General features: G+C 43.5%; 5 protein-coding genes across 5 annotated transcripts; 4 read left to right on the top strand and 1 right to left on the bottom strand.

Annotated features, from left to right (window-relative positions):
* Positions 1-5,318: 5,318 nt before the first annotated feature.
* kbtbd3 (kelch repeat and BTB (POZ) domain containing 3) lies at positions 5,319-9,594 on the top strand. The gene is made up of 9 exons (XM_068756688.1): positions 5,319-5,581; positions 5,786-5,951; positions 7,545-7,727; positions 7,804-7,971; positions 8,076-8,366; positions 8,467-8,709; positions 8,822-9,112; positions 9,213-9,362; positions 9,441-9,594. The coding sequence occupies exons 1-9, from the start codon at positions 5,319-5,321 to the stop codon at positions 9,555-9,557; spliced, it is 1,872 nt and encodes a 623-aa protein (XP_068612789.1). The 3' UTR covers positions 9,558-9,594.
* Positions 9,595-10,212: 618 nt separating this feature from the next.
* Positions 10,213-11,518, bottom strand: LOC137912530 (sarcolipin). Its single transcript, XM_068756684.1, has 2 exons — positions 11,288-11,518; positions 10,213-10,991 (listed from the first exon to the last, which is right to left on the bottom strand). The coding sequence occupies exon 2, from the start codon at positions 10,899-10,901 to the stop codon at positions 10,806-10,808; it is 96 nt and encodes a 31-aa protein (XP_068612785.1). The 5' UTR covers positions 10,902-10,991; positions 11,288-11,518; the 3' UTR covers positions 10,213-10,805.
* Positions 11,519-15,295: 3,777 nt separating this feature from the next.
* On the top strand, positions 15,296-22,918 carry alkbh8 (alkB homolog 8, tRNA methyltransferase). The gene is made up of 12 exons (XM_068756690.1): positions 15,296-15,433; positions 15,796-15,929; positions 16,028-16,128; positions 16,546-16,677; positions 16,765-16,860; positions 16,967-17,071; positions 17,884-17,954; positions 19,521-19,627; positions 19,772-19,932; positions 20,021-20,292; positions 21,477-21,626; positions 22,041-22,918. The coding sequence occupies exons 1-12, from the start codon at positions 15,296-15,298 to the stop codon at positions 22,725-22,727; spliced, it is 2,154 nt and encodes a 717-aa protein (XP_068612791.1). The 3' UTR covers positions 22,728-22,918.
* Positions 22,919-23,984: 1,066 nt separating this feature from the next.
* On the top strand, positions 23,985-37,614 carry cwf19l2 (CWF19 like cell cycle control factor 2). The gene is made up of 19 exons (XM_068756677.1): positions 23,985-24,077; positions 24,319-24,429; positions 24,833-24,943; positions 25,152-25,256; positions 25,617-25,736; positions 26,379-26,472; positions 27,596-27,711; positions 28,060-28,537; positions 28,927-29,158; positions 30,148-30,262; positions 30,445-30,546; positions 32,270-32,398; positions 32,778-32,915; positions 36,084-36,296; positions 36,435-36,551; positions 36,629-36,784; positions 36,870-36,950; positions 37,048-37,149; positions 37,322-37,614. The coding sequence occupies exons 1-19, from the start codon at positions 23,985-23,987 to the stop codon at positions 37,460-37,462; spliced, it is 2,754 nt and encodes a 917-aa protein (XP_068612778.1). The 3' UTR covers positions 37,463-37,614.
* Positions 37,615-41,772: 4,158 nt separating this feature from the next.
* Positions 41,773-59,451, top strand: LOC137912521 (guanylate cyclase soluble subunit alpha-2-like). The gene is made up of 9 exons (XM_068756672.1): positions 41,773-42,093; positions 45,443-45,504; positions 46,023-46,147; positions 47,045-47,934; positions 52,653-52,865; positions 53,427-53,699; positions 54,432-54,575; positions 59,003-59,157; positions 59,232-59,451. The coding sequence occupies exons 1-9, from the start codon at positions 41,773-41,775 to the stop codon at positions 59,449-59,451; spliced, it is 2,403 nt and encodes an 800-aa protein (XP_068612773.1).
* The last annotated feature ends 6,619 nt before the right edge of the window (positions 59,452-66,070 follow it).

Raw genomic sequence — 66,070 nt, forward strand, 5'->3', positions numbered from 1 at the left:
CATCACTAATGAAACAGCAGCCTGCAGCGCACGTGTATTACAACATATGTACACAGTTTCAGACCTCATTACATCTTTGCCCCCCCGGCACCATTTCAACCTTTTATCCTAGGCTGTTATTATACCTACTATTGCAGGCAGGCGCACATACACACACACACACAAAGTAGTCACTCTTAAAATAAATAAATAATGATCTCATTCAAATTCAGCACGAACCAATTCAGTACTCTAACTCTATAAAGTGATTACAGACCACCAGAAGCACAGAGCAAGTAAGAAGCACGTGGTAAATGTATCGCGATGTTATCCTGAAGATGCCGTTCATCATGCCGTTGATGAGTGTTTTGATATCAAAACACTCATCAAAATGAATGAGATTTACTGACTAATGAGGACACCAGACACTCTTCATTTTCACTAACAATAGTTGCCTCAATCTTTAAGACGCAGTTGAGCCCTGAGCAGGACGAATACCCTTTGGAAACGTCCACCAATAGCGAGAAGCACGGCTCAAGAAATTCTAGGAGTTAAGAAACAATGTTGGGTAAAGTAATAGCTTTGTGCTTTAAATGGCGGGTTAGGCATTTTGGGCAATGTGAAATTGTAACCATTTGTTGTTGTTGTTTTTATTTTATAGAGCTAAAAATAATTAAACCAATGTGAAAAAAAAATTACCGTAATTTCCTGACTATAAGCCACTACTTTTTTTTCCACATCAGACCAATGAAATTCTCAAACAGGTCACAGTGGACCAACGAAACTATTCAAATTACACTAAATGAAACTAAATTCTTCAGATTTCATTTTGCACTTCATGCACACACCCTCATCATGGAAAAGACACCAAGAAATGCATGCGATGCAGCTTTCATGTTAGACGATCGATCTGGCTATCGAAGGAAATAGAGCAGCTGCACGCAAGCTCAATGAATCAATGAATCAATGAATCAATGAATCGCCGGTGAAACGTTGGCGATTGCAGCCTGAAGAACTGGAATTGACATTAACAGTGCCAACGAAAGCGACGGCACTACCCACTACGCCGCCCTTGTTTCTTGTGCTTTTTTTGTTGTTAATTTTACCCTCATTATGGCTCCCAATAAAGTTAAAATTGCTACTTTTATTAGGGCTAAGAAGCCCAAGCGTTTTCAAATTAGTAGTCTTCCTCCTACTCTGCTCCTCCACACACATTCAACAACCAAGGTCAAGTGTACAATTGTGTTTAGCATCAAGTCAAATAACAGATTAAATTTGTGAACTGAGGTTCCATTGTATTTAATTAAACATTTTTAAAAAGCTTTCTGTGTAAATATTTCATATTACAATGTGGACACCTGGGGCTTATAGACAGATGCAGCCTATATATGTACAAAATCTTTGTTCTTTTTAAATTTAGTGGCTGCGGCTTATAATCAGGAGTCCGGAATTTACGCTACTTGAAAGTAAACTTTTCGCAGCAGAAAATTCAGCGACAACCGTTTTGATGATTCACTTCTCATGAAGTGAATGCAGTACTAGTTCCTCTTGACATTTTGCAGACTATACAGTTAATCAATTGATTTTAATAACATTCCACACAATGTTCTTTGTTAACCATTTGACTTTCCAGCTACTGAGAATCCTACAATTGTTTTTACTTACTTGTCTCTAAACAAACACTGGTTGTAAAACTTGATGGACTGGTCACTAGCAAAGGCAAATCTGGAGGCAGCCATCTGCAAGCATTTTGTTGGATCTCTGACGAGCAACTTCATTAAGTGGCTGAAATCACATGGGAATAAAGTTCTAGAAAGACAACGGTCTGTAATAGAACCACAGACACTCGTAACATTAAACGGCATTAGCTTTCTATAGTCTGACAGTTTTACAACCGAGCCGTACAGCCCACCATTCACCATCCACCCGAAACGACACACAATGAATGCCAAAATCTCTACCACCGCCGTCCCCCTCCATCCCTCCTCCGGCCTCGCAGACAGGGGTCACTTAAGAGGATGAAATTGAACGCAGATATTTCAAACTGACAGATATTTGGCTCGGTTCGCCGCGTTTATTTATTTTTTAATGCAATTCTAGATACTGTCATCCGCCACCAACATACGGTCATTTGTCAGTGGACATCACAAGGATGGCCGTTACCCTCAAACCTAACATGCATTGCTCTGTTTCTTGTCTCCACAAAGGTTTTAAAAAAACTGTGCAAATCCTTTGTAACGTATACTGTTTTTATTGTTTGGGCACATATGACTCTTAAAAAGATGAGAGCGCAATACGGGAGATGGGTAGACTATGACGTCCAACATCACCCACAGCCTTAACCAAGTTTTTTTGGTGTCCGTGGATTAACGTTTGAATTGTGAACGGTTTGGTGTGTTGCTCTATAGAGGACCAACAGCACCTCAAAATCCTTTTAGACAGCCGTTTCTGGAATTAAGTGAGATTAGCAGTGAAAGCAGTTAATCCACCCCACAAAGAGATGATCAGTCAAGAGCATTGATTTCACTGTTAAATCTAGATCTAACAAAAATAGGTGCTTACTATTTGTATAAAGCTGTCGCTTTGCCGTATCTACGTGGTGTTTAATTTTGTCTATCCTGTATTGTCAACGAGTACCGTGATAGAATACTGGCACCGACTAGAAAAACCAGACAGTATTTGATATGTCAGGGGTAATTTATTGCATTTTGGTGATGACCGACTGTAAAATACAAACTTTTTGTAGAAACACAATTGCTTAATCAAAACCTGGTTTGCAAATGAACCCAAATACAAATATTGATTAGTTGACGCTCTTATACATTAGTTTACAACAAAACACTTTAGCATTTTGAAATAGGAGGTTGTGGCTGTTCTAATCATAACATGGGTGAATGTAGCTCAAATTAATTTAAAAGAGGCAGTACAGTTCAGTCCAAAATGTACAACCATTTGTTTCATAATTGTGGCTCTCGCGTGGGGGGTAGTAAAGTCTTCATTACCAAAAACAGAAGTTAATGTACTCGAATCTATCAGAGTATTGCATAAACTGGCATTCTATTCTAGCATCCAACGTCAAAACAGCAATGGTTGGACAAAAAAAAAAAAAATGGTCACAATCAAACAAGCTCCAGACACCATTTTGAAATCCCTTCGATATTTAGATTACAACTATGAGATGCCATCTTGCCAATTATCACCAGATCAATGTCCTGTCCCACCATTCCGAAGCACACCGCGCATGAATCTACACACAATACAGCACTAACATTAGCCTAGCTTGTATGCTAACCCCCCCTAAAAAAGAACACTGCTAGCCCGACGTAGCATCCTTGCACCGCACGGCACACGCTGCTGAAATTGCTAATTAGCGCGCTAGCTGGACAAAGCTTAGCAACGGACAATGACAAAAAACACTCTCAATAGGCGCTGAAAGCGGAACAACGGCGGCTGTGCGTCTCCGCTTGACCGCGAACTACCGCGCGTTCAAAGCCTCACCAACACAACGACGATATTTATATTCCGGTATTTAAGCTAGCCCGTTTAGCTTAGCCGGCTAGTTCCCCACTGTAGCCGCCACGGAGGACAATTGACGGGATACGGAGTGTAAAAAAAAAAGAAAAAAAAACACACCGAAAATAGACGGAACTAGCGAGTCTCCACTCGGGCACTCCTGACCTCTACCACACAACAGCGGGCAAGACTTACCGGAGTCTCTCGGTGAAACAGAAGAGAGATTCCCGGTGCGTGTCCGTGCTTTCTCTCGCGTACTCTGCTCTGCTTCTTGGTCGGTGCGGACTGGCTCTGCTACAGCAGCGGTTTGTCGGGCCAGTGGCGCAGGGGAAGACAGCTTTCACCCGAAGAGACGGCCACCGTGTGGGGGATGGGGATACGTAGCCGGAAGGGAGGGATGCAGGGATGCAAGGAGAGGAGGAGGAGGAGGAGGAGGGGGGGGGGGGGGGGGCTGATGATAAATGTACGCTTTAATAGTACCCAATCGATCCAAAATAACCGATAATATCAGAACAGTTCGGATTCACAATCAAAAGAAAAACAGTTTGATTGGTGTAGTGGTGCATTTTCAACAAATGTGCAGCTCATTCACTCAATAATGGCGCATCTCAATGTAAATGTTGGTGCAAATTTATTAGCGTAGCATAATTTAGAATGATTGATAGCATTATAGCTGGCTGGATGCTGCATATTCCCGTTTGTAGTTCTCTGGTCTTTGTCTGGCGTGTGTTCGCCCTCGACCGGTTAATGTTTTGACGGTACCACAAAAGCCAAAGTCATTTTAATTCAGTGAAGTGTGTCCTTTGATCAGCGGCGCTGAGGCACTGCAGCACAGTCAAGGAGTTCACGTTCAATAATTCAATGACTCACCCGGTAATGATTATTATAAAATGTTGCGTCACAGCGCCATCCAGTGTCGAGTTTAATTTTTTATTATTCATTTGAATGTCATGAGTGCTGCATTTAAATAGAATGCATTCCAGGTACCATCAAAACCGAACCATAATGACACTGTTTATGATTTATGTTAACGTTTTCCACAGGGATTAATAAAATAATTTTAGCAGAAGCAAACACATTGAACAGAAAAAGTCATAAACAATTCGTTTTTTCATAATCGGGTTAGAGCACCGATGGTGTATTGTGTCATTCACCGAATATTCCTGCTGCTGCTGTACTTGAATTTGACCGAGCGCTGGATTACGAAAAGAAATACATTTCCCAGCTGTCATTGCTCCTCCGAGTCCAAACGAATTCCTTCACGCATACGTCTCGTTCGGCGTCAGAAAAAGGCCATCATCAATAAAAATAAATAAATAAATAAAAATTAGACACAACAGCACACGTCTTGCGATTATATTAGCGACGAAATTAATTGTAGTAGTAAAAATAATAATATATAACGTCGAAGCCCACGTGATTTTGCGTCCCCGGAAGTTGGATTTTCTCAAGAAGAACTGTCCGCGGTGCTGACGTACTATTTGTCCCGCTTCCCCATAACTTACTTTTTATATCAACTTGCCCGTGCGTGACTTTTAAAGGTTATGCATCATGTGTGGTAAGTGCGTAATATATTTATTTTTAGCGGAAACATTATGTGGCAATACTCCCCTTTAAAGCCCAGCTGGGGTGACATCGTCTGTTACAGATACATACACTGAAGTGAGAAATTAATTTAATGCATTGCCTCTTCTTACCTCTACCTTGTCTCTGCGTATCTCCCACAGTGACGCACACATAATGCACATGAGGACAGACTACTACTGCGTTCTATGAAAATGTATTGCTACCTTTGAGGTTTTCCATATATTCAAGAATTTGAGAAGATGGATGACTCTCAAGAGTCCTGTATGACCAATGGCCACAGCCCCAGCGTCATCAGCAACCCTCCTGGGAGCGCTCCAAAAAGTGACGGGGTCCCAGAAAACAGGGCCCTACTGCGGATGTCTGAGTCACACGGACTCCAGCTGCTGGGGGTGCTCAAGTCATTTAGGGAGCGAGGCTTGATGTTTGACTTCACCATTGTGGTCCAAGGACGCACTTTTCCATGCCACCGCTGTGTCCTTGCTGCATGCAGTGATTTCTTCAGGTTGTATTTGATCTGTCTGTCTGTCTGTCTGTCTGTCCGTGTTTGTCTTGCTTGCATTGCTCAGACATTGGTCCTGACTCCTCCAGCCAGAAAACTCTTTTTTCACACTAGCTCTCTGTCATTTGTCAGCAGCAGAATATGTTACCGTCTGTTTATCTCTGAAATTCATCCAGTTAACATCACGTTGAACTGCTCTTTGTTTAGCGCCATGTTTGAAGTGGACATGCGAGAGCGTGGCGCTGGCTCGGTGACTCTGGAGAACCAGTGCCCGGTGGCAGTGGGTTCTTTCCTGGACTTTGCCTATTCTGGAGAGACGCTCATCACTGATGGCAACATAGACACGCTGTTTCAGCTCGCCTCTTTTCTGCAGGTAGAAACACAACAGACTTCACACATTTTTGCCATAAAAATATCGAAGGATTCATTTAGACATTTTGCGTCGGGTAAAAAGCTAGTGAATAATCACACGAATAATGATTGAATTTTATATAGCTGTTTTCACTTACTGGGATGCTTGATGCTTGAAAAGAACAGTGGCAGAACTTTGATACAGCATGTTGGTTGTTATTCATGTTAATAATATGCACGAGAGAATCTAAGCACAAAATATGCTAGGATGGGATAGGAGAAGAAGTGATGGGTTATGATAGGAAAGCGGAATAGGATGGGATAGTATAGGAAGGGATTGAAAAGATAGTTTAGGAGACGTGGGGATTGGATAGGACAGACAGTGAAGGGCAGGATAGGATAAGATAGGATAGGTTAGGATAGGATAGAATAGGTTAGGATAGGATAGGTTAGGATAGGATAGGATAGGATAGGATAGGATAAGATAGGATAGGATAGGTTAGGATAGGATAGGATAGGATAGGATAGGATAGGATAGGATAGGTTAGGATAGGATAGGATAGGATAGGATAGGATAAGATAGGATAGGATAGGTTAGGATAGGATAGGTTAGGATAGGATAGGATAGGATAGGATAGGATAGGATAGGATAGGATAGGATAGGATAAGATAGGATAGGTTAGGATAGGATAGAATAGGTTAGGATAGGATAGGTTAGGATAGGATAGGATAGGATAGGATAGGATAGGATAGGATAAGATAGGATAGGATAGGTTAGGATAGGATAGGATAGGATAGGATAGGATAGGATAGGTTAGGATAGGATAGGATAGGATAGGATAGGATAGGATAGGATAGGATAGGTTAGGATAGGATAGGATAGGATAGGATAGGTTGGGATAGGATAGAATAGGTTAGGATAGGATAGGTTAGGATAGGATAGGATAGGATAGGATAGGATAGGATAGGATAAGATAGGATAGGATAGGTTAGGATAGGATAGGATAGGATAGGTTAGGATAGGATAGGATAGGATAGGTTAGGATAGGATAGGATAGGATAGGATAGGATAGGATAGGATAGGATAGGATAGGATAGGATAGGATAGGATAGAATAGGTTAGGATAGGATAGAATAGGTTAGGATAGGATAGGATAGGATAGGATAGGATAGGATAGGTTAGGATAGGATAGAATAGGTTAGGATAGGATAGGATAGGATAGGATAGGATAGGATAGGATAGGATAGGTTAGGATAGGATAGGATAGGATAGGATAGGATAGGATAGGATAGGTTAGGATAGGATAGAAAAAATAGTTTAGGAGATGTGGGGATTGGATAGGACAGACAGGGAAAGGCAGGGCAGGAGAGGATAGGATGGCATTCCATAGGATATGATGCTCTATATGCAGCTCAATGACTGACTAGTGTTGTGACCTTTGACCCAACAGGTTGGTGAGTCCCAGTCCAAAGAACAGGATAAGATCATATTCAGCTAGCACACAATGAGAAGAAGTTATTGGATGGGACTAGATGCGATAGAAAAGGAGATGATGCGATCATTTATTTACTACTGTTTCTTCACTGGACAGCCTCGTCCTTTTTGTGTCCTCAGGTGTCAGTCCTGTCCCGAGCGTGCGGCGACTTCCTGATTGGAACCCTGGATCTTCCTAACTGTCTGTCCCTCCTCTCCCTTGCTGAAGCCTACGGCTCGGCCTCTCTCCTACGAACTGCAAACGAGTTTGTGATTCAGAACTTCTCTGACCTCTCAAAAACACCGGACTTTCTGGATATGCAGGTTCCTTTTTTTGTGTCGCCGCTGTTGGTTTTACAGAAATGAATATAACGTGTTTGTTAATAAAGGCTTCTTATAGGTAAATGTGCTGGAAGCATGCCTACGGTCAGACGCTTTAAACGTGCCCAGTGAAGAGGATGTGGTGACGTCACTTCTTAAGTGGGTCCGTCGTGATCTCCTGGGAAGACAGAAGCTGTTACCGGGCTTGTTCTCTCTAACCAGGCTCCACCATCTTCCCGCTCTGAAGGTGTGAAGTCAATTCTTCTGCTTTTCAACTTAGAGTTATTTGTGTGTGTGTGACAGTTTGTGACTGCCTCGCCCGTTTTCTTTGTTCTATCCCGTTTCTTCCAGACTCTGCGTCATTCAGACACTCTCCTCTGCGGCAGCGAGTCCTGCCTCGCCCTGCTGTCAGAGGCCCAGAGCCGACAGGACCGCTGCTGCGGCCTGCTCGCTGATGCCAGGCAGGCTACCACACAGAGCTACATCTACGTCCTCAAAACGGAGGAGCGCGGCGAGATCTGCCACGCCTTCTGCTACTCTCTGGAAACAGACCAGTGGAAAGACCTGGGAACACACCACGCGGAGGGGACGGCCACCATACCGGACCCGCCGGGATCCTGCCTCACCAGCTATGCTGAGAAGGTTTGTCCTGAGAACGTTAGTCAAAATCTGAGTCATCTATAAATGTGGCCAATCAAAGCGATTATGAACCAGCAGCACTTCTCATCTCTCTCCGGCGTAGATGTTCGTAACGGGCGGTTGCCAGAAGAATTGTCGCCGATCAGTTCGCCTCCATGTGGCCGAGTCTTCCCATGATGCCCTGGACGAGGCGTGGTGCTTCTGCCCCGTGACTCTAACCTGCACTCCTGCACCAGCCATGCTGAACCCGAGGACCATGCACGCTGCCGTCACCTGCCTGGACCGCATCTACGTAATTGGAGGACGGACCAAGGGATCCAGAGAGGGCGCTCCAACCCTTCTGGAGGTAGTAGCATGTTCCGTAATATAAAAACGAGGCGTCCTTTCTTTCCTGTCTTAGACGTAGGAGCTTAGATTTCTGCAGTACGCTATAAATCATTTCCTTCACTGTATTCCAGGTGGAGTATTATGACCCTCTGACCCAGGCCTGGTTCTCTGTCAGCCCGCTGCCCACTGCCATCTTCTACCCCGAGGCCACTGCTTGTGGGCGTCTCATCTATATTCTGGGATCAGAGGCGGAGATCACAGACTCATTCAACCCCTCGCTGGACTGCTTCTTCTCCTACGATGCGCAAAGGGACCAGTGGAACCGGCTGGTGGCGGACTTCGGCCAGTTCTTTCATGCCAAACTGGTCAAGGCGGTGTCAGTTAACAACATCCTGTACCTCTGTGACCTGTCCACCTATAAGGTGAGCCAGCCGATGAATGAATGAATGAAGGGGCTAGTCATTGCGGCTTGAAAGTCCTTTTTGAAGTTGACCACTAAATACATGCCGTTTCTCCATTCAGGTCTACAGTTTTTGTCCAGAGACATGCATCTGGAAGGGCGAGGGGTCGTTTGAGTGTGCTGGGTTCAATGCTGGAGCAGTCGGGATGAGAGATAGAATCTACATCCTGGGAGGAGACTACTCACCGGGCGAGATCACTGACGAAGTTCAGGTACGAGAAGAACGCTTTTATTCACAGGAGTTGAGCTATATAGATTGAGCACCCGCGTTTTTCTTGTGGCCTTTGCAGGTGTACCACAGTGGGAGGAGTCAATGGGAGGAAGTGAGTCCCATGCCCAGAGCCCTCACTGAGTTCCACTGCCAGCTCATCAGCTTCAACAGATACAGAGACCCATGGGGGGCATGATGCCTACTAGCAGACTCACACACACACACACACACACACACACACACACACACACACAATGCATGACAGACAACAGACTGACTCAGCAACTCAATGGAGAATGCCAATCTTTCACTAACTCCACTGCTCCTCACAGTTCATCGTAACACGAGACCAGCAAATCTTTCATTTCTTTTTTTTTAATTCTAAAGGTTCGACCTTGAACTTTGTATCTCATATGCCGATCTGTTGCCATGTCAACCCCCTTCCGCGGAGAAAAGCTAAGAAGTCTATTTTAGAGATCCTAATTCCTTACCTGAATATCTGCTTCTCTTCTGTATGTGTGAAACATTCATCCGAAGAATATCTTATGGTATTCTTATATTTATCAGCTCTCCTGCAGCGAGAAGAAAATAATTTGTTGTATGACATAACCTAAGGAACTATCCAGTCTCCTTTTCCTCCATTTCTCATTTCAAAAGTTCTGTTACCTATTCAAACTACATGGTGTTGTTCTGATGAATACCGGCATGTCCAGTTGGTGTATCAGGTAATAATAATACATGCAGAGAGATGATTTCATATCTGCAGTAGCTCCTGCTTTGGAGGGAAAGTGCAAATTGACCTCTCTCTGCCTATCATAGCAAACACTCTTCAGCTTGAAAGAATGCAGTACTTTAATGTTTGAGAAACCAGGAGGGTTTTATTGTAAATCACAAATGCACGTTTAAAGAATCCAACACATGAAAGAAAGGTTTAAGGGCAGGACGTGAACAGAGACAGGAAGCTTAAACAATTATGTTGGCATCTTCTAGTATGTGGATTTGACACATTCACCACTTGTCAAAATAGAACAATGTACACCAGAGCATGGTTCAATGCATTAAAGGTGATATAAATGACATGACACAGTGACTTGTACTATTGTTCATGCTACTGTTTATAGTGATATTGCAGTGTTTTCTACCCCCCCTCCCCATGTTTTCGACAGTGAAAAAAGCAGAGCCTCACACCCCTTTTATTTTTATTCGCCCTCCCATCTCTCTTGCCAGAAATTCAGGGCCACGTTCAAAAAGCATCTCACAATCTGGTTGTGACAATCGCATGGTTTCTGTCCTCCCTGAAATAGCGACCATAGAGTAAAAAAAAGAAAAGAAAAGAAAACATGTAAACACTGATAAGTATCAATCAGCGAGTCCTACAATAACCATGCTGGCCTCCCTCCATGTGTGTCTTGTCTTCATCTGCTCTCTTGCTGCCCCCCATTTTTCAGTCCTGGTACGTTTTCACCAGCAGCCACATCAGCAGCACAGTGATTAAGACGATTATAAAGTTGAGGAACAGCTCCTTTGCCGAGCGCTCCATGGTGATCTCTCAGCCGCGACGGAGGGCGCAGGATCAGAAGGGGGGGGGGGGGGGCGGCACTGCAAAGTGGAGGGCACTTTAGTTCAGGACCTGTGAAGTGTTCAATCAAAGATAAGGGTTAACACAATGAAATTCTATCACATAAATGTGTTTGCATGTCTTTCATGGTGCATAAGTTGTGTTTTGTGACTCCATGTCGCCTCGAGTATCAGATGGGTTACCGTGTCTGTTCACATTTAACATTACTCAGCAGGGAGTATCACCTCACGTACGTGCACACCCACAAAGCACAGCTAATATAATACAACGATGCAGGCATAACTGTGTTAGACTGAACTGTAGGGAAAGTTTTTGATGGATAAATCAAAGATGTCGACGGTCGTTACCTTTCCTCTTTTGGCAGCGACGTCAGTCTGAAGAGGACGAGGAGCAAAGGCGATTTTCTTTTGGGTTCCAGCAGGGCAGCCTTTCCTTATCTTGACCTTTGACAACTCCTTTCTAGCCTCTCTATCGTGGCGCCTCTCTGTGTCATCTATCGCCGTCTGATTCTCTCGCCGTTGTGCCAACGCCAAGGGCAGGGCTCGCTCCTGAAGTAGCCCTCCTCAGTGGACCGCCCAGGCTTCACATACACACAGACTGATGTCACGCGCTCAACAGCCAATAGAGTGTATTATTTTTTTCAGTCTTGTCCACTGGAGTATTATCCATCTGTAACCATACAGAGTCTGCTCTCATCTCTCTCTCTCTCTCTCTCTCCCTCTGAGGAAGGATTTAGGGCTATTTATAAAGCACTATTGTAGATACTAGGTGGATTACATTTGTTCCAAACACAATACTCACATCTCTACTGCATGATATAGGAATCTGTAACAGTATCACTCAGTCTCTGCCTCCACAACTACGCCCAGGGGACAAGAGGACGGCATGCGGTGGGTTTAAATCCAGCGGATGCCACAGTTCATAAAGAAATGCCATTGTGAATTCTGCTCCCCTCTGTGAAATTCATAAAGTGTAAAGGACAAAGACAATAATAGAAGTTTGAGCTGAACAACCTCTGTCTTTGCCACATTTATAACATGCAGTAGGTAAGAAACACATACTGGAGTCAAATACTCCATTGTTGCATTGGGAGGATTGGCTGTGTGGAGATCATGGTTGTAGATTCTTGCATCTAACGTGTAGAAGGCCTCGTAGTGATCAATAATTACTCTGCCTAAAGACTATTCATTCTCTTGACACCGCTATCAATGGATTGTTAGTCTGTGAAGCCTCTTGATGGCTTCAATTTTAGACTTAGTCATCGCAGTAGATAATTAATAGACACATTTGAATGATTTTTACATATAAACCAAATATACACATCTAGACCAAACTTCTACAGTCTGAACATCAGGGAAAGTAGAGGTGAAGAACGTTTCCTACCATCTACCAAGACCTTGTTTTGGAGTCTAACTCAACAGCTTGCGTTATGAAATCAGATTTCTTCAAGGTCACTTTGAGCCAGAGTGGATTCATGAAAATAAAGGATGGGGAGAACCGAGCAAGCTTTTATTACGCGAGCCTACAGCGAACAGCTGATCACATCCCTCAACCCAGAGGTGTTTGTTGTTGGATCAACCAGTCTAGTGCAGCAACGGCAGGAAGAGAGCTCGCTTTTGTTGCAGGAAAGGCCTGCATCCTGTTCTTACTGGCTTTCATCCTGGCTTCTTGCCTCCATGCAGCTGACACAGTCATGTCACACAGATGAAACGAAATCCCCTACGTCTATAATAAATCATTTTACCCATGGCTACTCTACCTGTGCCCTGGCCACATCTTTTTAAATATAATATATTAGCTGTCATTTGCAAAGTGGTGGCTTTTATTGCCTCTTTTTGTAGTTGTGCACACACACATTGTGTTTCTATATCCCACCTCTTCTCGTTACATGCTATTCTGGTGCTAAGAAAAGGATTTTGACATCTCGCCACAACAAGCCTCTCAGCTCATCCAACACTTGACAGCTGTTTACAATGGTGTTATCTCCGAAGTAATGTTGAGCCCCCTTGATACACACGCCTCCTTAAAAAGTGAGCGGTCGCAGCACGACAAAGAGTGTAGAGCGCGGCTCCCTTAAACCTTTCCATTCCAGGATTCCAAGGTCATTCTCAGAGGATTTAACAGATCAAAACTGCTGCCACTGAATTGCCCTGCTGCTGTTTGACTCAGGGATTCCCATTGTCACGGAGATCCAGAGCTGGGGTGATTCAATAAAGCAGGGTGAGATGTGCAGGTATCCCTGTATTGGTGGGCCGGTGCCCACTCTGACAGCTGTGTATTTTTGTTTCTGTGTTGGCCGGTTACTCTCCAAATCAGGGGAGAGACAGAGGGGTGTCAACAAGGCCTCAAAGACACCATTCCACACATTCTGGGTCACTGTGTGTGTGTGTGTGTGTGTGTGAATGTGACGTGCCCTTATATGTGTTTGTCTATAATAAAATAAAAGCTAGATGGTGATATTTTCATCCATGCCACCTGCGAATATCAGCTCAAAACAAAAATTCTAAATTAAGCTAAATAAGCACAAGGGTTTCCTTTTTAGTCTGTCAAAAATAAGACCATTGATAACTTAATCAAATTAATCTTGATCTGAAGAGTCACACAATGTATCTATCACATAATTTATTACTTATACACAGTATCTATACCATATTAAAAAAAATAAAATGACACATATTATTTTACTTCTGTTTTAATTTCACAGGTAAATAATTATAGCAATGATAACTAAATACGTAATACATCATATTATGCTTGTATATCTCTCAAAACAGGGCTGGCACTGAAAATATATTTAGCCCACAGCTTTGCTCACTTAAATTGCCTAAATCCTCTCCACCCCAGCAGCAGTGATTTGAGGAGAGACAGGAACTCGTTCCAGCTGACTGTCCTCAGACACAATGATGTTACGCACAACAGATGGATCACAATATGCAAAGCTCAGCCCGATCAATCTTCTGACCGGTTCAATTATTATGTATGAAAATCAGATCTGCCCAAAGAAGTTGACTTTTCTGTCTTAAGTCGCTCTTTGCTACCTCTCTGTAATCCTATATATATATATATTTAAATCTTTTATCTTTCATCTTTACATACGTTCGTGACATTGTTGCATTACAGTCACGTTTGCCATTTAAATTAAATAGTCATGGCATTATAACATCTGAGAACTGGTTCATATTGGATATGCTTGGGTTGTATCAAACCCTCTTTCCTCAAGAACGAACTGATATCTGCTTACCGGTTCACAGAATCCCCAGAGAGACATCAAAAACATTTATCCATCCATCAACACCTTGCAGTCTGCAGATAATAAGAACACGGAGCTACCAGCAACAGGATTTGGGCTCTCTAGCTCCTCGTTCTGCATTTCAAAGGGTGATGGCATGCCTCAGGGTACACAAGTGGTTCCACTCCATTTTCCACCTTTACATTGCTTTTTCCACACTTGACTCATGTTTACGGTGAATCGGTGAATGTGTACGGTGAATCCTTCAACCTTGCTAACAGGTAGACTACCAGCTCTAATTATTTATCCAACAGATGAACCTGACTGGAGTATTTTTTAATTCCTCTATAAAAAAATGTCATGATATTGTTCTGACAAACAAGATTGAGCAATGTGTTGTGTTCGTGTTGGATAGGGCTGCCATGGTCTCCTGGCTCACCAGTTGTTGTTTTGCAGACTAAACAGGGCACGGTGTTAAGATGACCGAGGATTCCCATTGGCCAGCAGCTCAGCCTGGCACAATAATTACTGAGATGGCTGAGGACAGGTGAGAGCTTTTATTACACAAGATTGACTTCCACCCACTCCATTTCGAGCATCATATAGGCCAAATTGTTTGTCTATTATGGGCTGTACAGCTGCTCTCCGATATAATCTCTTTTGTTTACGGTAGTTTGTTTTTCTCTGGCCACAAAACTGCTAGAAATTAATAAATACATTGAAATACATGAATAAATTGGAGCTAAGCTCACTTATTACTTTATTCTAAACTGTTATAATGTTAAAATATATTGTTATTATAACATGTAACTATAATTTATATTATAAATAATATTGTGCCTTATTAAAAGGTAAACAAATATGCATAGTATATACAGTATATGTTGGGAGAAATTCTTTCGAGTTGACAGTTTTGCTTATCACCATCATAAATGTAACAAAGGCTGGCTGTGTGCCGCCTCTCCTCTTCATTACACACATAATACTGTAAATCGTAATATTACGAGATTAAAGCCGTAATATTACAAGAATAAAGTCGAAATATTACAAGAATGAAGTCGATATATTATGAGATTAAAATCAATTCAAGTCCTTGTTGCACCCGGACAACATAAAGTGACGTACCATGGACCCTAGCGTGGAAAACAACCTGAAAACCGTCAGGAGAAGTAAAGAGGAGAAGAAACTTCTCCGAAAACAAATAAAAGCCAATCACGTGTTACTGAAACACGAAAGCATCAGTGCGGTATCACATTCTACAAAGGTGAGCTATTAAAAGAGCGAGAAACCTCAGTGTCGAGCTACTGTCCAGACAGGAAGCTAGTTAACAGCTAGCTAGAGTACGTCCGGCGACTCTTTAAGATTACTTATATTACTTTGCAGCTCTGGAACGCAGTCCCAGAGACTATCAGCCCAATGAACGTTTACACAATTTTGATCAAGAAAGTTTAATAATAGCGCGTTAACTCCCACTTTCCAGGTGTAGCTTTACTGTTAGCTTGCGTTGGGTCTGGTATTGTGGCAATCTATGATTTAATACGATTATGATGTCACAGGTTTGAACAGTCAGTCCCTTTTATTTTATGTAATCGTTTCAATCTGTCTAACATGAACCATCCTCTGCAGAGTCTGGTCGTTGCAAACGGCGGCCTCGGGAACGGTGTCAGCCGAGAGGAGCTGTCAGCCGCCCTGGAAGCGATGGGAGAGCTGGAGACGCTCATTATGCCCCCACACAAGCCCTACTCCTTCGTCACATACAGGTGCTTCATTGAGGGTTCTGCGCCATCAATATTTAATGCTTCTGTTGAATATCCTGATACTTGGCTGACACCATTATTCCCCACCAACCTGCTTCCAGATCTGAAGCGTGTGCTCAGAAAGCCCACGTGAAGCTCAACGGAGAACGGCTGCAGCGTGGAGAGAGCCTTGTCACGTTGTACCTCAGTTACGTCGACTCAGGTACTTGCTTTAATCAATGACACTGACGGATTTAAACAAGAAAACAAAACCCTGTTATAATGGTATTTGTGCATGTTAGGAACAGGAAGTTGATTTTTTGTTTTTGAAATTGATTTTTTTTTTGGTTTAAGGTGGTGTTTTTCCTTTCTCAGCCTCTCATTTCTTTGGCTACAAAAAGTAGTTTCAATTTTGGTTGGATTCTAATATCCACAACAAACAAACCCAAAAAAATACGCCTACCCATTCTGTCATGGTATGGTATAAGCACATTACATTTATTAGTCAGTTTTATAAAGTATAACTTCAGACAGCCTTTTGATCGGTTCTTTATTCTCTAGAAATCCTTTTTGGTATTGTTTTCAGCCATTACAGTGAATCTTTTGGTCCTTGTTTTTTTTTTTTACGTGTAAAACACAGTTCCGTCTGCAGAGGAGGCATCGATTCCTTTTCCAGATGGATTAGTCTTGGTAGAAGAGTTTGTGTCGCCGGAGGAAGAGGCTCTTCTTCTAGCTGCCATTGACTGGTCACCTGCCGATGATGATGTCACAGGTGAGGCAATAAAGCATTTTGTGTTGTTTTCCTGCAACATTGACCCACAGAAACTTGATCTGCTGACGTTACTGCAATGTTTTATAGCTCAGAAAGCTCTGAAACACAGAAGAGTCAAACACTACGGCTTTGAGTTCCGTTATGACAACAACAATGTCGATAAGGACAAACCGTTGCCTGCAAGTAAGCTTTATTTTTTATTTATTTGTTGTCTAAATCATGGCTGCTTCTTCTTACCTGACTGAAAATGATCAGGAGGTCACAAATGGCGTGTGTGCTTGTATGACAGGTATTCCTCCAGAGTGTCTGCCTGTTCTGAAGCGGTGTGTGTTGAACAAACACATCAGCGTCGTGCCCGACCAGCTGACCGTCAATCAGTACGAGTCTGGGCAAGGTGAGCTCCTCCAGTCGCGTCCCCAATGATCGAACTTAACAGGAAGCCACAGGAAAGAAAACATTTAAGGATCCAAAGGGGTAGCTTTTTATTTTTTACGCCATCGGAGTCAGTGGATTCAAGTAAAAATAATTTGATGAATCAATTGCCAAACACAGGTTATAAAAAAAAAAAAACCCTTTGCGTTAAATGCTCGAACAAAGTAAAACATTTTATTTACCTACTTGCACCACAAGGTGGAAGCAGAAGCTTTCCAAAACGCATCGATGAGGGATGATGAAAGTCTATCTTGTAAAATATGCATTCAATTCACTCACCAGAAATCACAGTCATAAAGGGGTCCGATATGCACTGTCACGCAAAATGTCTTCAGGTTCTGATCAGAATGACGTTAGGACGTTTTATTTTTTACATTTTAACATTGAAAACTCCATATATGGATTCAAAAATCAGTTAAAAATACACATCAGCTCTGATTCACTTTTTTACTTTTCATTGTTGAATTATAAAGATACCAAGAACAATTTAGAACCTTTTGGTGCTGATCCAGATCACCATGTGGGCGGTGTAAATCAAATTAAGGAGGGGAATGAGCTGCTTGGCGGAGGTCTGCGCTCTCCGGGTGCTTTTCTAGTCTATTTTTAGATTAGCAATGCAGGGAGATGAAATGCTGTCTGTGTTAAAACGGTGTGTTTTCAGTGATCCAAATGTTTCACAGTCAGAACTCGAGACCAACATTTCTGTTGTAAAGAACTTCATTTTGCTCCAACTGCTCGGACTCTTTGAATCCCGTGTGCTAATAATGTTTTCAGGTATCCCCCCTCACGTCGACACTCACTCCGCCTTCGAAGACACCATCATGTCGCTGAGCCTGGGGGCGCCGGTAAGAAGACGAGTAAACATTAATCCAATAATTGAATGCGCCGGCCAGTCACCCCGCACCTCAGTTCATCAGTTTGTTCGTTAATATTGACCAATAGGACATGAGCTGCATTCGTCAATATTTAAAATGATGATATGCATGTAAGAATAAAAAAAATAAAAGACTTGCATCAGGCACATTTAACAGGTAGTCTAAATGCAGATACGGGGCTTTGTGCTTGTCTGCCTGTCTGTGTCACTGTCTGATCAATCAGACTGGAGCCACTGCTGACGAAGACCAGCGTTCCTCAGCAGTAGGTTTGGACGTCACGTCTTTGTGATGTAGCCGGGAACATTTTGTCCCCACGTTGACCACGTGTCCTTCTTTCCTCTCTCTCTCTCTGACACGCTGTAGGTTTACAGCGGCTGTCTAGTAATCCGTGTTGCTTTTAATGATTCTTATGAAGGTGTTTAATCAGCAGGGGAGGCAGAGACTCCTCCTCATCCAGATCGTGTTGCTACATTTGTAAATATTCCAGGTTTGCCTTCATGGTGTGGCTGAAGGCTCTGTGGACTGACTCACGCACACACACACACACACACACACACACACATACACAGAGGCCGAGTTCTCAAACACTTTGCAGGACAAAAAACTATGAGAAGTAGAATTATTCAAAATGACTTTTTGGATATATAATATAATAATAAAGAGACAACTCTGCCTTACTTTAAAGTGAAAAATCAAAACAAGCGCTGATGCAACTGTCATCAGATATTTTAGTGTGTTAATCTGTGTAAACGAATCAGAAAATAATGGGTCTCGCTTTAAGCCTGGGAGCCGATTTCATTTTCTGGATTGTATTCGATTCGGGCCGTCCTAAGAGGTAAACGTCTCGGTCGTCGGTGGTTACCGGTACTCGCGTAAAGCCGGCATGCAGGGAGGAATGAACCGCCTGTCGCTGTGTGTGATCAATTGTCTTGTAGCGAAGCGTTCTGCATCGCCATTGATTTCACGTTCCACTGGTTTCATTGATTGGTTAATGCTCCTCAGATAGGAACAGCGTTATTGTTCAGTTATTGTTATAGTTTCAGCAGAATCTGCTCATTCTTATAGTTGAATTTCTTTTTTTTAATCGTATAATTGTTTGTTTGTGCTCGCACAGAATTATATTTAGAATTTTTTTTAACTTTGTCTCAGATAAGCAACAACAAAGGAGAGAGATCCCGAGTGCCTCGTGCTTCTTATTTATAATCTGAAAACAAGACCTGATCCCGAATACTTAACTGGATCCAGATTATATTTTGAGTCACGCCGGATCTTCTAGAGATGTTTGTGCTTTAGTTTTGTGCAAGCATTATGAGCATTACCCTTGAAGTTAGACAGAAACCTTGGAATCACCCACTTCTCCTGCAGTGGATCATATTGAACCAGATCAGCGATAGAATGATAAGTCGGTCTGTGTTGATGTCATACGACCTCCTCCATCACTGTCATTGTAAAGTTCCTTCTCTGTGTTGTTCCCTGCTCAGCCTCTCTCAGGTGAACCTTGTGTGTGTGTGTGTGTGTGTGTGTGTTCTATGACAGTCGGTGATGGAGTTCCGTCACCCCGACGGCCGTCTCGTTCCCGCGGTGTTGCCTGGGCGGAGCCTCCTGGTGATGACGGGAGAGAGCCGATACCTCTGGACACACGGGTGAGACGCACGCATCGGCTGGGAGTCGGTTTATTGTGAGATTAGCTTTGTCTCGACTTCCATTTCCCTTAAAACGTGCGATTGGCTCAGAGTGAAAGACGATGACGAGCCGTCCAGATCACCTCCCCTCTCCTCTCCTCTCAGGATTACCCCTCGGAAGTTTGACGTTGTTCCAGCGTCCCACCCGCAGACTCCCACCCCAACGATGCCTGACCTCCGGACCCGCGGCGACCTCACTTTGAGGAGGCGGGGCACGCGCACTTCTTTCACTTTCCGCAAAGTCCGACGGGGACCCTGCCGCTGTGGTGAGTCTCTAAACGCCGCCACATCGCCTTTTGAGTGATATCAGTGCGGTTCTTTAGCGACTTCCTCTCCCCCCCCCCCCCTCTGTAGCCTTCCCCTCGGTCTGTGACAGTCAGGGAGCCCCCCCGGCGCCTTCGCCGTCTCTCCCCTCGCTGCCTTCTAGTCAGGGCGACGCGGCCCATTTGGAGGAGGAGTACGTGCACCGAGTGTACGACGCCATCGCCTCCCACTTCAGCAGCACTCGCCACTCCCCCTGGCCACGCGTTTGCCACTTCCTGTCCTCCCTCCCACCTGGCGGCGTGCTGGCCGATGTGGGCTGCGGAAATGGAAAATACCTCGGCGGCAACCCAGAGGTGGTCGCGGTGAGTATTTCTGTATGTAGTAATACCAGCTGTACATCATAATGTTACTTTGACCAGATTACTGCGTCTGTCTGGGTTGCAAATGGAGGGGGGGGGGGGTGAGAAGGACTCTGCCTCGGGTGTGTGTGTGTGTGTGTGTGTGGGGGGGGGGGGGGGTGCTACACCTTTTAAATCCCAAAAATAAGCATGATATAGTTTTGATTCCTCCGTAAATAAACAAGAATACTTCAATCAGGTTTAGAGGTATTGGTATTTCCCCTTATATTAATTTTGAAGAGCAAGGCCTGTACAGTTAAATGATAATAATAGGATTATTGAACACTAGCTTTGAAGCGCTTTGGTTGTGGTTTTTATCTGGCGATCCTCGAGGACTCCCGGCGCCGTCCTCGGCTTCTCGTTAACGCAGCAGCAGCTTTTCATCGACACGGCGACGCCGCCGCCTCGTCCGGTCACGCGGGTAATGACTCGGCGAAGAGGAAGGGAGATGTTGTAATCACCGGATAGTAAGTTGTCTCAAGTGTAAACGCCGCGCCTCATTTAAAATAAGCCAAATAAAGCTCTATTATACACCTGGGGGGTGGTATCACTGGAGCCGAGGCCGTTTCCATGGCAGTTTTCTGTTTATGTGTGCATTCTGGGATGTTCGTGCTCTGGATTTGGAGGTGCGTGGAAGCGGCTTATTCTGACTCGCTCTGTAACGGCGTTTAAACCGTTATTGACGACCGCTCGATCGTGTCGGTCACGCGGCGCAGTTCAGAGTTGATTTCGCTGGTTTCGGGTGAGGCTCAAGGTTTCCGGTCAGGTCAGGGAGCGTCTCTCGGGAGCTGCTGCATCAAAATGTTCTGCAAAAACAAAAGCCACGATTCAACACTGTCTCAGGAAAAGTAGGGAGGAAGTGACTATTTACGATTTATTTACTTTTCGTCTGAATTATTGACTAGAATGTAGAATTTGCCGCTTTTATGAAGCAACATTTGGAGAATTCAATTCACACTGAAGCTCTCGATCAACTCCCCGTGCTAGAAACAGTCCAGAAATAAAGAACTGAGAGGTTTCTCCCTCTGACGCGGCAACATGACTGTCATTCTTCCCCCTCCCTCGTTCCTTCTCTTCATTCTGCCGAGCCTGTGGCTCCGTTGGAAGCTGATTTTGCGTGCCCGTGTCTCTTGTCTCCTGCCTTTCAGGTTGGCTGTGACCGGAGCTGTGCTCTGATCCAGATCTGTGTCGAGAGGGGTTTCCAGGCTTTTGTGTCCGACGCTCTCAGCGTCCCTTTGCGAACGGCCTCTTGCGATGCCTGCATCTCTATAGCCGTCATTCACCACTTTTCAACCCAGGTATCTATGCAGTGTGTATGCAGAGACGCGTGAATCCAACTTTTTTACCTAAATGAATGAGCAGCAGCAATCCACAGCCTCCACCTCTTTTAAACCTTTGCAGTTTGTCGAATGAGTGAGTAAATCATCCTCCACAGTTTCCGCAGCAATCTGGCTCTGAGTGGGCAGCCGTCCCACTGGATGACGTCCGGCCGTTGAGCCAGTCTGTAAAGAAGGAGGATTCCTGCTGTAATCAATGCTGATCGAAGACACGCGGGATAATTGTGTAAAAATATTATCTGAGAAATGTGTGCGACTAACATTTACATTTCTATTTTAATCTATTTTCCTGATATTGAGCGAGTTTATTGAGTCGATGGCGTGATTAAGGGTCCAGCAAAGGAAACTCTGTCTGCCGCTGTGTGTGTGTTGCAGGAGCGACGGCTGGCTGCGGTGACGGAGCTGCTGAGACTTCTGAAGCCGGGAGGTCGAGCTCTCGTCTACGTTTGGGCTTTTGAGCAAGAATACAACAAGCGGAGGTCAAAGTACCTCAAAGAGCATCCTGATAAGAGCAGCTGTTCTAACAGTGCGTCAGGAGACAGCTGTGAGCATCAAGGGAGATCCGGTGTTCATTCGAGCAGACATTTAGAGGATAAACGCAGGACTGTAGACAACATGCAAGGTGCTGGGAAACCGAACGACGGCAAGCTCAGTGTGCACACCAATCGTACCGCCTTTGACACCCAGGACCTTTTGGTCCCATGGCACCTGAAAGAGGGGAAAAGACAAGGAGAGGGTGTGAAGAAGGATATAGTAAAGGAGCAAACCAAAAAGACTTCAGGAAACACGTGCGCATCCTTTAGTTCGGCTGCTATGACGACATCAGGCTGTAGTCCTGATCCAGGTTTTGGCTCAATTTCTTCTGGATCAAGTCAGGAGTCCATCATTTCCACTAAACCTGAGACCGGGAGCAGCTCCCTGCCTGTATTTCACCGCTATTACCATGTATTCCAGCAGGGGGAGCTGGAGCAACTGTGCGGTCAGTTGGCGGGAGTCAAGATCCAGAGCAGCTACCACGACCAGGGGAACTGGTGCGTTATATTGGAGAAGGAGATGAACTGACGCAATTCACATTTATTGTGATAAAGCTACAATTACATACTTGAATGACAGATTCGAGGAAGCATAGATGAAGTAAAATTGTGTAAAATGAAATAACATTTCCAAATTTTGTTGTACTTATTTGTGTGTTCAACTACAATTCAAATGATCCACTCCAAGGTGGTGAAAATATATGTATGTTTAAAACATTGCAGGATAAGTTGTTGTTTTTGAGTGTCTACCTCAACTATACATCAAATAAATAAATAAAAAAACATTTTTATTGATTACCCACGACCTATTTGGGAGATTTTTCTGGGACTTGCTGGAAGAGTGGTGCGTGTGCCAAGAATGGAGGTGTAAAACTCACTGAAACAAACCTGGAGGCAGATAGAGGAGGATGTTGGTTATAAACATAGCTTGTGCTTTTGTAACTGGTACAAAAAAATAATAAAATAAATCTCTGCTACCCACCATAGACTTTGCAGAACACGACTGAAAATAAACTTATCTTATTCCCGTCTTTGACCTCTGTCTGCTCTGAACTCACTGAGCTGGAACTAATCTTAAAACTGCGTCCAACTTTTTTTCAAGCTAAAGGGCAGATTTGCTGTGTGGGTTTCAGGGAATTGTTCACATTTAAGATGCAGAATGTATATTTTTCCTGTCTATAAAGATTTGTCTGACTTGTCTGAAAATACTTTTGTACCTTGTGGCAGATTATTTTCCAAAGCATATAATTAAACACCGATTAATAAAGTAGATGGTATGTTCTTATACAAAATAGGCTTTACAGTACAGTTTGTCAGTGTTATGAAATAAATAGCCTAAAAATGCAAAAACACATATAATAAAGTGCCTTATTTGGAAAGTGGCATAAATGAGATGTCTAATATTAAGATATCACAGGTGAAATTCATTGCATTTACATTGCATTTAGAAATCACATTCTCGAATTAAGCGCTGGAGAGTTATTTTTGAGCAGAACTTTGTATTTCAACCACACCGGAAGTACCGAAAGTCAGGCAATTTGTGTATTTTAACAATTCAGAATATAGTTTATGGAAGATTATTTTAACAGTATGTGAATTAGGTTACTGCCGTTTTTACATGTAATTAATATTCCACAGCATGAATAATTATTTTCATTCGCTCAAATGTAGGAGTTCGGGAGAGATAAACCTCCATAGCGACTAATTCCCTTGAGAGACTACAGCTCAATGGTTGACGTCATAGGAACGCTTTACGGCATTTTATCAAAACATTTACGACAGTGTCATGGCGGCGCATGGAGTCAGTTTCGAGAGCTCGGGGAGCATCGAAGACAGAAAGGCTGTCAAACGACAGGCAAGGGAAGAAGCGATAGAAAAGGTATTAAATAAGACAGTAAACACTCTTATATTAGATCTGAGGTTAGTTTAATTACGAGTTGTAGTTTAAATATTGCCGGTTCCGTTCAAATGAAAGCTTGTAATGCTAAGTTGGCTAACGACACGTTAGGACTTAGCGCTTCAACAGGATATCTTTGCTTGGTTGCCGGTCCTGTTCTTTGAAAATTATAATTCACTTTATAATTATTCTTTTCCCTTCTAATCTTCATTGTGTTGCCGAGGCCAAGCAGCAGTATGAGAAGGAAGAGAGGAGGAAGGAGCTGAAGAGGGAGAGGGGGGAGGACACTTGGATGCTCCCCGAGATCAACCAGAGGCTGCAGGAGATTGAGGAAGTATGATGCATTACAGCAAGATGTTTATTTAAACTTCTATATTCATGCATATACGTACTTAAAACCTGAATGGGAGGTACGATAATAATGACAAAATCTCCAGGCCTTTATATTTGTTTATGCATATATTGAAGGGAATAACCAGAGGAGAAACATGAAAATGGTCAAATGTAAAATCACATCCGAAATCTACCCAGAAATGTTGTTCTGCCATTGTGGAGACGTAAACCGATGAAAGGAATGCAAATGGTTTATTCTTTAATAGTGAATGTAATAAATTCAATGTTGTTATCTGTGTGCTGTGCTGCAGTTGTGTGATTATGAATACCATAAATAGGTCGCATGATAATAATTCAAAGAAAGACAAACAAATACATGATGTATTGAACCTGCTCACTTTCAGGAGGGTTCTGTTAAGAGCAAGAAGAAGAAATCTAAAAAGGAGAAAAAGAAGAAGGCCAAGAAGCAGAAGAAGAGCACCGAAGCAGCAGATGGCTCGAAAGACAGCTCAGGGGCAAGTTGTTAACTAATACACAGCAGGATTCCTTTAAACAAGGTCTTAAATTAACATATGCAAGTATTTGGTCAAGTAACCGCTTCATCACTCATCACAAGGCGTTGATTGATCTTACGTGGGTGGAAGTCCTCACTTATTCATTGTTTTGGTTTGTTTTCACATTGTCAAAGTGTTTTCTTGTCCTCCTCCTCCCTCTCTGTGTCAGGATTCAGGGAATGAGTGGGTTGAGTCTCAGCCTCAGAAACAGGTCGCTAAAGTCTGGCAATCCAAGCCCTCAGAGAGCAGCCCCAGCCCAGCTCAGGATGTGCAGGTAGAAACCTCACCCGGTCCCACTGATACTCCAGGAATGATCTGCAGACGCAAACCCGTGCAGCGTCGTGTCAGCACACTCTTTTCCTCTAAGTATAAAAATCCATCCAACAGTGGAAATGGAAAAAGGGTTTTGTGTTAAGGCTGGGTAATTATTAATTCTGTTATTGATTATCATCTCAGTATCGATAGAATAATCCTGGTGATGCGTTTTGCTGTAGTCGAGCAGCTCTGTTTTGTTCCTACACTTGTTTTTGGTAATGTGTTAAAGGTACCGGTACTCATTTTTCTGTGTACCCTCTGTGTGTTTGAGAACATATGTGTCATGTTCTCAGACTGTTTTCTTCACTCCTTTCTCTAGAGAGATGAATGGATGACGTTTGACTTCCTGGCGATGAGAACCACGTCTACAGCGGAGAGGAGGGCTGAGAAAGAGCAACTGAAAGAGGAGAAGAGGGCAAAGGGTCAAGCTATTGAACAGGTGTGTACTGTGTGTGTGTGTGTGTGTGTGTGTTTTATCTACATTTTATTTTAACTCTTTCAGTGCCATTGGCGTCTATCTAAACCCAAACATGCACTGCTGTCCCTTACATTGAATTCTGCCTCTTTAATGACCAATTGCTCCAGAATGAAAAATGGTAGGAACAGACTTTGTTTTCCTGATGAAAGAAGAGACTTTAATCTTTCATGTGTTAGGTTCGGCTTTTGCATAGTTAGAGTACAAAATATTCTGTAGGGCTTGAAAAACAGGGCAAAATGAGCAAAAACCTGGGCACTCGGCATATAGCTGAGATGGCACTGAAAGAGTTAATGTGTAACGACCTATTACTGTCTGCTGTAGCTCATCAGTTTTACATTTAGTGTCTTCAGTTGTGAAATTCTACACGTGCCCTTTACTCCAATCCCGATGCAAAATGACCTGCCTGTGCGTACGAGTGAGAAAAAGACTGATCACACACTAAAAGAAAACACTGTGGTAGCCGGCGTCCTCATTTTACCAACAACGTGGTTACCAAGGTAACAGAGGTTCACCCAGTCGTGGACAGCGGCGTATTGGGCTCTTAGTGTGTAACATTATTACCCCTGTAGTGATATATTATTAATGTGTTTATCATTCCCACAGGCTAGTTTGCAGAAATTGGAGCTAAACCCGTATTGGAAAGATGGAGGAACTGGTCTGCCCCCACAGGAGAAGGACAGTACTGCAGCGACAAAAGGTAATTATGGAGCGGCGTCTCTAGGGTTTACATTCCAGCTAAATAAGAGGCCGTATAAACGTCGTCTTAGCAGTGCAGGAGGCTGGAAATCTGCTGTATAACATAGTTATTGCCTGCTTGCATGCAGTTTAGACATTTCTGTACAAATACAAGCTGCTTATCCTCTCTCGTGTTTACATTCAGCAGTTTATAGTCTACACTCTCTTTTTTTGTGCCTGTCCTTAATTCCCAATCCCGTGTCCCTCCTTGACTTCGTCCGTCTGCTTCTGCGCAACTAAATGCAATTAATAACGCTTTTTTCTTTGCATGCAATTTCTGTTTTCATTTGTAAATGTTAATTTCTTTTTTAATGAATAACAACCCTAATAATATTAGAAAAATAAAACCGATTTGGATGCAATTATATGTGGATAAAGGGCACAAAAGAATGAGTGAGCATACAGAATAAAGTCGAGCAACCGGGTGAGTCGGTGTTGGATTTAAAGACAGACAGACAGGCGGCGAGTTTCTATCTAATAAATATATATATATTCATTCGAGTATACCGCATTAAGCTGACGAGCACATGCGGGTATATGTCTTGTCTGCATGCTAACGGTTCCCTCTAGAGTCGTCATGGCATCTCTTTTGTAAGCTCTAAAAACAAACAAACAATAAAATAAGCTGTTGCTAATATCACACACAAACACCCACCGTGTGCTGCCTCATAATTTTGAGGTTGCAGGAAGTACAGACTGACGACTGAACGTTGCACGCTTGTTTCGTTCAGACAAAAATCAAAGGAACTCTTGTAAAATCATCAGTCTGACATGAAAAGACGATTTAAAGCGGTGCAACAAAAGAATTTCAGCTCGGCGCCGACGGCAGTTTAATTGCTTGTTCTTTTTGATGAACAAAACCTTTGAATATCATGCAGCTTAGTTTGCCCTGTTCTAAAACACATGGAATCAGATACTTCTTGTTGTTCTTGACTGGAGCTTTTAGGGATCATTTTCCGTGAATGATCACTTGGGGAGATTTCTTCATGCTATGGGGGTGTGTTGGAGGAATTCCTTCAGCCACTGACAGATCCCTCCAAATTGTAATTTGTGTCTGTTTATCCCCCCCCCCCTTTTTCCTGCAGTCTCAGTAGTGAATGATGGGGGCTTAAGCTGGCTGAGGAAGAACTACCAGAGGATGAAGGAGCAGGCAGAAAGGGAGCAGCGCAGCCTCAACGACGTGGTGGCTGAAAGATACGGAGTGAGAACTGGCAACACGCACGCACACATGCACATCCACCAGTCGTGTGAAAAATCCAAAATCCACAGAGCTGAGGATGACATTGTCTAACATTCAGTTTAGTATGTGTGTGTGCATGCTTCTTTTTTTACGATGTGACGATGCCGTATATTAGTACAGACCAGATCAGATTTGTAAACCATTTTTCAGAAGAGCCAAATTTTATTTAATTGTCCCGAAACTCCTGTGACATTTGCCCAACATTAGCATGGCCAGACTCCTTGGGAGCATCTCTAGAGTAGCCCACACTCAAAACCTGGCAAGAGGTGTATAATATGTCTGTTTTTTGTTTTTGTTTTGGTCTTCTAGTCAATCGAAATCTTTCAGCAAAGACTTGCGGCTGCAGAGGAAGCTGCGTATGGACACAGGAGAGAAGGAAGAGACGGAGACGGGGTAGCAAGAGGCGGGTGGAGGAAAGGGGAGAATGAATATAAAGAGAGAGGGAGTCGAAAAGGACGAGATGGAGCGGAGAGAGACCGATGGCGTAGAAATGAATGGGAGAAAGACTCGCCCCCCGTGGAAGAGGAGAGGAAGAGCAGAGGGTACAGAGGCAGAGATGGAGGTAGCTATAGAGAGAGGGATAGAGAAAGAGAGGGAAGGAAGGACAGAGGAAGGGACATGGATAATGACAAAGATGCACGTAGGGACAGAGAGAGGAATAGCGATAGTGAAAGAGAGAGGCCCAGCGCGTCATCGTCGTCCTCCAGACGAGAGCGGACTCGCCTTCCTCCCGTCGGTTCACTAGACAGTCGTTTCCTCAAACCCTCTGAAGATGATGGTGGTGAAGGTGGGTTGACGCCAAGGCCTGAATTTAGATCAAACATAACTCAACTCAACTCAAAATGTTACAGACGGATCCTGAGGAAAGATTGGGAATAGCAGCAGGAACTGCTGACTAAATTTAGGTGATCATCCAGAAGAGATCCTGGATTCTAGATCAATATCTCGGTTGATTATTGACCGGTGGGGATCTCTATCTCACTACAGTATTTCCTCCGGATCAGATCCAGATTGCGGATGTTACTAAGATTTTTTCTTTTAAATGGGGGTACACTTGTGTTTCGACCTACTTTGCATTTAGTATTAGAGATGGAGATTTCTAGTTAAACATCGAATCGTATACGTAATTGAACAAGTCTTAACATGCTTCGTAATCTCCTTTCTGTGCGGCTCCAGGACGCCGTCCTGCGCCGTCAAAACTGTCCACAGGATTTTTGAGACCCGGCTCAGACGATGAGGATTCTAGTCTTACTCGAAGCAGCATTCCAGCCTGGAAGAAGAGCAGCAGTCCTGCCTGCGAATCGACCTCGGAAAAAGCACGTCCTGAAAAAGAGAGGGATCTTGGGAAAACCGTAACTGCTCCTCAAGGCGGTCTGCGTGATGACGAAGCTGCCGTGGCGACCTCGAGGTTTGAATCGTTTTATTTCGTTTCCTCGTCGCACCACTTCATTGATTGAATGATCATTTCAATCCATTTCTCATATTTCCCAATCATGATAGCAGGGAGTCTGTTACCACACACACATAAACACACTCTTTAAAGTCTTTTCTTTTCATGTTCCTTCGTGATTCAGTAGTATATTTAAATGACCATGAAGGATCTATGTATCGGCATCACCTACAAACCTCCTGCAGCCTGTGTAGATGTACGATACAAGTTAAATTCATAATGGGAACAAAAATAGAACAAAAACATGTTAGCTAATGGAACACAATCCACAAAATTATATGCTTTTATTTCCAGGGCGGTCGCAGGCCAGATGTCGGACTATCCCCGCTTTGTAAAGCCGGCGTGGCTGTTCTGTGCGTTGCCTCATTAGGCTAAGTTGTTTGGGTAAACCAGCACCCAGAACCCCTGCAGCATGAAATGAGTCTTCACTGTGGCAGCCGAATGAAACGAGGCTATGAGGAGTGTAATAGCCTAGAACGATGCAGCGCTCGGGCTGCAGTGCGGATCCTCCCAGGAACAGCTGTAATGATCTCGGCGGGGACAAAGACTCAAATCATAACTGTGTGAGAGTGCAGATAAAACCAAAAAAAAAAACAACTACCGGTAGATGGTTAAATTAAAACTTCACTAACAGGTTTCCCATTAGAAGAGTTAAGACTATTATTAGGATGTAATCAGTCATTAATGCCTTTTAACAGAGGGTGAGTTATAGGAAAACCTGGAGGAAGAAGAGAAGAGACACTAAAAGAACCAAGCCGTTAGTGTATCACCAGTTATGATGTCATAAATATCATAAACCACAAGAGCTTCAACTGTAAAAGCTTTAATTATTAAGGTTGTGACTTTGTAGCTTCACATATTGCTGATATATTGTTCTGAATATTGAACTCTTTCTACCGTTTGGTTTTTGGCTGCCGTTCAGAATGTGTTTTTCTTGCTTACCCCAGGAGTGAGAGTGAAAGTGACGATGAAGAGGAAGAGGAGGAGGTCCCCCTGCTGTCAGAGGAAGAAATGAACAGACTAGGAGCCAAACTGGTGAAGGCAGAGATCATGGGCAACACGGTGAGTTGCTTCATAATATTAGACACAGTTAGCATCTCTGCCAAAGTGTGAGGGTGTTGAGAGAAGCACCGTTTGAAACGGACAATGTTTTTATTTTTGTATGAGCACAGAGGAGAAAAAGGTAAATACGCAGGCTTGTTAAAGAATTTCTGTGTCTTTAAATGTGTGCCTTTGTGTTTCAGGCCGTTGTTGAGAAGCTGAAATCACAACTGGATGCAGCACAGAAAGCGAAAGAGAACCACGCCACCCGAAAAAAGCTACAAGAAGCAGTTCAATCAAAGGAGGTCTGTAAATACTCGGCGTCCACGTTCACTGTCTCGGTCAATGTCCGTCTCGATGTCACCGGGAGGCATGTGATTCTTGTAAATTCCATTTATAGGCTTTTCTTTAAGTGCTGCATTTACTTGAGATAACGACGCAGACCCCCCCAAAAGAAGGGAACGAAAAATCATGAATAAAACTGTAGAAATACTTTTTCACTTCTCCATTTCTTCCTCTCTTCTTTTATATGTCTCTTTGTTTAAACTCTGAGAGCAGCTCTCCCTCGGTCGGATTCCCACTCGGTGCCATTTCGCCCGACTTTACAGCTTCTCTCTGTGCGTGTAGACGAACAGTCAGACACACTCTCACTGCAGGTTGTCTCTAGGACTGCATGAATTCCCAGACACAGACGCCCGGTCCTAAACTGGATATGCATGAATTCACTCAAAACCAAACTATAGACAGATATAGACGTGAGGCACACACTGACTCGTGCTGTTAGCTTTATCTGCTAGCATCGTTTTCCTCTTCCACGCTCTGGATGCTATTCCAAACACTCAAGGCTATATCTTGACTGAACTACACACTTCCAGGGGCAGCTGCAGGGAAGAAACGGGAGCACACTGCGCCCCCCCCCAGATGAAACTGAAGTCTCCGCTCTTACATGTGACTGCTTTTGAAAGGATTTTCTTTGAAGTCTCTTTGCTGCTCGGCTTTTTACCTCTTGACATCTATATAGAAGTAGCTCCTGTCTGGCCTTTTGGTAAACCTTAATGAGGAGACAAACGTCTCTCCTTCCAGGGGTCATCCAGGGTGTGTGACAGAATGAGAAGGAGACGGATCGAGAAGGGAGGCAGAGAGATTATACGCTACATGCCGCTCTGGCAGTTTCATCTGAACGGGCGATTGACGCAGAGCAAATGCAGAGTCCTGAAACGGCACGGCTTTATCTGCTGTGTCCGGCATCGCTGAAACTATCTGGCTCCATACGCACACATAAATTATTTCCTGACATGAACTGTCTCCAGACAAACTTTCTAAACACTCGGCCTCTGCTCATTTATACAAGCCGTATATTATCATTTAGAAGTTAGGCCAGGTTTATCCCCACTAAGGCTGTCCTGTCCACAGTAAAGTGGTGGAGTGAGATCTTCAGCAGCGTTTCGGAGACAGCGTCATAATTCTTAGGATTTAGTGCGCTTATCAGCCGAGAGACGCATCGTCCTTATTAGCAATGGCGCGCTTTTGATTTGCATCGTCCTCCCAAGTCTGTCTTGTTATGGAAGTCTCTCGGCTTGTCTTCGGTGTCCAGGCTTCCGACTTCAGCTGCGTGCTCGGCTCAAACTGAGCTTCTTAACTTCATGTGGGGTCCTGAAAGTGAGCAGAGAAATTCTTCTCCTGGGACTTTCTTCTGGTCGTCTCCGTCCTTCCACTGCGTCCGTTGTCTTTCTCTGTCATGTTCAGAAGCTGCCTGACCAGACACAGACTGATGTTAGATGAGGCCGTTATTTTCTAGTATTAATTTTGGAGAGACATCCATGGTTTTTTTTGTCACCATAATCATACGTGATTGCAGACTCTTTCATTTGGGCGGTTAGTAATTACATTACCGCTCATTATTTCCGAGGCTCTGTTCTCGTCACTCGTGTGTCTGTTTTGCTTCAAACTGGACGCGTAAAGATGGCTCTAAATTTCATCTTGTGCAAAAGGGACACAAAAGTGGAAATGACACGTTTTGTTTTCTAGGTCGCGGGTGACGCCAGCGAAGACAAAGACATCCTGCTGTTCAGAACGGACGAATCGGGTCGGGCCTGGCCCATCGGCGGCCCCTCTGGACGCCAGGAGCCACGTGGAGGACGGCGGAAGAAGAAACCGGTAAATAGAGAGGGAGAACGGGTGGAACAAACAAACCGCTTGTGCCCTGTTCTTTGTTCCTTCCATTTGATATTCAACACGGTGTGTAATGAGAGCAGCGACTCCACCAGTCCAGTTCTCTGTTTAAATGTATTAAGTGGCACCGTCTCCTTTCCTGTCTGTCTGGCTCAGTATCCCTCCTCTAATTAACCTCAACCTCCCTCTCAGCTCCGCCGTCCTTTGGCTCCCACTTTCTCATCTGCCCTTTCTAGAATGTGATTCGAATGGATGTTAAGATTGTGTCCATTTAGTATGCAGCGTCTCAACCTCCAGCAAAATGTTCCTGTCCACTAAGTTTTGTTCTTGTGCCCATTTCTTTCTCCCCCCCCCCGGCCCTCAGATTGAGACTCACGTTGACGGGCAGCGTGTGCGCTACTTCCAGGGTGATGACGATGTGGGTCTGAAGGAGATGGTGAGGAGGGAGAAGATGAGCTCTGCACAGGATCAGAATGCCCTCTACTCTCGCATGGCTGCCAAGGTATGAGAACAGACCTGAAAACGAGTTGGCAACATGACGTTGATCAGTATAACAATGGAGAGTGTGACTGGAAATGAAAGGTTTCAATTGCTCACCAGACTTTCTCTTAAACTGAAGTTGAAACTCCAAAAAAGAAACTAGAAATCGTGATGCTTGCAAAGACGTAATCATCCTCTTCCTGACTTGCTTTGCTCTGTTTCACATTGCATTATCACCCCCATAAATGTGTGCAATTAAAAAAAATAACATGCAGGAGAAAAGAAAAAGAAAGAAAAACCAGACCCCGGGGCTAGCAGAGGTCAAAACTCCACGTTCCATTTAACTTACTGTTGACTTTGGAGAAAAGAACCGGTGAACTATTCATCTGTCAACGCACTACACTAGCGTGTTGCTCTGTGCTTCACCATTTACCTCAGCGTGTGGGAGTACCATCACTCCGGCCGTTTGTGGTTCCATGTTTTCAGAAATCCAAGTTTAGCGCTCTCCCCTTTTATTCCTTCTCTGGTCAGCCAGATCTAACAGAATTATTTACAGCGCTGCGTGTCAAATTGGGACTCGCATACGCAAGCGCCCCGGGAAGGCAGCTTGTGAGCTTGTGTTATGGATGTTGCCCCAACCGTAACCTTGAATCACTAAAATGAAGTTGACTTTTTCTCACTAGTTGCCCCAGAGGAGGATTAGAGTGACGTATTGTCACTTTGGCTTTTCACTCTCTCTTTCGCCGACCTTTGTTGCGATGCTGTGCAAGTGCTGCTGGGTGTGGACGCGCACGCACACACACACACACACACAGAGACACACACAGACACATGGTGCTGGCAGTTCCTACTGCCAAAGGGGGGCTGTCTGACAGCCTGACTGAAGTATTGAATGCTGCATTGGAAACGGCTGTGGGATTTTCCAGCAACAGTATTCAATGTGCAGGACAAAACCGAGGACTTTAGGAAGCTCAAACTCTGGTCTGACTGTACACGAGAACAGCACTCGAGTGTTGCTGCTGATTTTGTGTCTGTGAACAACATCAGACAGCATCACATGCGACAATGCGCCAATGCATGACTGGAATCTGAGCTCTCACTGGCATGATAACAAAGTACAGGAAAAAAGCGTTGTGTTGAACATCATCCCCGAATTAAACCGTCTCCAGGAGACCCCATGCTGCATAGTATGCAATACTGTGTGTTTCCTGCAACTTGTATTTCAGGAATGATCACCAGTGGCATGTTTTTAGCCGTATTTGAGGTAATGATTATTTCCTAACCGGCTCCGCCCGGTTAATGTTAGAGGTTAACTCTGGGGGGGGGGGGGGGGGGGTCATCTGTTTCCATCCAGCTCGCGAACTGGCCTCCGCCCAACTTGGCATTGAAATCTGGTTTCTGTGATCCGCATTTTGTATTAGGATCGGCCGTTACACCCGATGGCCCCGCTTATTTTTAATTGCGGCGGCTTCTGTGTTTCCCATTGGCTGGCGTGCAGCGGGATTCAATGTTTTGCCCATGAAGAGACATTTCATTCCATCTCCTGAGCCACGGCTGCCCCCCCCCCCCCCCCCCCCCAGTGCGGTACGCAGATTCACTTTTTGGTTTTTTGAATAATTTATTGCGAAATTTCAAATAAGCTAAAACACACTGAAAATTAAAACACACCTCGGGCGAGTTGAAGCTGCTTCTGCATAATTATTTATTCCACATTAACATTAAGAGAGCATCTAATGGGCGTCCTCTCCCACATTATCATTATGCATCTGCTGCGTGCAGCCCCAGACGCTGCTGCCAGAACAACTCCCCGGTGAACGCCGCTGCGGACGTGCGCCTCGACCTTTGCGCTAGATTTACACGCTGCACAAAAAGCAGAGCAGACAAATTCAGCAACTGTGTTTTCAGCAAATGAAGCTGCATTGACCTCATTAAGCGTCGCCAGGGAGCTCTAACGGCACCGGATTGGTGGAACCTCTCGGGGCTGTGGAAGCTGACTTTTGGTGCCTGTCTGCAGTCGTTGAACGACGTTAGCCCGGCTCTCGCTGGATGGTCTGAAAACACGAATGCGTCGGTTGGTTTGCTTCCAGCGCTGTTTGCATAGAGCGACTGTGGTTTGCTTCTTGTGCTGCTCTCTGATCTTTCATTCCTTTTTATCCGTGGGATCTCCCGCTTTCATCATGACTCGCCCCGTCCAGGCTGAGCGCTCTTCCTCTCGCCTGGAGAGCTGCCTCGTCCTCCTCCCTTGTTTGCAGCGTAACTCTGCTTTCTCACAGCTCTGGCTTTTATTTGTTCCCTTCTTCCCCCTCATTCAAAGCTTCGCGAGGACGTTTAATATTCCGCTGCGCTACACCGCCAGTCCGAGTCGAGTTTAAAGTCTTTTAAGCACGACTCTCAAGTCGGTATTTGTGCCGTCCGACTCCTTCTCTGTCATTTTTTCCCCTCTGCCTCGTCTCGGATGTGTGTTTGAATCTGATTTACAGCCACATGAATACTGTCGGCTGATTTACATACAGTGCTGCACCTTTCCCTGGGCTCAGATGTGTATTGTTTACCTCTCCTCTCAAGACAACAAGTATTGTGAAACTCCCACCTGTGTGTGTGTGTGTGTGTGTGTGTGTGTGTGTGTGTGTTAATGAACAGTGAGACGGGGGAGTTACCGTGGCGATTGTAAAAAGCGTTCATGTTTTCTCTCGCTCACTCGCATGTTCGTACGTTTTTCACCTACAAAGGGTGACACTAAAAATACATTTTCAGTTACCATGGCAGTACTTCTATAAATACCAGTCGTATCCGTCGGTCAGAGGCGGAGGCTGTTGAGTTGGAAGGCTCGCTTCGTCCGGAGACTTAAAAATGCATTTTCTCAATAAAACAATCGCCTTTATCACTTTCATTAAAGCGCATCAGGAATATGTCCATTTCTTATTAACTCATAATTTATGTGGAGACGCCGTCATCAGCCTGTCATTATGACTAATTAGCCTTCGTGTGTGTGTGTGTGTGTGTGTGAGAGAAAGAGAGTCACTCTACTTGGGCGCAGTCGTTCCCATTTTAACACACCACAAACATATTTTTATCATGTTCAGAGTGCGTATTTGTACCCGGATTTGGACTAGAATGATCCTGCTAAAACCGTGTTGACAGCCTCTCCTCTGTTGTCCCTGTCATTTCTATCTCGTCTCCACTCGTCCAGATGATGGGAAAGACGGACGGCGACAACTACACTCTGGATGACATGTTTGTGTCGGGTGCCGCGCAGCGGGAGGGCGAGGGGCGGGAGGAGGACCGGATGAGGAACAAAGCCATCGGGGAGAGCAGGAGGCTCGCTGCCTCCATGGACAAATGCCGCCACTGCTTCAGCAGCCGAGACCTCCAGAAGCACCTCATCGTGGCAATCGGGAGCAAGGTGAGGGGTCGTGAGTGTTGGCTCCGTGGCTCGATGACCGATTGATTGATTTATAAGCAATTATCAGAGATGAGGATTTCTCCTGAGTTGGTGAAGTTCACAGGCTTCAGATTCATCGATGTGTTTATGTATGTCCAGGCATACCTGAGCCTTCCTGCCGGAGTGTCCATGACGGAGGGCCATTGCCTCATCAGTCCTCTCCAGCACCACTGCTCTGCCACCGGATTGGACGAGGATGTCTGGTCAGAAATTCAGGTTAGCCAATCAGATCTCAGGCTCTTTTAATATTTGCTCCAAAATAATAAATGAACGCGCTGCTCCGCCGTCCTCAGATGTTCCGACGCTGTTTGGTGCGCGTGTTTGAGTCCCAGGAGCTGGACTGTGTGTTTATGGAAACGCACATTAACCCTCGCAGAAGACAGCACATGGTCCTCGAGTGCATCCCGATGCCCAGAGAGCTGGGGGATATGGCCCCCATATACTTTAAGGTTGGTGTGTCTCTCTGATTAAGTCGTAATTTGTCAGGTTTTCGCTCTGGACAGTGGTTGAACAACGTTCTCCGTGTGACTTCAGAAAGCCATTTTGGAGTGCGATGAAGAATGGGCGATGAACAAAAAGGTCGTTGACCTCTCTTCAAAAGACATCCGTCAAGCTGTATGTTACATTTATATCACATTTCCGTGGTTTTCCTTGTACTTTCTCTCATTCCATGTGCATCCTGTTCTCATCTGGTGTTTTTGATGCCCCTTAGATCCCCCGAGGTCTGCCCTACTTTGCCGTGGACTTTGGGAACCAAGGAGGGTTTGCTCATGTCATTGAAAATGAACAGAAGTTCCCACATTACTTTGGCAAGGTCAGTGTGTGCATTAAGAGCCTTATATCTATAATATTATTATTATTATTATATCTGGTACATCATTGCGCTTTCTTCATGAGAACGCATCACAGTGTATGTGAAACAAGGTATTTGTAGTTTATTTTGCAGAAAGATTTCTAAATATATCCTGCCTCTGTTCAACTCACAGGAAGTGATCGGAGGCATGCTGGACTTGGAGCCCCGGCGGTGGAGGAAGTTCATCAGAGAGAACTTTGACGATCAGAGGAAAAAGGTCCTGCAGTTTTCACAGTGGTGGAAACCGTTTGACTGCACTAAGACTGAGAGTTAGAAACACACGCACACGCACACGCACACGCACACGCACACACACAGTGCAGGAATCAGAGTATGTGAATGTGGTGCATCAACTGCTGCACTTCGGACGTTTATGTAAAACTAATGTAGGACATTTTGAAAACCTGTTTTATAAAAAATCAATAAAACAACTTTTGATCAAAGGTTTTGTTTACCTATTACCTATTTATTACCTATTTATTACATATCGCACTTGCTTTACATTGAAATCACCAACAGGTCATTCCTGTTAAATGTTCGAGGTTGTTTTTGACAAACATGAAAGAATGACTTCATTGCTAATCTTGCCGCCGCTGCTCTTCCCTGATGTTCTGCTCGGGATTTAATTGACTTTTTCTGTAGCCTCGTGATCCTCTGCAGATGTCACTTAATATTCAGTGGCGTCAGTGCATGAGGGTATACGAAGCGTGCATGTGTTGCCGCACCCCCCCCCCCCCCATGGGCCCATGCATGTGACACCATCAGGGTTTTCTCCTTCTTGCATGCCCTCCAGAGTCTCGGGAAATGAAGACGGTGCTCTGCTTAATGAATCAATCAAACCTTTTTTTTTTTTAATCAGAAACACAAAGGTGACCTTGTCTGGGTGAGTCATAGGCACAGATACTGCAGGTAGACGTAATGAGTATGTAGGAAAATCCATCTGTGCTACCTTCAAAACCACTTCTGAGCATGTCTGCATGATTTACAATTACTCCTTATAAGATAAGATAAGTGTTATTGATCCCTCAGCAGAGAAAGTTCACCATCACAGCAGCTTAAGAGACTATATAAAGGGATTGATTAGAAAGTATAAAGTATTTCTAAATTAAATCGGAAAAGTACGATAGATGCATCATTTCTAAGTCTGCATTAGTGATGTGATTATCCTCTGCTTGACAAAAACAAATGTGAACTCGAGGGCACAGGTATTTTATTACCATCTTCATGAACAAAGTGAGGAGGGAGATGAACGAATTTCTGTTTCCAAAGCATAACTCAAAATGTGTGCATGTGACAAGTTCTGAAGTGGTGCCTTTTGCTATTTTTTGTCATATACCGGTAAAAAGATTGTTTTTTTTCCATGGTTACAAATTAAATTGATGCTCATTCTGTGAAGGGGACTCGACTGAGATGAGGATTTCTGGGGCATAACATTTTTTCTTTTCCCAAAACGTGATGTACCCTTTTTTTATATTTTTAATATTTGCGTCATTATTATGGCATCACCTCAGTAAGACTGGTCTGCAGCTATAGGTGGTTGCTGAACTGGATTGTTTATTGTTTCAATGTGAATTAAACGGTCAGTTCCACCATAAATCAGCAGCAATTCAATTTCTGAGCCATCTCTATTGCTCGCCGCTTGAATTAAATTTTAAAATGCGTAGCCAAAGTTCAGATAATAATGCAATCATTTCTAGAACATTCAACTAAATTGCTAATGGAATATTTACTGGCACGCAACATGCAATTTTCTACACAGTAACAGGATTACAACCTTTGAGACAACCCTTTGGTACATTACAGCAGGTGATGGGGAGACCCAGGTTCATGGTTAATAGCTGGATAGTGACATGGAGTGATGTTTGGTTACGGCCAATTAGGCTTTATGGCCATGAAAGCCATTTGCCTCTCACCCCCCCCAAGGTTCTGTCCTCTGTAGGCGTGCACGTGTTCCATCCATGCCTTCGCACTCTGCCCCGGAATCTTCCATTGTTTCCCTCTTTCTCTCGCACTCACGTTCTCTTTTGTGCTTTGCACAGTCGTTCTGTATCGACGGCACACGTCGACAGAAAGATGAGGAAGTAAGTCAACTGTGTCACAGAATCTAAGCCGACGCTAACGTGCTAACGTGCTACCGTGCTACCGTGCACATGGGAACTGAAATATCTGAAAAGATCAGCCAAATGCTGCGTAACATTAAAATCATCAGGCTGTATGTGGATGTGACTGTTTTATATTTTGCTGGGTCTGCTAGTCTTGATTTTGACTTGACTGTTTGTCACGGGGCTGAATTTATTGTTATCTTCTTGCATATTTAATGATGTCCGAGTAACATTCACCTTATTCTGGGTTTGCCTTGTGTTTGTTTGTTTTGTTTGTTTTGTACAAATTGATTTTAAAACCTATACCTATTGGTGTGTGAAGGTTACTGGTTGACGTGTGTGTGTGTGTGTGTGTGTGATCTCAGCGATGGAATGTAAACACATTTTTGCAACTGAGGTTATGGACATACTTGAGGTTCTTAGGCTTTGATTATTTCCAATCGCTTCTCCTTTGTATTTATTCTCCACGCCTATTACAGGGGGTTGTTAGTTATCTTTTAGTTATTCAAATTCAATTGTTTTCTATTGAACTGAATGCCACGTGATATTTGTTTGAGCTTCCATCCTGTCTGTGTTGAGCTAGAGATGATCTGGCTCGGAGTGCATTCATCTTTAACTTTATTTCTTTATTTCTTTTATTGTAGCTCTGGCTTTATTAAATCCTCCCATTATTACCGATGGATGACAGCCTGATTCATGGAGAGCACGTGGCCAGATAAGGGCCCAGAAAGCGAGACAGAGACGGCGAGTTGATGAAGCGCGTGTCAGTTCAGGCTGTGTTTGTCAGAATGTGCGTATCAGGAAGGAAGGAGCAATATTCTATGCATGTACTGGGGTCATGCTGCTGTAGAAAGTCAAGTGTGTGTGTGCGTGTGTGCGTGCGTGATGCACCAAGTCTGTCTCACTCTCTATCTGTCCCTCTGGGGCTCTTAATGAACAGACATGCTCTACCGATCGAGGTCAAAGGTTATTGATGGCTGTGATTATAGTGCCAGAGGAGCCAACCACCATCCTGTCCAAACGGCTCCGTTATCTGCCTGGAGAGCGTGTAGCTCGCGTAGCATGGCTGTTGCTTCATTTTTACTGGATGGTAGTTTGTGTTCAATACGCATTAAGGTAATTCATTCAGATGTGCCTCATGTCAAATCATTAAGTGCAGTGATAGCCTTTAATTATTTGACCGTGAAACCTCCTTTTGTAAATGTATTTGCCATCACTGCTTTATGCGTTCTTTATTTATCCGTGACTTCACATCTTTGTGGATATTACTGACATATTTTTCGCGTATAAGTGACGAACAAAAAAAAGTTACGACAGTTGAGTTTAGTAACAATAAAAATATAAGGTATGCAGTACAAGTACAAGATGCAGTACAAAGATAAAATGATGACAAATTCGCGTCCGTCCGTCCATCCCGCCGGTGTGCGCTGCTGTTGCGCGTCTACGCGCTCGCCCTCTCTCTCTCCGTCTCGCTCTCTCTCCATCTCGCTCTCTCTCTCCGTCTCTCTCTCTCCCTCTATCTTTCTCTCCGTCTCGCTCTCTCTCTCTCTCTCCGTCTCTCTCTCTCTCTCTCTTTCTCTCCGTCTCGCTCTCTCTCTCTCTCTTCGTCTCGGTTTCTCTCCGTCTCGCTCTCTCTCTCTCTCTATCTTTCTCTCCGTCTCTCGCTCTCTCTCTCTCTCCGTCTCGCGCGTAAATCTCGACTCGAGCCACTTCAGCCCGACTCACTCCGAACCTCCGGTGACGAGAAGAGCCGAGCCGAGCCGAGCCGAGGTGGATGAATTTGAGAAAGAAGATGGACAAATGATGACCGGACAGCTGACTGGGAGACATACAGGTGAACCGCTGTCTCGAAGGAGGACGAGGACAGAGGACAGAGGACAGAGGACATGGACGCCGTCACATCTGCCGCTCCTTTGGGGATTTCTACGCGGCTAAGTCGGTAGAGAAAACGGGAGACGCCACTTTCTTCGGGCTTCGGGATTCACCCCGCGGGAGAGGAACGTGTCGGAATTACCGCGGAGGACAAACGTCACTTCCGTTTGGGCGACCGTCTGTCAATTAAGGTGTAACGAGACGAAGACGTCTTTCTAAAAACGCCACTGGCCTCCCGACGGGGTTCCCCATTTACAAACAGATAAATATATATATATATATATTTATATTTTATTATTTTGGTGAAGCAGTTGTGTTTGTGGGGGGGCAACGGAGGTCGGTAGCGATAACCCAAAGCCCCCCCCCCCCCCCAAGAATAGGTCTCAGGCAGATAGACGCATCTAATAGCCGCACATAGACAAAGACAGACACACACATCTCATATGCACACATAATTATTCACCCCCCCCCCCCCCCCCCCACACACACACTATCTGATGACTCCCGGGCGTAGAGGTGGACGTGGTACTGAACCGACTGTAGCATCACCAGTATCCTCAGCACCACCACTTTCATCCTCCTCCTCCTCCTCTTCCTCACCACCACCATCATGTCCTCTTCGTCGCGCAAGATCTCATCGGAGTCATTCAGCAGCTCGGTGGGCTCGGACTGTGGGCTGGAGAGCCCCGGGGGGGGGGACGGGGGGGACTGCGGCTCGGAGGCGGCGGAGGAGAGCCGAGGATGCCCGTTCGCCTCTCTCTCCACGCACAGAGCGGCAATCTGGAACGGCCGCGGCCACGCCGAGAGGAACGCCTGCCCGGCGGGAGAGGAGCATCCGGGGGCCGGCGGCCCCCACAGGAGGGTCACCAGGAGGAGACGGGTGAACCTGGACTCGCTGGGGGAGAGCCTGAGGCGACTCACCTCGCCCATGGTAGGAGTCCCAGCGCGTTACGGGAAGAGAGAGAGGAAGTTGTGTAAATGTATTTGATGCACGGAGTCTGTTTCTGAGTCTTTGGGGGTTTTTCTTCTTCGCCGGCTGTATTACAGGCTGTGATGTAATCTGTGACGGATGGATGGAGCGGGATTAGGAGATTTCCTATAGCATGGTCCGGTGTGATCCCATCTCTCGTAATAAGACCCCTGCTGCGTTGCTGTAATGATAAGTAGACAGATTGACAAGCAGATGCTCATGATGTGAGCAGAACGGCGAGGTCTGAGTGACTAAATCATACGGCGATCTCAAAGGCTATAGCTGCGCACACACCGGTGTAAAAAGTGTGAAAGTGGTTTCCGACTAGCACCATTTTAGATGTCTAAGGCTTTCCAACCCTGACATTGTGTGGCTGCGTTCTTCTGATTGGCCGGCCCGATGTTTAGATCTAAAGTCTTCACCAACCTCCTCTAAACTTGAGCTCTCAGCTTCATGTTTGCACAACCGAAGAGCTGCCAGCTGCGAGAGGACAGATTTATGACGTCAGTATAACATCTCTTTTAGCTTTTTGTGTTTTTAGTTGCGATGATCTGAAAGTGTGTAACAAGTATTGCCAAATTGTGTGTCCTGTTCAAAGGGAACTCAAAAGCTATACGCAAGTGAAGTAATCCCGTCCATGCGGCTTGGCTAACCCAAATATAAGTACTGATAGAAATGGAGATTGTTGCACAGTATGACAATAGATGAGTGTTGGACTCAGAAGGCTCTAAGATCCGTATATAATAGTTCCCTATATAATCAGAACACTGTGATTAGGCTTTACTGTAGGAGAGAATAGGATCTTTAATAGATCTATGACGGGTTAATGTCAATGTTATCTGGTATTTATGCGTTGTGCTGTTTGTGTACGTCTCTCTGCGTTCAAGTACGTGCTGCAATATAAATATGCAAATACCGTTACTGTGCTGTCGTAATGGTAACGGTACAATATGTTTGCACAAAGTGTGTCGGGCAGGAAGGATAGATAGACACGGACTCTATAGTTGTTCACTCATTATTGCTGCAAGCAGACTGTTGAGGTCTCTCTCATCCTTTCACTCTGTCACGCACACGCACACGCACACGCACACGCACACGCACACGCACACGCACACGCACACGCACACGCACACGCACACGCACACTGTGGCTGCGTGCAGTAGTGGTGACTGTTGTTGACTGCAATGAAGCGTGACAAAGAGAACAGAGCATGCTCTCTGTGGATGCTTCCACCCTGACCTAGAAGTAACAACGCACGCACGCACGCACGCACGCACGCACACACACACACTTGCATGTGTCCAAACATTCATCTTCTGTCTCAGTTTTGTGCATCCACTTGGAAGGTGGCCATTAGTTTCGTGACCCTTATCGCTGATCAATAGGCCCCGAGTGTTGGTCATAAATATGAAAAGCGTGAAAGTAGTGTGTAAGTGTGTGTTTGTGTGTGTGTTTGTGTGTGTGTGTTTGTGCTGCAGTGGAACAGCTGGCTGGAGTTTCTTCACACTGCTCTGGAATACCTGTTGAAGTTGGCTGTCTGCTGTGATTGCCTGTCTGTATTTTATTATTATTAATATTATTTTAGCAATTTTGTTGTCTGGGGCTGTTTTCCCAAAATAAGCAGATCCTTTCAGTGATTTATTTATTTAAATGTGTTCTATTGTTCTATTTGTCTGCAGTGATATAAAACAAAATGTTCATTTCATCACAACTTGGATTTCTATAACCAGCATCGGTGAATATAATGAAAAATAAATAAATAACTCTGCAAGTTTGAAACTTTTGGAACAAAACGGTGGTGATTTCAGGCTTGTGGCTTCGTCAGACGTTTAGAACATTAGATTTGAAAGCCTATGGGAGCTGCTATTGTTACACACTAGTCTACTGAATGCAATATTACGTACAGCAGCAAGTGAAAATGTATAGAATGTCTGTTTGGCTTTTGTGAGGAGGGGTATCTGAAACACCTTCAAACAGCTATGTCTCCACAATTCTTACAGTCCCTCCTGATGTCATTTAGGAACACAATTTTTGTATTTTATTTTTGTTTTTCCCTGTGTGTGTGTGTGTGTGTGTGTGTGGCTGTGTGAGATGAATGTGTTGTGCACAGTGAATATGCCGGTGCTTCTAACAATGGAAGCTAATGATGATGAATGAGTAGAGTGTGTTTTCTCGTGTGTGTGCTGGTCATGTTGCAGAATATTCTGCACACACTACAATTAGTGTAACTTATTCAAGGATGACGTATGACATCAAAACAATTTATTTCTACATACTGAAGACAGTCACACATGTAACAGTCACACATGTAACAGAGGAACTTTGATCGTACCCCACTGGGTGCGTCTTTTAGCTACACAGTTGCTGGTAAAGTTCCCATTTTACGCTTGTTGCTAAGGCTCACTGTAGCTGAAACTGAAAATATTTTTGCCTCAGCATGCTGTGGCGGTATCCTCGGTCGCTGGCGTTATTGTGGACCTGGATGCAGCATAATAAAGAATGAGTCAGCAGAGAATAGAAGCTCCAAGCATAGATGATGTCCATTTAGGGAGCTACAATATCACGTTTTTTTCTGCCCAACTGCATGTCTTTATCTCCATCACCCCCCCCATAACTGTCCAGAGTGGGTGGGGGCTGCAGAATGCCCCCCCTCAGCTGGCACACCGTGTTCTAATAATGTCGCTACAGCCTTGAATTTGAACTGTATCACATTAATCTTGTTGAAGCTGCCCTCTCAAGCTTAGGTAGCCAGCATGGCAAATGTATGCCAGATTTACACGCGCGCGCACACACACACACACACACACACACGTGGCTGGCAGTAGAATTTTACATCAAATAAATAACTGCAGTAATAGTATTTTTCCTCATAAAATTAATATCTGGAAGCAGTTTTGACTCAAACTAAATTTAAGAACAGTATTCTACTGTAACTGGGTAATCCCCTTTTATTACCTCATGAATACCCCCGGTTTACAGATGCCCCCCCCCCCCCCCAGCTGATATTTTGACTTGTCATTTTGGGAATAGCACAGGTGTCTCTTATAATATTAATGCATGCTTTTATTCACATAGCTGTGACACTTTGACAATGATCCAACACATTAAATTCCTTGGAACTAGTCGAGCTAGCAGGATATTGCAAATTCATGTCATTATTTCTGTGCATTCCCTGCTCCGTATAAAAGGCCTGTTATAGAAGAATGCTTCTCATCTGTGATAGGAACTCAGGCGGCACTATAGATTGTAAAAATGTCTGAAGTAAGCACGCACAAATAAATGTAGACTTGTGTGATATTATTTTTTGCAGACACAGACTGTTCAGGAGGCTCTACAGCGAACCCTGCACTTCTACAGACAGCAAGAGATCAGGTGAGACGATCTCCTATCAGCCTTTCATGCTGCTTCTCTTTCAGGCTCCTGAGTTCTTGTATTAATCGTAGCAGTCTTTTGCTGTCTACCGGTCGCCTTTGTGTTTGTGATCCTATCACTGTCAGCGTTTGTGTCTGTCACACATGTTTAGTCTCTGGAAGCCTTTCACCGCCTCTGATATCACATTTTCTACCTTCTTTTGAAGTCATGCAGACAGACTGACACGCAGAAACACACTCCTTCATTTTATTTCTGCCTCTTTTTCACTGTCTCTCTCTGACCTTGAGGATACGTCTTTTTTCTTTCTGTTGTCCAAATGTATTCATGGATCTGAAGTTACTTTGCATTTGAAGACATATTCCTAAAGTACAGCACCAAAAAAGAAAACATCCTCCATGTTAGCGCTTGAGGGGATGAGATGGCGGTTCATCCTGTTAGCTTAGGGTTGCATTATTGTTTGCTGATTCATGGTGACATTGTTGTTTGTGGCGTCTGTGTCTGGTTTGTGTCCTTGACAGGTGTCGAGAAGTTGGCAGTGAAGAGCTGCGAAGAGAAAAGAGAGAAGATAAATGTCCATTTCTGGAAAATTCTGATTCAGAGGAAGATGTCCTACAAATCCTTCAGTATACGGCTACCATACTGGGTAAGTGCGTCACATTAAGTAAGATGTGTGTGTGTGTGTGTGTGTGTGGATGACACCATCCCCTGGAGGACAGATCTCTCCAAGACATTGTAGACGCTTTGAATGAAAAACAAAATAAGGTATCATGGTTTAAATAGCATGCATGTAGGTAAAATGTACTATTTACACATGCAAAAACACACACTGTGTACTCACTCCCAGTCTCTCCATTGTCCCAGTGGCCCAGCATGAAAAACAGTCGGTCCCTTCTGTGTTGCTTTTTTTTCCTGCTCCAACAAGAGTATAAGTATCTAAACTCTCTACCAGTCTCTCAGAAATGAGGAAGCCTCTTGGATGACAAGTGAAACGTCCTCAATAAAACTTGAACAAGTCCAGTTGATTCTTTTGGGGCAGACACTGATGTATGACAGGGAATTGGAGAGGCATGCAGCAATGGGCCGTGAGCAGGAATCGAACCCCTGACCAGTGTAGCAAGAACGACATCCTCTATAAAGGGGGTGCACAATCCAGTGTCAGGATTATTTATATAAAATATAAATTTTAATTTTAATTTTCTTCTCATCTTCTAATCCATTTATGTTCCCATTCATCATTGTCAGCAGACATGTGACATGATTGCTTTATCAATATTCATTATTGAGCAAGGCTTTGATGTTTGATTACTCTGAACATTAATCTTCTGTGGTTGATATGCTTGAAATTATTTTTCTTCCGAATTAAATCTCGGTAAAAACATGCCATGAAGAAAAAGTCATGTTTCCTGTTAAAGGAAGTTATAGACTGTTATACGTTGTTAAAGCTACAAGTGACCCTTACAGGTTTTTTTTTTTTGCATTGAGATATTATACGGCAAGACTTAAGAACTTGTGCAACTGCATTTTGTATTCTGTCTTTTAGGAGTCCCATTCTGCGAGATGCGAGAGCATTTTGGAGAGGAATTCTTTGGCCTTTGCTTTGAGGAAAATGAGCGCGTGCTTCGGGCTGTGGGTAGCAACCTCCAGGACTTCTTCAATGGCTTTGATGCCATTTTGGAACACATACGCACCTCCACGGGTCGCCGTGCCTCTTCTGAGAGCCCCTCCTTCCAGTGCAAGGATCCTTATGAGGAGGAGAAAGGAGTAAAACAATTGGCCAAAGGTGGAGAAAGAGTTGGAAGGGGAAAGGTGTTGCTTCTTCATTGTTTTAACCCCGCTCCTGTTGTTGGACTGCTCATGCCAGGGTTGATCCGGGCTGTTGCCAGGCGGATCTTTCATTCAGAAGTTGAGGTGGAAGAGGTTCCACCTCTAACTCCCTTATTGCTCAATGAAGATACAGAACACAAAGACGGTGATTCCCCAACTGCCTCCCCCACAGCCTCAGCCTCCTCATCCCCATCCCCTCCCTCTCCTTTCAAAACCTCTATTCCCAACGTTTGCTTGTCATTCCAAATACAGGAAACGCACCCTTCTTCCTTCTCTTTCCTCCAAAATGCGGCCTCGTCGAGCACTAAAAGGCTGCCCCTCTCGCTCTCCACCAACCCCAGTGATTTGTGCATTGGCTTGGCCACCTTTTGCCGTGCCTTTCCATTTCACCTTGGCCTGGGCCCCCACATGGAGCTACTGCAAATTGGAGAAGGCTTGAGGAGACAGGCCCGCATCGAGCAACACAGGAGTCTCTCATTCAGGGACTGCTTTGAGATCGTCTCACCCAAAATGGAACCTTCATTCCAGGGCATCCTTCTGAGACTCGCATCTCCATTTACCATCCGCAGTAGACCTGATACAACGCAGGGCGGCACCAAGGAGAAGGTAAAGACAACAAATGTTTGTTGTTGTTATTTTAACAAAAAATGCTGAGTACTTTATTTGCTAAATGAAGCTTCCATTCAGCTCTTGATGTCTGGTAAATCGTTTCTTGTTGGACAGATGGTCTCGTGTTTCTGCTGAGTGACGTTAATTACTCTGACCATGTGCCTTTTTCAGTTGCACATTTATTAATTGCTAAATGAGGCTTCTAACTACCCATTGTTTTATATATGATGCCTTCAGTCTATGTCAGGGACAAGCACAAAATGTTTTGTGCTGAACAAAAAAAATCACCGTATCTTTGCCAATGTCTTATCAAACGAGGAACTTGGGCAGGAATGCCAAAGCTGCATGAATTTTGCAGTTTGTTGCAACTGTCCCGAAGAATGCTAACTCAGGGTTACAGAGTGTTCTCTTCTGCAGCATGCATGGTAAGACTTTATACAGTGTCTGAGTTAGTCAGACACTGGACAAAGTTAGGACAGGACAAAGTTAGTCAGTTAAAGATACTTTTAGTACACTTGCGTACATTATTAGAATTCTTCTTGTGTTCTACCCGTTTAAAACTATTAAGTTTGACCAGAATTGAATTGACTGAATTTATGAAGTTGTGCTTGTATAAGTTGTAAAGTTATCAGTGATCATTTTTGGTTTGATTAAGTGGAAATGCATCAAATGCACTGCACCATATTGCAATTTTCCATGGTAGTCCAGCTATCATGTGCAGTCAAGGTGTTCATCATAAGACAAATGAAAGACGCTGATTGAATGGCCAGGAGGCTGCATATCGATTGTAAGAACAGTGATGAAATTCAAGCTTGCTACTCATAGCTTGTGTTGTCAGTGTTATGAACACAGATTAGAGATATTGATTGATTAGAAATATGACAATATTATATGTGTGGAAATCACAGCATGCAACAATTCAAGCATGCATAATACACGACCTGAATTATATATTCAGAAATGTGAATTTATGAGACGTTTTAAAACAAATTCACACATTTGAGCACAACCTGTGGACTTAGAAATTAGGTGCCATTAGAAATGTTCTTTTTGTTTAATCACCAAAAAAAGTGACTCATTCAGTTGAAATCTCGTGTTTCTGCCCTACAGTGGTCACAAAATGCAGCTGCTGCAAACAGGCTCACATAACAACACAAAATGTGTAAATTGTTACCCAGAATTCTCCTCTGCACAGCGAGACCTCTAGTGCCACTACAGCTCATCTCTTCTGTACAGTAGCTTTCATCTACCTTCTGCCAGTGCCTCTCATAAATTCTCATCATTCTCATTCTTCCCTTTCTATATCTGCGCTTACCAATTTCCAGCTATTTCCTCGCACAGCTTTCTTGTTTCTCCTGTCACATTATTTCCTTGCAGTCAGACCTAGGCTGAATTCAAAAGGCATTATAGTTGTGGAAAATGGAAAAATAACAACTGATCAAAATGCTCTCATTTATGAGTTATTTTTCCTGTTTCCACTTCTAAATTAGAGACAGATCTTACATTGTATTTCATTGTACATGCGTTATGACGTTAAGGAATATGATGGATCATTACCTTAGTTTATATCAGTTAAACGTATTATGTGCCTTTAAATAAAATCTGTTTTTTTAATTTTTATTTTTAGGAGTAATTTTTGCATAATCTTTTCAGATTTTTTTTTTTTACGAGATCGGAAGTTTCCCTATATCATATATTTTGCTTTTCTCTGTAATACAAAATCCCAAGACTCAGTCTTGATTTCTGATTTTGCCGAGATTGGGTTTCTGTCTGGTGATCACATCAATCTTGTGTCGCCTGGGCTGAGAAGCGTAACAAACAGAACGAAGAGGGACTCGCTGACATTTAGACCAGAAAGGACACCAAGAGAAGGCAAGAGGCCAAGTCAAAGAGCCCACAAAAGAGCCCACAAAAGAGCACTCTCCTGTGCTGCACTGTGTGTGTTTAAGAGGCCAGTGGATTCTCATTTTGTCTCCGTTCCTGTCTTCGCTCTGGGACATGGATTGTGCTAGAGATACCCAAAGACCTGCTGAAAAGGTCAAATCGCAGTCTCTCTCTCTGTTTGCTTAGCCTTAGCGTGAGCATGGTTGTTAGCATACAGGGGAGTGCACACAGGTTGCGCTGTCAAAACTCTAACCAGTGCATCATCTTGATCATCACGTTTCCTTGCATAACACAGCTTTCTGTTTTTACACACCTGGGAAGCATCGTACAGTAAATGGAGGCAAAGTGGGTTTGATTGATTAAGTGATTAATTGATTGACTTCTGAAAGATCTACTTAAAGTGAGACAGCATTTACGTGCATTCTAAAACTTAAGCGAGCTGCTGCAAAGGCCAGTAATCCTCTGCAGACGAATTAGAAAAATGTCCAAAAAGTCAGAGAGAGGACAAGGAAGAATTTTAAAGGCTGACATGAGGAAGAATCACGATGTTCAAATATGCAATCTGATGCTTGTTATTTTAACGACACCTTGCAGGGGGGGTTGCTGGATAAGACGTGTTTGTGCACCTGCGTGTCTGACTACAAACGCACAACAGGGAAATCGTGACATTAGCGCCAAACTTTGATCTTGATAAATCACTGCCAGGATGGTTTGTTTGTTCAGTGGAGAGCGCTTTGAGAATCACGGGTCTGTCTGCCTCTGTCGGCTCTTCATGCATTCACGAAACCATCTGAGTGAAAATACAAGGTGACGGGAAGAAGAGGAATGAAGACGAGGACAAAACAGCCGACTTGACATTTTCTGTCAAGTTGTTGAAACAAAGACAGAGAAGTTTGAAATGTGACTGTTGGCTTGATTGAAGTTGGAACTAAATTAAGCTAATTTTATTTACTCATATACTCTATATCAGTATCTGTGTAGCTGATTTAACACCACTTGGATAGTTTAAAATAAAAGTGAACATTGTGTGGCCCCCGCGATGCGTTGGCGACACATATAGGGTGTATGGACATTGCAGCGTTGTGTGCATGTGTGTGTGTGCGCGAGCGATAGGGATAAGAGTGGCTGACTGCGTGACTCTTTGCTGCTCAGTGCTTGTTCATGCAAATGGCTTTGTTGACATGCCAGAGTCTGCTCAGAAAGATAATCCATTAACTGTCCGTTCCACTTAACCGCCTTCTCTTCTCTTCTCTTCGTGTTCCTCTGCTGTACCTGGTTTCCATTTTTCACATCCAGTCCATCTCATTCTCCTTGCGTTCTCACTTTCGCTTTCTCTCATCCTCCCTATCGCCTTCCTCCCCCCCCTCTCCCCCTCTGCCTTGATTTCCACCTCTCGTCCTTTCAGCTGCTTTTATCCTGCCTTGTCTCATTTTTATCTACCTCCTTCGGCACCCTGTTGCCTATGGCAATAGAAACCCGCGTCTGTAGAGTTTGATAATTGTAGTGCATCTGAATATGCTCAGGCCTTTCTATTATATGTTATAATAACCTCCATGTAGACGTGTAGAGTACAATAGGAACTTTAATCATGCGTAAACACCCAATATAAAAATTCTCACTGGAATGTTACAAAGCCTCAGGATAGAAAATAGGTTTAAATTGAGTTTTCACAGTGAAAACAGGGAACTAAGGCCTGATTGAAAACAAATCAGGTGTTTCTGGTTTCTTGCTCCTGCTTTGGGAGCAACGGCTCTTCTAAAGAAGATTTTCTCTCATTTTTTCCAGCAGCTGTGCAGCGTATTAATATTCCCTTGCTTGTGGCGCAGACTCCTGCCATCCTAACTGCTCTACCCACACTCTCAATCAACGGAAGGACGGCCGCTTGCATCATAACGAATTATTCGCTGTGAATGAGGCCCATTTTAAAGTAGACGTGATTAGTCATTGTTCCTGTCGTGTTATGTAAAAGTGCACCGAGCCATTATTCGTGGCGATGTCCGATTGCAGCTTGTAGGGTGCATTATTGTATGTTTACATGTGTTTTTATATGTACTGTGTGTATGCCAGCATTTCTGGGAAACAGTTGACACAATGTGTGTGTGTCTGTGTGAGGATGGATGTAGATTGTATGTATTATGCAGACTTAGGAGAGCCTTGTGCTATAAATACAACACAGCAGTAGTGTGTTCACTGGCGGAATAATCTATCTGACACCATGGAGAGAGAGCGAGAGAGAGAAAGGGAGAGAGGCACAAGCAAAGAGAATGAGCGACTGAGGAGCATCGATGGAACGAGGAAAATGGAGAGAAGCAAACAGAAAAACAAAAAAAAGAGGAAGAAACCTGGCAAAGGAGAGAGAAATTGTCTTAAGGGCGAGGAAAAGTATTTTCAGAATGTTGCTTTCTGTGAGGTCTGGTATTTGTAATAGCCATTGTTTGCGTATTTGTATGTACCGGTATGCTTTTCTACAATACAATGGGCTTGTGTTGAGGCAGAGTTCTTCTTTGTATACTTATAATATTAATAGTATTTTGCGCGATATGCAGGTGAACATCATACTGAACTGAACACTCTTGTTAGAGTCTTCAATGGAGGAGATTGGTAACAGCAGGTGACAGGTGAACATGACCTCTATTTTAAGAAATACAGTAAAGTACAAGTACAGTAAAACAGTACTTGCCAATGACTTTAGACCAGGCAGCTAACGGATAGATATTATTATTGCAGTTTTAAAACGGTATTCAATCAGGATTGTCAATACTGTATCGCCCCTCTGTCAATGAGTTGAATCGAATGCATGAAAACTGACCCAGTTTTGTGATTGTGTCTAGGTGATGGAGTTGAAGGGTCAGATGATCCATGTTCCCGAATCCTGCTCCCTGATGTTTTTGGGCTCGCCACGAGTTGATAAATTGGAGGAGCTGATGGGCAGAGGACTTCACTTGTCAGATATTCCCATCCACGATGCCACACGGGATGTTATCCTTGTGGGGGAACAAGCCAAGGCCCAGGATGGCCTAAAGAAGAGGATGGACAAACTTAAGGTATTACAATTGCTCATTCATTCGAGGAAGACTCGGGAGATGAGAAAAGCTCAGCGACACTTGAATTCTTAGAATAAATAAGAAGCACACTTGTTAAACTTAATGTTGAATCTCAGTGTTGCCTGTTAAAATCCATATCGGCTGACAGTATGTGGCTTTGGGGACTTGACCTTATAATTTACCTTCAAAGTACCTTTCTGCAATTCAGTTGAGTCTTGACCCATTCCTCTGCCCTGCTCACTGCACCATTCTCTCACTGCAACTCCCCCCAGGCCACTGTTAAAAATAGGCTGTAGCTTGGTTGACTTTCTAGCTTGAGCAATGGTATAGCGCTGTATCAGGAAGATTTGACATTAAGAAGCTTGTCCACAGACGTAATAAGCATATGCAGAATCCAAAATAAATCAATTTAATACAAGAATACATTTACATCCACCAGCAGTTTTAATTTGGCGCAGTACTCCCACATCTGAGCACTGTTTTCATCGTGCCTTCATCAAAGACAACCAAAAAAACACACATAAAAAAAACCCCTCTTAATCCTCTCCTCTCCTCTCCCAGGCTACGTTAGAACGAACACACCAGGCGCTGGAGGAGGAAAAGAGGAGAACTGTGGATCTCCTTTATTCCATATTTCCAGGTGACGTGGCACAGAAGCTCTGGCAGGGCCAGCACGTTCCCGCCCGCAAATTTGACGATGTCACCATGCTGTTCTCGGACATTGTGGGTTTTACCGCTGTCTGCGCCCAGTGCACGCCTATGCAGGTCATCTCCATGCTGAACGAACTTTACACACGCTTTGACTACCAGTGTGGCATTCTGGATGTTTATAAGGTCAGTAGACATCAAGGGGCACACATCCTGTTGTTGGGAGGGACGAGGCATCGCAAAAATGAGGTTATCAGAAAAGATCGTGCAGGACTTCTCACTGCTTTTGGTTAACGCGACATTCCAATTCGGCTCAAATTACAATGAACATGCAGCCAGTGCATGGCGTCTGCACACAGCAAAGCCGCCGCCGCACACTTCTAGTGCACATGGCAAGGAGATTGAGGCACCCATATGTCGCCATTGTCATGGTTACTCTCGAAACGATTTAGCTGGTGGCAAGGCTAAATGAGAGCTATTTGTCTGCTGGCTTTCCTCCTTTTCTCCTCTTGTATTCTGTGTCAACTGCCAGGACATCGAGCTCCCTTCAGCAGCTGGAAATATGGCGACGCATCCCTGAAAGTGGGACTGCCTATTTCTTTCTTTCATAAGTGCTCATTTCAATTTGAAAAGTATTTTGCCAAAGACTTGCCACCAGCATGCAAAATCAAAAAGGCAGTGAATATTCATAATGTTGCTGCTTGGATAGTGATTGAGACGAATATGTTAATCTCATGTCCTGAAATAAGGTCAAATATAGACTAGGGAGGCCTTGGTTCCATTGTATGGATAAAAATAACCAATTAAATATAGAAGGATGGAGTGCTTTTAATTTGGAGGTGTGCGACTGATTTATTGCATCGGAATCTCACCCACATTTAATGACATTCTGAGCCCCCTGCTTCATTCATCACACAGATCGAGACAATAGGTGATGCGTACTGTGTGGCAGTAGGACTTCACAAGAAGGTCGACAGTCATGCGAAGCCCATTGCACACATGGCTCTGAAGATGATGGAGCTTTCAGAGGAAGTTCTAACACCTGATGGGAAACCTATCAAGGTACGTTTCCTTTGAGTGTCTGAAGGAGTCGGCTCACGGCCGTAGCCAGAAGCGTCGTTTTCATGGTTTGCCTGTGCTTTCATCTGGTTGTACTTCTCATTCCTGTGAACATAGTATTATATATTGTGTTAATTTCTTTAAATTGATGGATACATTAGTCCATGTAGCAAATAGCCTTCCTTTTTTTAAACACGAGAACCGTCGTATAGAAAGTCTCCCAAAGTTATCACTACATACACATACATGCGTTACACACGCGACGATAGGAGCGCACAACTGTGTAACATGAAGCCAGTGACATCATCCACTGAGCTGCGTCTCCACCATGGCAATTCATTTTTTAATTGTTTATCATGACTTATAAATATTTGTACCGGTAACTTTCTTCCAACCAATTTCATGCTTGAGCTCCGTAACAAAAATCAATTTTTTTTCCCGGGTATCTCTTGACCTTTATTGTTAGTAGGACAGCTAAAATGAAGACAGCAGTGAGGGGGAAGACGCACAGCATGAGACAACTCGGCCTCAGCTGAATTAAACGCACCCTGCAAAGCCTTCATTTCTAAAGATCTTTTGTTGTTTGTGAACACTGTAATAAGAAAAAGGTAAACACATTTTTTGCCTTGTTTTTATTACTTCTATAATGTGTTTCCAAGTGTTTTAATTGTTGCATTACTCACATTATCCCAAGTTTATCCATCAATGTTCAAATGCAGATAAATATCCTAATTTATTCTGGATGGATGGATGGAACAGAAGTAGATGTATTATAATTAGGTCTATTGATTTGAACAGATCGATGGACATTTGAAGAGTGGCATTAACACAGTAACTAAACAGTACAAATAAAATGCTTTGTTGAATCATCTGCTGCTTATTGTATTAACACATCAATTAATAGTCAAAACCCTTTGGAACAGTAAGACGGATATATTTATGCATCGGAATAGAAAACTGCACACTGTGATACCTTTTTAATTCTGAACGGGCAATTTTCATGTTCTGAACTTGCAAGGGAAAGTTTCCGCGACTCATTTTAATGGTGAAGGTAGGAAACCAGAGAATGGTTAGCCTAAAAGATGTCGTGTAGCAGAGTAGTTTTTGATCTTAAGTGCAAGTGGTTCACCGGAGTGTTCGAGTTGTGGTTCACCTTAAAAACACTTCAGAATGCACAGTCCACCTGCCAAACTGTCAGAGCGGAGTCAATCGCAGATGCAACCGAGTACTTTTAACATGCATTGAAATGATATTCTGTAGAGCCTGGCATTTGTATAGAAGAGAAGCCCTGCAGCACTACCCACTGCACCACCCACTACTCACTTACACGAGGCAAAACACACTGAGAAACAATCTGATTTTTATCGACTTTATTTCAGCCAGCACCGAGCCTCTGAAATATGTGGGATGTTTCTTAATGCTGATCTATTTGTGTTACAGTGGGGGGGGGGGGGGGGGGGGGGGCTGATGATGCCTGATGTGTGCTGTGTGGGTGTATGAATGTGATGTTTTGTTCTATTTCTGCATTTGCACTTTCTTATACTTCTGAGGGTGGTGTGTGTTTGCCATTTGCTTTAGTATTCGGCTGTCCAGCCATACCGACCCGCTCCATCTCTGTCTGTTCCTCTCCCTGTTTTTCACGTTCCCTTTCTTAATTCTTACCTCTTATTGCCCTTTTTAATGTCTGTGGGTTTGTATGTAGATTGACATTGTTGCAGGAAGTATTTCTAAATGTAGCTGGGTAGAAAGATGAAGCCGCACAACATTTTAATACTGCAGTAATGTCTGTTCTGTACTGCAAACACAAGACAATGCAATGAATAAATACATTTAATCTCTTATTATTCTCAAATTTGACAAATGTTGGTTACCTTCAAACATCAGTCATCAGAAAAATGCACTTTTGTGTCCATATGAAACATCTTTTAACGGGACTGTACAAAGATATTAGATCTAAAAATGCAAGATGATTTTTATGAGAAAAACAAAACAACTGCAGGAGTTGAGTTAAACTTCTTGTGTTAATTTGGTGGAATCAAAGAGGCGCCGGGACATAAAATGTTTTATGTCTGTTCCCAGTCAAGGTCATGAATCTGTCTTTGTAGCTTTGGGCTTTGTGCTGACATGCAATGTCAGAAGTATGAGTCAGGATGTTGCAATGGTTGCATTTTGCACAAATTCTCAGGGAATCACAATCCACAAACATCGAAAAGCAAAGGAGACACAGCATTTTAATAATTGTCGTCATGTTCTAAACTTCATTTGCCCTATCTTGAACAACTTTAATGCCATTAAATGTAGCCGCTAGAAAGTGGCTACATTGTGCTGATTTCCTCGTTCTTTTGTCTCTTTTGCCTCACGTTGCGTGAAAGAGGGCGATGTTTGACACTTCAGCATAATAAATGCACTCGACTCCATCCAGTGTTACGCTCTTATGCAAACAAGCGTAAGAGCTGTGAGAGAGAGCTGAGGAAGTGTTTAGCGAGTGATCCACAGAGAAGTGTACGCCGGAGTGAGATGTCAAGAGAGAATCTTGTATAACAAACACATTGAAAGCTGTTTCCAACTAAACTGGAGTTATTGCCTAATGAATTGTGAACAAACGATCATGGTTGTGTAACCATGAACATTTTAGAAACTATCTCCTGTGCACGCTCGGGTGTCCTCTCTCTCAAGGCAAGCTTGGGTTGTGTTGAATTGTGCTATTTGTGTGTTCATGTGGGTGTATATTCAATAACATACATGAGTGTGTATCTCAGGATTTAGTTTTGCATTTCTGGCTACATTTTCACCTTGCAGTAATAGTTCAGTACAAACTGTGCACAAAGCTCCCCCCCCCACCACCACTTTCTCTCCTCATCCTCTGGAGAGTAGATACACATTTCAGATCCCTGCTGTCCTTGCATACTAATGTGAGGGAATCAAGAAGTCGACTTTACCGTAAATCATACTGGATTAAATGTAAAAATAATCATTCAAGTACACTCACGCTTCAAATCAAGATGTAACGTTGTCTCTATCAGTCTTGTTTCTACACGTATGCCAGCAGAGCTAGAACTATGTTATTTTAATTATCTCCTAATTTGATATTCATCTTGTCCAACATGTTGGAACCGGCACCGTTCCTGTTTTGCATTTTCCCTTCTTTGCGATGTGTTTTTTTGTCTGCTTCACGAGGGGCTAGGACGCGATTGGTTGTCTGAGCCGCTGCGCCACTTGCTCATTGGCTCACTTAGGACGGTGTGCTGTGCGACGCTGACTCATAAGGAAAAGGAGGGGAAGAATGCACGAGTGTTAACTGTGTCTGTGTTCTGAGACTAAGAAACAAGGAGTGGAGTGGGCGCTGTATGCAGATTTGTTTGTGTGTGTCTGCTGTAGAGACAGACAGACAGACAGACAAGTGCACGGCCATTTGCAAGCAGTTTAGCTGAAAAATAGGTCACGCGAGTGCCCTTACATCCCTTTCGCTTTCTTTCTCTCTCCTCCTCGGCTGTCGAGGCTTTGTCATCTAATTACAAGTTTATTTTTTTTGCTCCCACGCTCGCACTTGTCTTTCCTTCTTTCTGTCTGTCTGCGCTCTTCCTGCCTTGTTGCCATGGCTACCTCAGTGCGCTGGCATGCACACAGCAGCGATGGATACCTTGGTGATGAGTTGCTCAAGCGATCCTCTGGGTTTCACTGTTCTTTTTATACGCGTCTGCATGATGACTTGTTCCAGTGGTCGCTGATCGAGCGGCCGTTAAGCGGAACGGTCAGCTTGGAATGACGATGCAGGTTTCAGCGGGACCTTTAGCGATTCACTCCTTAGCGCCCTGCTGCTGCCTCGCATCTGTTACCAGGAGGAACAGGAAGCAATTATATCTCTAATTAATTTCCCTGGCTCCTTCTTTCTATTTTAAAACTTTCATCGCTCTAAACATTGCTGCCATGGGATCGTCGATAATAGCAATAACAGTTATATTGTGTTAATACTAGGCTGCAGCGAATGAACGTGTGCAGAGCTGGGCTAAAGTAAGCTCACCTTTGTGGAATGAATACTTTCAACAGAGAGTTATATAAGTTATATAAATCTAACCGGAGGCCTCCTCTAATTATTTACTCATTTTAATGTGCAGCACAAATAAAATATAAAAACAGGGAAATATTCCAAATATAATTTCCCTATAGGTGATGTTTTCTGATGGTCTATTTTATCTAGTATGAATTCTAGATGTTTGAATCAGCAAATGTTCTTGCTTTTTTTTCTTTATACATTTTTATGTTTTCGATGTTTATACATTTATACAAACTAAAACAAATGTAAATACAGATTTAAATGAACATACAGCAGCAGCTTCCTAGTTTAGGTTTGTAAGTGCATTTGGATCGTCTTTAAACACGGTACATCTTGCTATTGTTCTAATTTCTGTCCCTGACTCTCTTTTTCGTAGCTAAGGATAGGAATACACACGGGTTCTGTGCTGGCCGGTGTGGTCGGGGTTAAAATGCCGCGGTACTGCTTGTTCGGCAACAACGTGACGTTGGCGAGCAAGTTTGAATCTGGGAGCCATCCGAGGTGCATCAACGTCAGTCCCACGACTTACCAGTAAGTGACAGATACGCATGTGCTCGTGCACAAGCTGACACCATCTTGCTCCATAACCGTGTTCTTCATTTCAGGTTGCTGAAGGATGACCGCTCTTTTTCCTTTGTCCCTCGTTCTCGTCTGGAGCTCCCGGACAATTTCCCGAAAGAGATCCCGGGAACGTGTTATTTCCTGGAGGTGGGGACAACCCACAGCCACGCCTCACTCACCAGCTCTCGCTCTGCTCCCCCAGCCTCTATGAGGAAAGTCTCCTACAGCATCGGGACCATGTTTTTAAGAGAAACGAGTTTGTAGGTTGTACGCCGAGCAGGATATGCAGATATTTGTCACGTGAGACGCTGGATTTGAACCTGCAGAACACGCAGGAAACGGATGACATGGATCTTTGTATATGCAAATGCATTACATGTGAAAACTTGAATTCACACCCGTGGGATGTCCTATATGACATGAACTTGCTTTCATAGGCGAAAAAAGAACAACATGCCCTCATCTCGTCTGAGCAAGGGAGACATTGTTCAAGATAGAAGAGGAACAGCAGCCATGTTGGAGTTTCCAACGGGCGATCCTTAAAATGAAACCTAATCATCTAGCTGGATTCCTCAGCTCTATAACTGGTGTCTCGCTTTCTCCACTGGTCCTCGCTTCCGAATAGTTCCCTGACTGGTTCTGGAGGAAGAATAGGTGTTTTCGAACCAAACATTTCCGCAGATTGAGAGGAACAACCCACTGGGAGTAAAATATACTCGAGGGTTGCTTTTCCTTTTTGCATTTGTCCTGCCAAAGATAATGGAGCAATGATGTAGGGAAGGTTTTTAAAAAATGTCACTTGCTGAGGCTTCATCCGCTCATCCGTTCAGCCACTTAACATGCATCTACATTTGGACCAATCACCTCAATCAAGGCTCTTCTTGAACTCTGAAGTCCCTGAAAATGGCTTCCTAAAAACTAACGATGTTTCCAGTTCTTGCTTTTCAGATACAATAAAAAAAAAGGCAGATTCTTAGAACTATGAAAAGGTTCCCTTTGGTCCGAAAACACCTATTGCTTGGATAGAACCTGGACAGAGACAATTCATGGCTAACGTTGCACTTGATGGCAACGGAATTGTGCAAAAAGAACAAATCCGCTTTCTGTTAGCAAAGTGGATGCTGAGCAATGAAGATGCACGAACTTAAGAAGATGGCTACGTTGCCGCAAATGTTTGTTGTGCATCACGGCCTCCTGTACACAGACCACGACAGAAGAACAATCCAGCTCCCCGTCCAGCTGTCCCTAAATCACGCCACGCTTTACCAAACATGTGACTCACATCTGCTGCTGTCCGTCAGCCTGGGGTCAGTCGGCTCTGGTGGGGAGGGATGAATAACTGGCACAGAATAGTAGATCACGTTGAGATGGGGGGGGGGGACAAATGCCTATTAGACTAGCACTAAGATGATCTGAGAGCCTTTCCTATTTCAACTCTCAACAAACTATAACAATCCAGCCATTTCACTGTTGGCAATACATTTAGGACTGAAATGATTCTGAGCTCAGTGCCTTTTTACTGCTCCAATCAGGACAAATACATAATGGATCCGTTGATATTTGGAAAAGAGAAGAAAAGAAATCACAAGGCGCGCTTCATTTATCTTACGTTTCTATTCATGAATTGTTTTTGCATCGTTACTACAGCGGAGAGTGAGAAAACCTCAGTGAGGGAATGACATGCCAAAGGTTATGAACCTGTGACATTGCAAATCACAGCGAGGCGCCTTATCCCCCGCGGAGCTCTACGAGTCCTGAGCAGTTCTCCTTCGTTTCAAGAGTCTGGAGGAAATGGCAGGATAAATTAAGCGCTCCTTAAATGGTTCAAATATTTGAAATTATATTTAAATAGTGTTTAAACAAATTAACCAATAATACACATAGTATAATACGAGATACTAGTAATGGAAATATACTAACTTGTACACAGTCACAGTATGTATACATGACACACCTCATATACTACAGTTCTTTTTTTTTTTTTAACCACAGATATAGAGCTAACAAGAAGTCCCAATAGGATTTAAATCACTTATCACTTCTCAGCAACCCAAAAACAGGCGACGAAGGAAACTGGTACCGTTGCTCTGTTCAGATTGTTGACGGCGCCGAGTCGTGACGTCAGTTTGAAATGGTAGCTTTTACATGCCCAAAGAGAAAACATTTAGAAGGCATACATTTCCATTAAATATGACATAATTTTGTTCTGTAAAGAATTCACACTGTCAGACATCTTTGTCAATGGAGAAATGCAGCATAGATTATAATTCACTTTTAAATCACAATGTTCTACCAGGGGTGGGATCTTACCCAACAACAAACTGGTTGCTGATGCTCTGCAGCATCAAATGAAAGGGAGAGTTGAATTCTAAGACTCCATAAGCACCGACCAGTCGTATTTGTAAAGTCTCTGTTTGTTAAATGGTGCGACTACCATCTGGAAGCTGACGAGTAAGGATTTAGGCTATGCTATTTAAAACACACCTTGAAGATCAGACACAAAAACTAATGACTGTCTGCCTGACATCTTCATCCACAAAAGAGCCTCATCTCTGAGATTAACACCAGCATAACAAAGCAATGTGCCATATTTGAAAAGGATTTCCTTTGAATCAGAGATGGGTTAGATTTATGGTCATTGTTGCCATAAATATTTCTTCAAAGTAACTCATCAGGTTCTCTGACAGACGGGGCATCGGAGCGCTATCGAACACTTGCACATTTACAGTACGTTCCGTCCAGGTTGTGATAAATGTTGGCAATGAAAGTTACATTTGATATACCCCATAGTCTTATCTATTTAATGCTGTAAATGAAAATAAAAAGGAAATATTCTCAAAATGCTTTCTCTTTAAATATACTATGCAGTATCGAACTAGAAAACAATACACCTAATAATAAAGCCGATCAGTCCAACACATGGAAGCATAGTTTTTAGCATAAAAATATTAAGAATTGTACACAAAGAAAAAAAAAGTGCATTAAGTCTGAACTAGGCATTTAGTGGGGTCAGTCTTAAATTCTTAAACCTGGAAAAAGTATCTTCAGTTGACCTCATTTTGGTTAAAGACAAGAGGCGACTTAAGTTTTAATTTTGCAGATGTGTTTGTTGAGGCTTACCAACACCTTGTGGTAAAAAAAAACAACAACACACGGTTCCTCAGACCTAAAGGTTGACAATCACATTTTGTTTTGTGATTATCAGGATGCAAAACTGTAGCACCGACCTTGGACACGTCTCCATTAACCCAAACGTAAGTATCCCGCTACTGGGAGAAAATTTATAAGGAAGGGGAACAATTCTTAATTGCATTTGACGTATTATGAACTGACTTCCCTTCTGGCGGTATTCCATAAATTCTAATGTGCAGAATATATTGCAGCATAAATGTAATGCAGGTCTCATTCACACTCAACTCTACCCGCACCAGAATTCTGCACCAAGGCTAAATAAAGAACATTACATCAGCGCTGCACCCACGCAACTTGTGTCCAACGCTCATGTCTCCAAGTCTGTAAATTCTTGGCATGATATTAAACAGTTGGTCAGATCTGAGAAGTCCTGTTTGACATGAGGCGGGGGGGTGGGGGTGTTGCAGGTACTGGTTCCCCTGCAGAGCGGCCACCTCCAGGACATACTGCAGATCACTTCTCAAACGCAGGCGTGCACCGCAGTTACAGTAGCAATACAACTGAGCTGTACTGTATTAGCATTGTCAAAAAGTGAACATGAACAAATGTTGTCATGTGTGGGAGGGTCCAGTGAGACAAAGCCAAAATACACTGAACAAAAATGTGAATGCAACACTTTTTTTGTTTTGTTTTCACCAGTTAAAACAACTTTCTGTTTCTGTGCCAAAAAAAACAAAAACATAATTAACCGAATTTTACTGGCAAATGTATTAATATCCATATAATTGAGCGCTTCTCCCAAAATAAGCCTGACGTGGTTTTATTCTCGTAAGCCTTTGGTAAAGCCAGAGGAACGACGTGAACGGTGTGGTTTCATCACACAACACATTTCAGAGCTACTTCCTGTGAGCTGGTTGTTAGTTCAGTCCCATTAACTGTTCAGACCAGACTCACAACTGCATCCGGCCACTCAAAACAGAATCAATCAATAATCGATCAACTTCACGCACAAACGTATGTAGCACCTTTTGCAATGCACAGCTCTTTTTTTTTTTTTTTTTTTCTGTGCATATGAAGTTTTTAAAGCTTTTATTTCAAGTCACTAAAGATGGAAGCAAAAACAGGTGTCTTGTTTATATTCTTGTTCAGTGTACATCCAGCAGCTGGTGTGTGTGTGTGTGTGTGTGTGTGTGTGCACCAAAATGTTTCCGTGCAGCAGTACAAATGTAATAATTAGTTAATAATTAGTTCAGGGCTGTTGTGCCTACTATAACAAATCTGTGCAATTTAGAGTTATTCAATATATTCAAGCTGAAAAATGGAAATTGTAATAAAATGATATTGTATTTTTTTTTTAAATATTATCAGTGATTTTATGCCGTCACATTTTCCACTGCTTCATTGTCCATTTTCTAAGTGACCCAGATGCTTTGTCAGTGTGTGCACCTTCTAAAGCCGGGTGGGACGTCCCAGGAATAACGGTGTTCCACAGAAACACTCGACAATTGTCTTTTTGTATTCCACAAGAAGTAAGAAAAAAATGACAGATCTCCCCCCCCCCCATGGAAACTTGTATTTTTGTCATTCTACATCAATTTAATGTTGAATTATTGCATTCTCTGACCTTTTACTTCAAATGAATGAACATGACACGGTCATTTTTACTGACAACAGGAGTTACCTAACCTGACATCTTTATAAACTCACCAAGATCGACTCCACCCCATCTGACACATAGTTGGGACTAATCTAATGAGCATCTGCCCCCCCCACCCCACTGGATTAACATTAACCTGGTGTTAACTGAAGACACACACGTGGCTGATGCTTGTTGTACATGTCCAGGGTCCTAAAGAATACACATTCCACAGATCTTCATCCACCTTGGAATAACTTCTGCATCATTTGAGCAGTTTAGTTTCAGTTTAGTTAGTCAAATTGTTTTGCGACATTAATTGGTTCATCACCGAGAGCTCTTCTGGATTTGTGGAGCTATACTTGTCGTCACGAATCCGAACCTGATCAGCGTTCCGTACCTGCCGAGCCTGACCCTGGACATGAACAATGTTTGACCCTGTGGGTGGAATCAGATTCATACTGTATGTGGAAGAGGCTTGACGACAGCTGTTGGTTGCCGACTGACATTAAGGGCCCGTCTTTTGTCTCATATGTAAATAAAGTAAAATAAAAAAACCCACAAAGTATCTTTAATTGGGTAGACTGGCTGTTAGTATGTTTACATGTGTGTGAGCGACTGACTGGAGTGTTCTAATTGATTTCATTTATTCTCATTCTCATTATGCATTAGCGTATTAAATTGAACTGTTTAGGTAAATCTTCAATATGGAAAGTCATCTATAGCAATTTTAGTAGGGTTCATCTTTATCCATCTATCCTACCCCCACCCCTCCTTCACAGCCTCTGCATATGCAAATATATCTCCATTCCACTAGTTGGCTCGGGGAGGTTTGCATATTTCACATGGGCCATCCTCGCTACATTACAGATGAGTATGGGCTGTGGCATTTCATCACAAGCTGGCATGCTAATAGGAAATCGTGCACGGTGAAAGCCTGAGCAGACGATCAAAGGCCATGTAATTTACACACGGTGCCTGTTGTATCAGCCCAATTAAGCGGGGGCCGGGTTATGAGGTGGTACGGGGGCTAGACTGTACATGGAAGTGTGTGAATGTCAGACCGCGCTCTCGCTCTCAGAGAATTATACATTCATTATTCATGGGTGCGTCTGTGGCGGGAACGTTTTCTGATCTGTGTGATTGTATTGAGCGCAGGAAATAGTTTGGTGTGTTTCCCTTTCAGCTTCACCTCTTGACGATGAATGCTTTGTTGCTTGCTTCATATATTTCTAATCTCTATCTGCGGCTTTACTGTTTGTTTTTCTTATCTATTACTGCGACATCTTTTAATTTGCATTTTGTAGCATAGTTAAAACAAATATTTCTGGCTGTGAGGTCATTTCAACATCCGCTGGACCAAAAGCATGAAATCAAACTGAAGGTCTGCCAAATACATTTTCTCTTTCAATGAATCTTCATTAGTGGATGAAGCGCAAAGCAGGGTCAATAGGCTTAATGAGCTTAAATCACACTAGATGCTAATTGTGTGCAGATTGTACGCAAATCAAGCTTTCCTTAAAAAAACATTTAGCGTGACCAACGTCTTGGACGGGAATTTAGAGTACTCTATTGGTGCAAATTTCATGCTTCTGGAGGTGGAAGGATCCCGGAGAAGCCCCAGGTAGACACGAGGAGAACATACAAACTCCACACAGATAGGATTATAACCCGCTACTAAGTTGTTTTTTCTTTTTCTCTACTTCAAAATTGCTTGTGTATTAACATGCATGTGTATTAACATGTATGGGAGGATTTATCATAAGTCTTGTCTTAAGAGGTTTGGTCACACTCTAAAATTAACATATATACCATTTAAGATAATCTTTATTATTTCAATCCAAAAACAAAAATGCATTTTTAAAAGAGGTATAGCATCGACCATTAAAAACGTGGATAAGATATATGAGGAAGGGGTGACCTTCATCTTCCCCATGGATCTTTTTAGGTAATAAACTACAGACACCGTGGCCACGCCCAATGCCCCGCCCCACCCCGCCAGCCTCTCTGTGTGTATTTCTGTATTGTTTTATTATTTGTTGTCACGTCTGCCCTCTTACCTCAATGTTCCTCCCGTCCTTCACTTCCTCTTTCAGCTCTCTCATTTCACCCTCC

Source organism: Brachionichthys hirsutus, unplaced genomic scaffold, assembly GCF_040956055.1.
Source record: "Brachionichthys hirsutus isolate HB-005 unplaced genomic scaffold, CSIRO-AGI_Bhir_v1 contig_976, whole genome shotgun sequence".
Lineage (NCBI taxonomy): Eukaryota > Metazoa > Chordata > Actinopteri > Lophiiformes > Brachionichthyidae > Brachionichthys > Brachionichthys hirsutus.

Coding starts and splice junctions, on each gene's coding strand:
- kbtbd3 (XM_068756688.1), top strand. CDS start 5,319: ATGGATGACTCTCAAGAGTCCTGTATGACCAATGGCCACAGCCCCAGC. Junction 5,582..5,785: donor GCATGCAGTGATTTCTTCAG/GTTGTATTTGAT, acceptor CTCTTTGTTTAG/CGCCATGTTTGAAGTGGACA. Junction 7,728..7,803: donor CGGACTTTCTGGATATGCAG/GTTCCTTTTTTT, acceptor GGCTTCTTATAG/GTAAATGTGCTGGAAGCATG.
- LOC137912530 (XM_068756684.1), bottom strand. CDS start 10,901: ATGGAGCGCTCGGCAAAGGAGCTGTTCCTCAACTTTATAATCGTCTTA.
- alkbh8 (XM_068756690.1), top strand. CDS start 15,296: ATGGACCCTAGCGTGGAAAACAACCTGAAAACCGTCAGGAGAAGTAAA. Junction 17,955..19,520: donor CGCTGAGCCTGGGGGCGCCG/GTAAGAAGACGA, acceptor GTTCTATGACAG/TCGGTGATGGAGTTCCGTCA. Junction 21,627..22,040: donor TTCACCACTTTTCAACCCAG/GTATCTATGCAG, acceptor TGTGTGTTGCAG/GAGCGACGGCTGGCTGCGGT.
- cwf19l2 (XM_068756677.1), top strand. CDS start 23,985: ATGGCGGCGCATGGAGTCAGTTTCGAGAGCTCGGGGAGCATCGAAGAC. Junction 26,473..27,595: donor CAGTACTGCAGCGACAAAAG/GTAATTATGGAG, acceptor TTTTTCCTGCAG/TCTCAGTAGTGAATGATGGG. Junction 36,951..37,047: donor CAAAAGACATCCGTCAAGCT/GTATGTTACATT, acceptor GATGCCCCTTAG/ATCCCCCGAGGTCTGCCCTA.
- LOC137912521 (XM_068756672.1), top strand. CDS start 41,773: ATGTCCTCTTCGTCGCGCAAGATCTCATCGGAGTCATTCAGCAGCTCG. Junction 47,935..52,652: donor AGGGCGGCACCAAGGAGAAG/GTAAAGACAACA, acceptor GATTGTGTCTAG/GTGATGGAGTTGAAGGGTCA. Junction 59,158..59,231: donor GTCAGTCCCACGACTTACCA/GTAAGTGACAGA, acceptor TCTTCATTTCAG/GTTGCTGAAGGATGACCGCT.